The following is a 72,089-nucleotide window of genomic DNA, read 5'->3' as shown; positions in this document are numbered from 1 at the left end:
TGACAAATATACACATGTACAGCTTTGATTATATACGTTTACTTTATCATTTTCTCGATTGTTTTCAATAGAATATTAAAATTCTCCTTGAAAAAAATTGTACTTTTTGTCCTTTTTTCCTACGACCGCTAAAATATTCGGAGAGAAAAAAATGTAGCGAAGATATATTTGCATACTTCAAAAAGAAGCTTATACTTCTGTTTCCAACCAATTTGCATTAAAAAGCTACAAATGGAAATGAAATTTAAGTTAAAACTCACATCCAACAGCAGCACATGAACTGGTCAGGACGACACGCTTGACTGATTTGGCGGCCACGCATGCCTTGAGTACAGCCTGTGTGCCTTCCACGGCTGGCTGAATGAGCTCACTTTCTTCCTTGGGGGACTGGGCAGGGAAGGGACTGGCGACGTGTATAACATATTTAACATCTTTTACAGCCCTGTATACAGAAAATACATGACATACTAAACATCTTTTACAGCCCTGTAAACAGAAAACACGTGACATACTTAACATCCTTTACAGTCCTATAAACAGAACATACGTGCCATATTTAACATTTTTCAGCCCTGTAAACAGAAAATACGAGACATGTTTAACATCTTTTGCAACCCTATAATTCAAACTTTCAGTGTTCATGGGACCCGCGTGAATCTTTTTGAGGCCTTACAGAAAAGTTTTTAATAAGCTGGTACGGAAGACATAAAAACAAGGTGTAAGATAACGGTAAAAACAAATATAAGCATTTCAAGTATAAATATCAAAATATCTAACAATGGTTTGAACTCATTTTTGGAGGAGTGTTACTAGTATAGTTAAAGCCGTACTTTATATCTTCCTTTGATCGACTCATATTTGACTGAAGCTTGAAAAAAAAAATACATACGGCTCCCAGGACTCCGGTTTGGTTAGATCCGCCTCTACCAGCTCTAATTCGTGCTTGGCGTCTGGACAAAGCTCCTTCAGCTTTTTGATCCTCTCCTCGTCTTCCAGACTCCTGAGTGTACCCCTAACGCGGTACCCCTCCTCCTGGAGTTGTTTGACGATGTGGGTAGCGATGAATCCCCCCGCTCCTGTTACCAGCACCACTGGAAACAAAAATAGTAAAGCAAACATTAACAAAATTAATCAGGGGCGGATCAATGGTTTTAAAATGGGTGCTCCAGTAGAAAAGCTGTATTGTATGAATCTTATTAACTATATGTTTAAAGAGTGATTTTCATTTGTTCTATCATCACCATTTTTCTCTTTTATAATACCGTTGTTAATTTCGTTGTGATATATCAATTTTTATTCATTTTATCACAGACTTAGTCGCGAATCCATTCATTTTACACAGGTGAGTTATACGTATTCTTCAATTTGATCAAACTGAGTACTATTCAGTATATACATGTATATAAATTTGCACATTTGAAATTTTACGTTTTTTTTCTTTAAATCCCCTCGCATGGAATCTCACCATCTTAAGTTTCTTACTTATCTGTACTGAATTGATAGTGTCGGTGTATAAAATTTTATCTTACATCCACGTGCAAGTTTTCAAACCGGGAAAACATACAACGATGAACATAAAATTCGTACGCAGTCGATGTAACTGTATATAACTATGTCAGGACTCCACATTCCTTGCGGATTCTTTCAAATTAATACCTCGGTACATTTGGTTTAAGAATAACGAACCCATACCAACCCCCTATCCTTGATTGTCTTAAGGGGCGGCGAGAGTAATATTTATAACCTTTGATGCAGTATTTAGTAGGTTAATATAATGAATTAATAACGATTGCATCGGTTCCCCAAAACGCTTTTGCAAGAGTCATCAGACGAAGCAGAGTTGTGTAACGCCAACATAAAACGAAAACTTTATTTTTTCCAATTCTATGTCGTCTCTTGAGCGCTGCTTCGCTGCAGTATAGATTTTGCAGGTTTTCTTGCAGCGCTGTTTTTGATCTGCAAACCTCAGTCATCGGCAACTCGGCAATATACTCTATGAATCATCAAACTAAATTATGTTGTAGGCATTGAACAATCGGAGACACATTATAAAAAACCATACGACGCTTAACATGCATTTCTAATCAATTACTGTAGTCTGTATACACTTAAAATGAAAACTTCTAATTAAAGTGATACAATTTGAAAACTGCTGCGACAATTGGGTGACCACAAGGGAACCGGAGATATCTTAAGGTCAAATACAACTCACACTTAAAATACTTCAACTTTCATTAAGAGATTGATATTGGTGAATCGGATATTGTTTTTTCCTTTGTTTCAAAAAGTTATTAAGATGGCGATTACATGTACTGAGGGGGGAAAAATGTACGGTGTTTGTGAAAAAATAACACTGGCACACTAAATACCTGTAGAAAAACCAAGAAAGAACGGATTCTCAATACTACAGCGTAATTTGATTGAAAAGACGACTAGACAATTCATTTTGTGATAACGATGTACTGTAATTTTCTGTCCTGCAAGAGACCAGTTCTTCTAGAAAATTCAGAATAAATCGATCGACCAGGCTAAAACTATGTCTCTGAATGTCGTAATCTTTGCATAGGATTTATTGATACCATGAACCGAACTTAAGGATTTGCTTTCCGGGCTGGTGATAGAGTCGGAAAATAGTCTTTGTCTGTAATAAAGAAATATGGTTTTCTCTTGTGCTATAATACTATTTGGCTTAACAGTCTTATAGCAAGAGATCATTGCTTTAATCAATACTTATTTATAATATTTGCTCTAGAATCACCGAAATAGCTAGACTAAATGGCTTCGGCTACTTTATGATTTAAGATTGTGTCTTGCAATCAGGAAACAATAAACTTCAATAATCTCTCCCATTCCAGGTATTTTGGTATTTTGTTTCCTTCAGAGAGAGAGAGAGAGAGTTATTTCGTAAAGTTGTTACAGGGACTTTGTCACAAGATCTTGGTGTGAACGCTATTCGTAGGCCGCTCAACGTTCCCAGGAAACAAATTACTATTTTATAATTGCATCCTCAATCATAAAATTTTGACATTTTGTATGCCATAGTGATATTTAAGTTAGTCAAGTATTCTTCACTTCTACCACAAGCATAACTTTCGATTGTTACCCTTGCAGTTTTGAAGAGGGTTTAAATATTCTTTGTCCCCCCGCAATCCACGAGATCATGTTTCATATCATATTTCACTCTTGACATACTTTACTTCGACAAAAAAAAAAATTATACTGTCTGATAAAAATATCGGAATTGATGTAAACGATATCAGAAACAAGACAGCTTGTTTATTTTTATCTCAAAAAGAGCGAAATATCCCATAAGGTCTCATTCTGTTACGTCAACAGATGAAGGACCGGAAATGGTGCTAAACATGGACTCCTCAAGTTTTGACGTGAAGTATTTGGGACACAGCAGCGGTCCTCTGCCATTAGAACTTTGCTGGAATGCATTCTGTTCGGTTAGACCATTAAATAGCTTCCTGAAGAAATCAATATTCCTAAATATCGCTGCAGTTCTGGAATTGCACAGTAATTTCACAGCAAATTTTATTCATTGGGGATACGTTTTATCGCATCACCGAGGCTACTGTCTGATTTTTTTTCTATCGACTTTCATTAGAGCATGCCACGTCTGTTCCACGTCTAAATCTATGACATTTTTACCGTGAATCAAGCAACAAGTGTTTTTTCACACCTGTAGATATCCTGAAGTGAAATAAAGGGATTTTTTATGATCCCAATCGACTTAAGACATGCACCTGCATTTTTCCCTTTGTGTTTACACCAGTGTATGCTGTTTCTTGTGCATCTATGTTTTTCACTTACAAAAAGGAAAATTCTATTTACATAAATGCTGTTGTTAAATTCCTGACTAGTTTCTCTATCTTGTCATGTCTCGAAGAACACAGAGAATGTGCATGTTGCTAAATAGAAATGCTACGTCCTCAAAAGATAGATTAACCGAGCAAAATGTAACCATATATCTAAAATTTTGTTATTATCAAAAAAAAAATATTCCTGTTGTTGGCATTCACAGTTGTTTCATTCTATAATACGAGGTTATTTCGTGAAAGATAAACAATCTCTCGCACTTCAACTTTTTTGTCTTTTTTCTCGCTTAAGACATTTAACAGGAAAGGGAAGTTGAAACATCATTGAGTATAAACTGACGTTCGTTAAAAAAAACAACTGCCTACTTTGGAATGTTTATAGAAGTTTAATTGCAAAGGGTGCAAAAAAGCAAACCAGAAACAATGGTATTTGTTCCTTAGGGCAACTGGTTAAGTGTTTTCATGGATCTCCAGCAAAGCATGCGTCAAAACATTTTTTTGCCTCTTAGAAACTGAAATTTCAGCTATAAGTATTAATTCCTCCTATATGTATAGTCTAAACGGGCGACGAATAATTAATATGCCCCGCTATTTCGTAAAATGACCTCAACAATCAGAAGGAATCTTAATTAAGTTTGTAAAAACATGTCTGGAATTTCCTCTTGGCCTTGTAACATTTAGGTATAATGTTTACATGATGATGACAGATGTCTACAGATTACAAAATACTAGGCATCCCTGCCCATGGAGTAAAAGTTGTACTACGTATCACCTATTAGTCTAACAAACATTCCACTTTTCAATTTACGAGCAATATATTTCTGCAGAACAATCACAATTGGTCGCTCATGAAAACAAAATATCGTATAGGTGTTTGAGTACCACCCAGTCCTATCTAACAGCTAAAACTGAATTGTCATTTCCCTATGCCATTATCATCGTTCACGGCTGCTTTGGACGGTACGTGGGTCATATATTTGCGGTGTACGTGATTTGCAGCAAATGGTGACAACTTGAGTCGTACTCGATTACACTTCGTGGGAATCCACAATACAACAGCAATAGTTACAGCACTCGCACTCGGATCATTGTGCACTAAGTGCTGATAATGTGCTTCTTCTTTTGTTTTTGTCATTATACAAGATGATGGCTTGGGAACCAAAATATAACAAAGAGATTCTGTACAGATGGCATGAAGAATTGTCAAGAATTGTTTTTCTAAGTGTGAGAACCATAGCAGAAATAGGTTATATAGCATCCTCAGGCGTAATAGGTACAAAAAATAGCTATCTTGAATAGCTACTTATAATAAACAATACAGTTTGTTGTCGAGACAGGAAATCGACTTGTTGATTCTCCATTGACATAACTCATTTCAAAACTCGTTTGCATTATGCCTCTACTTAATAGAACTGGGTGGAGGAAAGTAATGTATACAAAAAAATCTCTTTAAGTGTGAGCTTTGTTATTTCTTACGGTTTTATTTGTTTTATCTGATGGGCACTGAAGTCTTAATGTGGTCGTTTTATGCTCTCCTTGGCGTGTTTGAGGCGTAAGGGTCAACGTGCTCTCCGCCAATAAACATTGGTTTATGTGAGGTCATCTAAGGTGTTCCCAGCTGATAGGTGGAGTTAGACGAGAACAAATTGATGCAAATAAACGATAGTGCTCCGACATGGTATTGCGACAATAATCCATGACTGTCTACAAGCAGCTTTATTACATTGAAAAGTATTTCAGATGATGTTTCCTTTATTCAGCTACTGCTGAGGTTTGAACAAGAAATACTTTATGTATCAGTATATTCAAATAAGCATGCACACGTCCTTTTTCTACGTCTCAATAAAAATTTTGCTAAGATGTACATGTATATTTATAGTCAGTAATTATCAATTTGTGCAATGCTGCAACTTATATCCAACGTGGTATGTGATTGTGAATCAACAATTAATGACTGCGAACGACACTAGCTAGGTGATTATAACTAGATTAGTCCGCTATAATCCCCTCAATGATAATTGCCGTAGTGAATGTACTCTGACCTGGGATTATTTTCAGCAACAGCGACGTAAATAGACTACAATAAACTGACTAATAAGGGGATTTATAAAGACGAGTTGAAAGGTCAACAGACCGTCAATGGCGCCGACCATTACGTGAAATTACAATATGGACCTTGTCTGGTCAAATTCCCGGGAGAACCCTTTGTCTCGATTAATGTTTACGGAAATCAATACATACAGATGGTTAAACACTCTTCTCTAATACCCAGGGGTGTTATCATGAGGAGATGTATATTTATATAGATAAAGGGAACCTTGTACATCCATGACTTCACTTAGGGTCGCCGACCCTTATCGGAAAGATGCAACAATGGGGAGTAAATTTGCCCCCAATCGCTTATCCGACCGTCTTCTTTGCAATATGGCTGTTGATGAAACAAGCGATAAAGTACATTAATATCATAAAATATTCATGTAATAGTGTTTTCTTGTCCCGTCTTTGTTTCGCCTGCTACGATGTACGAACACCCTCAGCCTTTGACAGAAACACGCGAAAATGCATTTCCATCCCGAAAGATCGATTTTCTTTTATTTCCACAATTTATATGACAACTTCTGATACAAAATGAAAAAAAAAACATATTCAGCAGATTCACAAAATCTTAACATTCCAACAAAACCCGTTACTTATATACTCTCTCGAACTCCAGTTGGATCACACAAAACCCCCTTTGACTGCGTGTGTATTTTTTATCAAGTGTTACAAAGAGAGTCTGTGCTAGTGGACAATTTTATGGATATTACTTATCTGCGTGTAAATAAAGAATAACCACGCGGCATTAATGTGGAAATTACACATATATCTCAACCACAGGCATTCGATACTGCAATATAAGTGTCTTGCGCATTTATATATCGGTCTGCAATTTTTATAAAATGTTTACAGCACATTCTTTTCAAAGCATTTCTGGAATTCAAAACGTACCAGATAAACCACAGTTTTCTCTTTGATGCCTTCTGTCCTATTTATGACTCGGAACATCTCTTTATCTCGTTTTTAGTTATAAATCAATCGATAGGAAATCCCCCCCCCCCCCAAGTGAAAAACACGACATCTATTTTTTCTTGACCTCACAGTCTTGATTGTTTTGCCATTTCGGTCTGGTCCAAACTTTTCATAGAATATACATAGTTTGACATGCTTCCTCGTGTCATCACATACGGGAAAGGTAAACATAATGTATATACTTCATCCCTACCTATCGGAGTAGAGTAATTTGAGATGAAGTAGAACCGTCTCTCTCTTCTGCCATCAGGATTTGTCAAATCTAGTTTAATTGTCCTTTCTACGGTCAATTATTTACCCACCATGCTCTAGTAAACAGCAGTTATTTTAAGTGTAAAAATTTATACTCGAGCGGGGTTTAAAAATGACATTTTCTATCTTGTTTCATTCATCCTTACCGTAACTCGAATCCTAAGATTGAAATTGGAAGAACAGCCATAGGACATCAGATGGCCAAGTAGATATACATTCAGAAGCGTAAAGAATTTACGATGAAGAAATTAAAAATAAAATCCTGGAGGAGGGGGGTCAAGGCATTTTCCCTGGGTTTTGATAAAGCTGACTAAATAGTTAGCATGGTAGTTTCTTGGTTAATGACTTCTTGCTTTAAACATGGAGTATATTAAAATGTATGACTGCTATGTGCTTCTTTTTAAACTTGTGCAAAAAGAGCACATAACATTCGTACAGGCAATAAGCAGAACTACACAGTAAGCTTAAAGCAAAACCACTTGTGAAAGAGCTGTAAAAATACGATATAGCGTGTCGGTTAATATTCCTCCAAAGATACAATAAATGGATTTTAGAATTCTGGTTTCGGGCTAGCATTACCTCGGAGGTCTGTGGGTCTACGGGGAGTCAAAAATTTCCTATTCTATGTATCAGTAATGCAGGGTAATTTGCATAACTATAAGCATTTTACGTAGCATTGACGAAAACCAACATTTTTTCATCGATAACATCTAAAGAGCAAAACCCAGAATGAAAATTAATTTTCTTCTCTCTGTTTTTGACATACGTTTTTGTATTCAATCAATATGTGGGTTTTGTAGCGATAAAAATAGTCCACCCTCATATGCTTGTCATTCTATGAACTGCTGGTCATAAAATGTTAATATATCTGCTGATTTAGCTATTTGTTACTGTTTTATCAACTATTTCTCAAAAATAACACGTAATACAGAGATTTCGTATCTGAGTTTGGTCTATTTCAAAGGTTTTTAGTTTGATTTCCGTTTCTCATGGAAAAATTAGCTATTAACTATTCAATTGACACGTTTTGGTTCGGTTCTATACATTTCTGGAAATATGCTCTTTTTTTTTTTTAAAGTGTCAATGTACTTTTTCTGGGAGATCTTACGTGAATATGCAAAGAAATTTAAAATTGTCAAAGATATTTTCTGTTTTGATTATTATGTATTTGGAGAAATCAACATTTGATGAAGTTCCGCGATGAAAATAGTACTGCATGAACTTTCACTGTAATCCTTGTATGCTTGTAAAGTATTGAGGTTCAAAGTGCCAGATTAAAATAGAGTTGATAAAATTAAAACAAATTGTTGAGATGTTGTCTCCTCATCGGCTTTCTAGACAAAGCATTGTCTATTGCTCTGTGAACAAAAAAAGTAGAGTGGGTCACAACTTTTGTTCCGTAAAACGAAAAAATAATTAAATCTTAGTCTTCTCGATTTCAGAAATCAATAAATAGCTGTAAAGCTTTCCATTTGATAGCTTGACAACAATTCAAACAACAAAATGCTACATCTGGAAATGAGAAACACGTGCAGTGTGTGCTGGTAGACCGCTGTCTGTTTTAGTTTGCGGAAATGAGATCAAAGTTATAGTAATTAACATAATTGGTCACACTCTCATAGAATATGAACTGAAAACACGTAACACTGAAAGAAATGCCAGATATTTACTATTAAGACGCCATATACCCAGTATAATGACATACATAGAGCTGATCCCAAGTAAAGATGCCTCATCTTAAAGTTCGTTCACCCGGTCACCCAAATACAAGCATTACAGTAATCATTACTGTAATGAGTTGGTAAATGAACAGTACGGTACAATCTTTACAGACTGATAAAGAAAACTGTACCAAATCAGACAAAATGGATGGGTCAAAACATTCTGGATATCCATATTGGACTCATGCAGACAACAAACGGGAAAAACAACCTCGTCAAAAAACATGTAACAAGTATTCTAACAAATGCAAAATGACCACAAATATTTAACTTATTATCACTGATGTGGGGGCTCACCCTGAAAGAATCCACTATTTATCAGCGGGCGCGTTGGATTTGGTCGTGCGTCGCCCGCAGGTCATGGTGAGCGGTAATGCATTATATCTGGTTTGAGAACGCGTCACATTGGCAGATAGGACAGAAGTAATAGGGAATTTGACAGGTAGCCATCGTCGGATTATGTATTGGTGACCTGAACAAATACTGTGGCGTTTAGCGGTCCAGCAGATGTTATATTAAATAAAAAAATGTTGCTTTTCCATTCGGAGAAAAAGAAGCAAGTCAAGGCCTTATCAAACCTTCAGTATCTAAACTTTCTTTGATTCTACATTTTTTGTTTCTTATCCGTGGTTGTTTATTAATGCGTGTGCAAATGGAAATGATTTGGTCGTCCATGTAGATATCATTTTGTAATATTATAATACGCAAAAGGACATTAAACAAACAGAATGAACAATCTTTTAAACTGAATTACTTCCGTTTTCATTAAATAATACTAGTATGCAATTGTGGCACATCGGACATATACATGCGGAAATAAGTCATCTAAGTGCAGTTACTAGTATTGCATTTAAAAGAAATGAAATAGCAGTTTTTAAAAGTTTTGCGTGCAGTTTGAAAGGAACCTAAAAGTGCGCATGCCCTTAAGCGGCCTCTATCAGAAAAGCACCAAAACATGTCGGACATGCATCAGATGCTGATGATTGAGGCGTCTGGTCGGAATCACATTCTGATAAAAACCAGGAACCATGTTCGATAGAACCAAAAATCATAACGACCTCCAGTATGACAGGGGGTTTATTTTGTCTTGCGGATTCATGTTTTCCTTCCCTTTGACATCTGACAGGACTATTCCATCAATGCGAGACATTCGACAACATAACCGTTTAGTACTTCAGTGATATGTATTGCAAACACATGCGATATTCTTACAATCCTACAACATGGAATGTTCATTAGATTGTGTTGATTCTGAGAATAATTGGATTTATTAGTGAAATGGTTATTTGACATTCAATTATGTTGTTAGATCGGTTTAAAGAGGCGAGCACAGAGAGACCAGTAGTATCTTTATCCATTCATTTTCCGAAACAAATTAGGCTTAAAACATCCATGCAGATAAATGAAAAGAAACATTTTTCAAGAAAATTCCAATTAATATCTAAATTGTACTTCCTTTTCAGCCTTTGGGACATTTATTTGGTTTTTTTTTTTTTGTTAACACTCTTTATTCATATTTTTCCTACAAAATTTCACATGAAATTTACATAAATTATGTCTTTTAGTACACAGTAACTTGGTATCTTTAAGTATATACACAATCGATACAGTAAAAAGCAGCACTTAAAAATTATCAGTAAAAAGCTTCCATTAACGACCCCCAAATTCTCCCATAAATCACGTGAGAAAACCCCATTTCTCAGTCTCTTCGTGGAAACTAGTTTTGACATCTTATTCGTAGCATTACCCGTCCTTATCAAAACATTACTGTACTACAGATGTTTCGCTCTTCATCGACACAGACTCCATCTGTGCCGTACTGGAGTAAATTATCAGATCATTAACCCTCCTCTAGCGGGTCCTCCAGAACAAAGAATGTCAAAGCTTTCACACACGACCAGACCTGGCAAAATTAGGCGGATTCGTAGGGGGGTTTGTCGATGATGCTGAGAGGGAATATGTCACCCATCCTTTTATCACTCGAGAGAGAGAGAGAGAGAGAGAGAGAATAGGTAGAATATATCTTATCAATCATCGCCTTATCTCTCCCTCCCCTTATCCTCATCTCTTTAAAAGAGAAAGTTCGGGGGCTGATGACTGACAGAAATGATTAAAACATTAGCTTTATCGTGCGATAAGCGTGCACCCCCTCCCAGCCATGCCCCGCCGGTTTGACAGGCTACTGTAAACACTGATAGTGGTCCAACCAGACGCCCCCATTCATTTTACGGCTGTCTTAGCTCTGTCAAATTTATAGATCAAAGGGACATTAAACGTCCAGAATGCGGATCTATAAATTTTGAAAAAGGGGTTAATTTTCGTTGTACAAAGGATATCCTAACTATTTTAGGTTAATTGCGTGAGCACTTCTTGAATTACAATTTTAGTTGCAAACACCTGATTTTAATTTACAATTTAATAAAATTACCTTACCAATATAATATAAATGATAATATATTATAATAAAATATTAAATGATTAAATAATTTTAAAAAATACTCATGACCTTGACACATATTTCACGGACTATAAATAATAATATATTATAATAAAATATTAAATGATTAAATAATTTTAAAAAATACTCATGACCTTGACACATATTTCACGGACTAGTTCCCTTCAAGATGCAGGTCGACAAGAATTAAGAAAAACATTTATTTCGAGAAGAACTTCTACGAATTAAATAAAAAACCAAAATGTTCGTGCATTTCTTTTATGTAACACAGACACAAAGTGCCACTAGAAATGGAGGAATTTACGACTCTCCAGAAAGTCTAAGTGCAAATAGGTTGTAGTTTTGACATACATCTTTTGTCTAAATTGATTGGCGTGATTCATAACCTTCAGACACAAATCCATTGTTTTAACCACCCAACCTCGAAAAATAATTGTACAGTCACACCTAGGCAATCGAACCACCCACATAACTTGAGAAGGGGCAAAGACCACCAAGCTGAAAGATGGCCAGTGAGTCACCTTAAGAGGGGTCATTACTTCCAACCGATGTGTCACTATAATAGTTTTTGGGATTTTTATCTACTGTGTGTAATATGCTTGTGCATTCTAAAATCTCTCTCTCTCTAACTCTCTCTCTCTCTCCACAAGGGCTTACTCACGGTGTGAAAAAATGTTTATTGAAATAATTCACAAACTTGCAGCTATTTTTTACACTCAGGTCCGGGATAAGGCCTATTCTCTCTCTCTCTCTCTCTCTCTCTCTCTCTCTCTCTCTCCACAAGGGGTTACTCTGTGAAAAAATGTTTATTGAAATAATTCATAAACTTGCAGCTATTTTTTTACACTCAGATCCGGGATCAGGCCTATTCTCTCTCTCTTTCTCTCTCTCTTTCTCTCTAACATCATCAAATTCATTACACAGTCTCTTTGTCATCAATTTCTAAAATAAACACGATCAAGTGTTGTAAACAGCCGTGGGTAATTAACTGACAAATGACGAGCCAGACTCGTTGAACCTGGCCTTGTGGCCTTGAAGAGAAATTAAACGTGTAAGAATGATTTAAAAGAGCAGAACAAATAAATACATAATATTTTACGAATTAAGAGGAATGCGCCACTGTTTAAATCGGGTTGTGTATCATTAGATTGCTTTACCTTCAGTGAAAAATAACACACGCCAGCGATGCAATGTTGAGGATGTCATGGAAATTATAAATATTTATACAAAACTGTGTCTGGTTTGGAGGATCAGATTAGTGGGGGTCGACATTTTGATTGAAACGTTACATCATTTACACGCAGGGGTTTTCTCCCTGGTGGAAAAGGGTTATCATTTACGGTTGAAGGGGGGTCTTTTCCAGGGATGAAAAACCTGGAAGCCCCAGGCACTTGCTGAATGTTTCAATTAGCGGAATGATTGCGATATGAGCCCCCTGTGTTAAGTATCGGCCTATCCTAAAATACATGAAAAAAAATAAGAAAATGCTCCATACATACACAAACAATAATCACTACAGTGCTTATCGAAAAATACGATAACTGTCGATTCATCCGCTCAGCGAGGCGTGAGTCACGGCGTCTGAATCACTTGATTTTCTTTTGCAAATGCCTGTAAATATTAATTGATTTACAGAAAACTAAAATCGTTAACGATTTGTTCGAACTTTATAACTATACCAATGACTGTTGATGAGTAAAATATCATTTAGTCATTTCGTAAAAGATCTTTTTTTTATTTTTCGTAAAAAAACAAATCTGTGAGTCATTCGCTCTGTGAATCTCGCTTCATATCGATTAGCCTGAGATTTCAAATTCTAACATATTTCTGAAGAAATTGACGAAGGCACGATAGAGGGGCTCTGAAAATTATATCAATAGATATATTGTTCTTCCAATATCGAACACGCTTTAATGGATTGGAGCATCCAAGCATAGGATTGCTAATCGCTTTAATTACTCATTAAAATTCTGTTTCAATGCGAAAGATGAAAGGCGGAAGGGCAGTGAAAGAATTCAACTGAAAATCAATCGTTTAACCCAATTATAATTTATCCAAAATGGACAGTTTTTTTTTAAAGTTTTTGGGTGCGGACGTTTCCAAGAACTGGGTGTATTAATCCATATGCTCAAATTTCAGCATTATAATACCATTTGTAAGAGTACAAAATGCGCTTTGCATGTGAATTTGGTTAGAGCCCGAAATGCGGAGGAGTTAATATAAATGTGATTTTTAGACGCTTAATTAAAATGCGGAAAAATATCACCCTGTGCTATTGAGTCGGTGCGCGTTGCGCAAATGAGCTTTTCAAAAAATATACAACTAAAAGTTAGGGGGGAAAAGAATAAGGGGGTTGTAATTATTGTAGAGAAAGATTTTCTTCGTTTCTTTTTGAAGTGTATCGGCCACCACTTGTGATTATGAGTGGTACTTTAGTCTCTCTTCAGTTCTGCTAGGAAGCGTTTTTTTTTTTTAAATATTTTTACCAAGCACTCAATATATAAGTATGTGCGCAGTTATATAATTTTGTCTGTCATTACTTTCAGCAATGTTTTTCCTCCGGAGTCTTCCATCTAGCGCCCCCCGAAAGATGCCATATCTATAAGGCAGATAAAGAAAGGGGGACGCGAAAGTGATACAGCAAGTTAACTTTTTACACATGTCTTTCGTTATGGGGGTTTTCTTGAAGTTTATATAAACGCATCATGTGGTTCGTAGTTGAATGGAATTCTAAATATTTATCTAATTCCCGTGAATTCTGAACTTTTCATCGCGTTGAGGGCTACTTCGGGGGCACATAGACAATTTGCTGTATGTCACATACATATATAAACAAGTCGAGTAATTTGTCCACTTAGCCGTGTGCGCGTATAGTAGTATATGTGGTATTTCTCACTAAGAAGTGACTAGGCCCGGGGGTAAACATATATTACATTGGTATATAACTGTACAAGTGAGACTGAATGCGAAGCAAATTGAATTAAGGTGATAGTATTATGCGGGATTAGTGTAACGATTTGTAATATCAACAGCCCCAAGAGTTTTTCTGTCAAATTATTCGCACCAATGTCAAAATGCACAGATTAAAGTCCGATTTCACCCAATACAAGCATGATTTATATGTCTCAATATGCTTTAACTGTCCCGTTACAAATCCATATTACATGATTTTTTTCACAGTGCATTAAACATGCGCATTTGGCCTTGCTACTCATCACGCATGTTATGTAATCACTTAACATGAATGCATTATAATCCACATATCACTGACTGTAGGGATAATCAAAAACCTGCATCGCACCCCAAGGATGCAGACGACAAAATTAGATGCCGTCTGCAACAGGACGGCAGAGAAAAGCGAACCACGACATGGGCGTGTTTTTCTTGTATTTTTGCTCAAACTGGTATATGGCGCTTATGTCGTTTGCTTGCTGACAATTTTTTTTTTCTCTCATAAAAATCAATAAGAGGAGTCGTCATTTTATTATAGTTTTCATTCCATGGGAAGACCTTCACGAATGAGGATGTTCTAGTTTCGTTCAACAATGATATCTCGACAACAAAATATTCATATCTCAACCAAATCACATATCTTTCCATCTTTCAAGAATTAAAAATTTCCGCTCCGGGAAATGAGTTTTTAAAAATATTCCATAAAGAGCTTAGCAGATTGTTTCCGCATTGCTTTGAAATATTTTAAAATCTCGGCTCGTTAAATCGTGGCTTCTTTCAAACGGATATATTAAAAATCCCAATTAGGATAATTTAAACTGCGTGCTGAAAAAAAGTACATAAAAAAGGGAAAAAATCTTACCTTCTTTTCAATTAAGGTGTAGTTCATTAAATCACTAATTTTTCTACGTCGCTCATTCATCAGTTAAATCATTTTCGTAACAATAAAATTTTGTAATGCATTAGAAAATTGCCTACTTACATGTAGAGTCTGTTGCTTCTGCCATCTTGCTGTAGCGAGAATAAGCAAATAGCCAATGCGTCTGCTGCGCTAATCGAAATCGAGGCCGGAATTCCTTGTGGGGCACACCCCCTTTTCATATATTGACATAATCAGCGCTCTGAAACGGGAGGTAACTCCAACACAGGAAATTTAGAAAAGTTGAACCCAGGGATATATATTTTTTTCTATGCATGTTTTTTAAACATGGAAATAACCGATACTTTAAAATAATCAGGAACAGCAAATAACAATCCGAGCAAATATAACAAATGAATGTACATTTATTTTGATTTACTTAAATTGTGTCTGAAATTTTTCGTTTGAATTCAATTTAGAAGTAATTAAAAATTCAAGTTTAAATTTTGAAGGTAGAGAGATGAACATGATCTGAGTTATATAAATCTGAAATGGATATTCGAGAAATCTTGACCTACCCATTTTCATTCCTGCTGTTTAACTGAACATGAAATATTACAATATGGAAAATGGTGCTTCGAAATACAATGTATGAATGGTATGCAACTGACAGAAAGATCAAGGCATTAAATGATTTACTAGTATAGTGGTTAAAAAAGGAATTAAATATGGCATGATAAAGACTATATAAATTTTGTCATATACAAAATCATTTACTCAACAGAAATCTATAAAACGAGGTCTTAACCCGCATAGTATTATAAAATATCCATAAATATGTAGAAAATTTGCAGCTATCATTTTCTAGCATTGTGTATATAATACCAAAAACATAATGGCATCAATTAAAGGCAGTATACACGACTTCGGAGATAAATCTAAAATCTTGTTCAGAAATTACCCACAAACACCAAGTTTCAAAGGTGTAGCCACAATGGGGGCATTAGGAGGACATGCATTTTTAAATGTGGGGGAGGGGTTAAAGTATGTTTAACACCCCCCTTTTGTGTTTTTAATTTACTACCAGCACTCCCAACTATACAACTACTATAACCTTATTTAGACAATTCTCTTGTGACACTAAGTCTCTTTGTACATTTATAATATTGACAGACACACACACACACCCTTACACACACACACACACACACACACACCCTAACTCTCTCTCTCTCTTAGTTTGTGTGAGTGTGTGTGTGAGAGAGTGTGTGTTTGTGAGTGTAAATGGACCCCTTCAGAACTCATTCACTTCAGAAATTAAGGCCTAATATGTACCACAATAGAGAATGTCACATCTTCACATTTTTTTCCCTTGTAACCCGTATTTCTACTATTTCCAAAGAAAAAGCACGGTCCTTCAATTGAACAATCTGGAGCCCCCTTTACCCATGGAGGCTTTATTGTAAGTTTGGTAGAAACTGACGCAAGAATTCAAGAATTGAAAATGTGAAAACATCTCTGTTTAAAATTTCGACATCTTTTCCTCTTAACCCCCCCCCCCCCCTTCCCCAAGTGAAATGATTTGAAAAAAAATAGGCCCATGGACCTTGTCGGTCACCTGAGTATGATACAACCCTGCAGCGGATCCATAGAATGGTAATCATATAATTCAGCAAAATAAATCATAAGAGGAAGATATGTTGCTCGGACAAAAGAAATAGGATAATCAATAGAATAGTCTGTTTGGTAATCTGCGACAGCTCTGAAAGTATATTACTTGCCTGTATATGCCAATGTTCCTACACTTTTATTAGGTTCTATTACTAAAACAAATCTTAAGATCAATTTAATGCTTCAACATGAAACTAGTTCTGTAAGATTAAACTTCAATCCACATTTCCTGCTCCTTATCTTATATTTATTGTACAAGTTAAATTATACTAAAGGTGTTTTTGTTTATTAATTCATTACCTACAAGTCTACTTGACCATTAAAATCTACAGAAGTATGTTTTGAAAATATGCTTTGAAATTCTTGTATAATTCTTTTATTCAATATACATGTACCTGCCAATTACATTATGATGCCAAGGAATAAAGGGGGAGATTTTCAAAGCATTTCACTATTTGATCAATAGAGCCCAATCCTAACACCAGAACCCCTGACCCAGGGGCAATAAATTTAAACAGAGGTACCCTTGCTCATCATAACATTGCACTTAGTTTGTCTGTTTAGTACTCAGGAGCAGAAAAGGTTTACAAAGAATTCATGCATTTTCACTATATAATCAATAAAGGCCCATCCTAACCCCAGAACCCCTGACCCTGAAGCTATGAATTTCTCAATCTTGGTAGAGGGCTCAATGTTTTCAAGCATAATCATGCCAACAATTTTGCTTAATTCTTGATGTCCAGGGATAAAGAAGAAGTAGATCTATTTTGAAGATTACACTAATTTTGATGGTTTTTACCACCACCCATCCCACCCCCTTCAGGGCCCAAGGAGACAGAGACCATGAAATTCAGAAATTATAGTTCTCTTTATCTATAGATACTATATACAAAATTGGTTAAAATTGATTTAACGGTTTATAAGAAGAAGGTCAAAGGTATACGACCGACGCACGAACGGACGAAAGCAATAACAATAGATCACCTAAGTGACTCGGTTACCTAAATATGACATCTCTTGCCATATGATATGATACAATACCCCCCCCCCCCATTTAGTTGGTTCTATAAATTCTTACACAGATTTTTGACTGACCTCCTACTGTGATATAATCCCGAATCTGTATACAAATACTTGACGATGGCTGAATATTAATTTGACCGATTTATTCTCTTGTCTTGTAGGTGGAAATGTTTTCAAGAATCCCTCTTTATATTTCCATGTAAAACTTAATGGTTTCGTAGCCCCGAGGATCATGTTTTGAATAAAATCTGAATCGACACTAGTATTATACAAAACTGGTCATCTTTGTTTATTAAATTTACTATATATTTTTAGCCCTGCAGACCAGTTATGAGGGAAGAAAAGAAAGTTTCTACATCTTCCTGCATCCTTTTCTGGACCTACAAAAGCCCCCCCCCCCTCCCCACACCCACCCCTTGAGTAAAATGACTTGAAAAAAAGAAAATGTAATATAAGGAGGTACTTGCATATCTAAATGAATTTTTCAAGTGTTTGTGCTTTCTACAGGAATTTTTAAAAAAATGGTACTTATTCCTACCGTATGAAAAACTGAACCCGTACTTTTACTATTTTTAAAGAATTTCTCCTTGGGAACTGGAGTCTCCTTGACCCAAGGATGGTTTATGGCAAGTATGGTGGAAACTGACACAAGTAATATAGAAATGAAAATTATACATCATCATAAGAAGGAAAAATGGACTTAAAAATCGTTATCAGAAACTGCCAAAAGAAAGTTTCCCATGTACTAGTATATAAAAACTGACAGGATGTGTACTGTTACAGACAAATAGAAACTGCAATCAGTAAATAAAGCACAACTTTAACAAGTAAACAAGGCACTAATATTAGTGCTACATGATCTAAGGTTTTACTACATGTAGACTAGTGGCTTAGTTTATGTTTCGCGATAAGAAATATTTTTTAACTTTTCTGGTCAAGAGTATTTATGACATTTACATCATGAATCATGTATTTGTACGTTTGTAAGTAATTACATGTAATTGCTTCGAAATATCACTTATAAATACTGGTACATCTAGGAGAAATACTGCAATCGATCCAGAGTCCAACATTAGTGTTCAAAGAATACTAAGGAAACTGCTATATTTAAGTCACCAACAGTCTACAGATATTACGTAATAATTAAATGTATTCTTTTAAAAATTTGAATAATATGAGTTATGCTATTTAACACTATTAAAAAAAAGAGTTCATATTAATTGTATCATCTAAATTAAAAATTACGACTATGTTAAATTTATTAGTCCTTCCTGTTACATTATGTCTGTTTTTTCATCTTTTTGGAGAATTTAACTTTTTCGCATCAAAGGTACTGGGGGAGGGGCCTACCCCCCCCCCCCCCCCCTCGAGGGCTACATAAAGAAACGTTTCACAAAGAAACGTTTCATAAAAATCACTGACCAATACTCAAGAAGTATCTGCCTATGTGATTTTATAAAAAAAAAAGTTTGTTTTGTTATTTTTTCAATTGGAACACTTCGTAAATATGTCATAAAAATTGTTAAATAAACCATCTTTGCGGCACTCAGTCATTCACTGTACATTGATTCCCTCCAAATCAGATAAGGAATTTCTAGATGGGCGATTAGCAATTTACTTTTTATAACTTTGATATCAAATTCACTCATGAGAAGATGGGATTTGTTGATTCCTTCTTGGGTATTATTTCTGCAGATTTTGATAATGACTCATACAATCTACACAAAATCTGATTGACAAAGCCCACTTAAAACACCACCCCTTCCCCTGCACCCCTGGTATCAGCCCCTCATTAGGGCTTAAAACAAAGAAGTTCTACTAATCCCAGTATATAACATACTCACTAATGTAACATCTCATTTTAACCAAAAAAAAAAAAAAAAAAAAAAAGAAGAGAAATTACTGCTCTTTCATACTGACAGTATTATCTAAAATACCATGAATTTGTACACTGGATTTGCCCAGTATTTTAAGTTGCTTTTTGCAAGTGCCTTGTCTAAATCTTCAATAAAACTGTCGACTTAAATATGTGTTTGGGATAGGAGAGGATGGTCATTTTCTCCTGCAAAATTTTACTTTGCACTAAATGTTGAAAAATAAGGCATGTTATAAGATGGATCTGAAAACCTTATTCATATCAGCCTTCAGACACAAGGCAATAACAAAATAACAATCAAAACAATCCTTAGCAATAATTTTATTACAAAAAAAAAAAGAGAAATAAAAATCGCACTGGATGGAAGGAAAATCTACAAGATAATGGCCTAGGATGTGAAATAAATTAAGAATGTTGCCAGTCTTGCAATAATTTCATATATCTCACAATCTGAACAAAAATATCTACCGCACACTTCATTCAGAGAATAAAAAAAGCAGTGTAACAACCTCACTGTTGATTTCAATAGCAATGAATGTAATGAAATTGTAATAATGTAATAACACTGAAACAAATGTAACACCTTCGTTAACACTGAGATATGGCAGTAAAATAAACGTGTCTCCTTCATGTCACACAAGAACATGCAGTCTAGATACTTTTCTCAATTCTTTGGTTTCTAAGTTTGTATTATTCACAAACAAATAGATCACATAGAAATATTCTGTAGAAGTATCAATAGTTACTTCTCTTTGTGTTGCAAGAGTTATCAGCCCTTTGCACACCGACACACATTATTCCATTTTCAGGTGTAAGTATACAATGCCTTATTTTAAGAGTTATTTCAACATTTAATTACAACATATGCCAAACCCTTGCAAACTTATCATCATAAATTATAGCATTTAAAAAATTAAATCAGTTCCTTCTTTGTAGTATGAACAAATGTCTAACAAATAACATTCATACTTCTATACACAAAGAAATTGGATAGCAAATATTAAATTCTGCTTACAATCTGTTATACAACCAGTGTATCATTTTCTGAACTACCCTGTATGACAGCATTCAATGAAAAGAATGCTTCACAAATAAGAAATGATGACCAGTATATTGGTATATTTTTTGTCAATTAACAATATCAGATCAAAATACTGTAAGGACACAAATGACTTTGATTTTTCTATCAAACAAAAAGCTACTAAACCTGAACTCACAGTCAAACCAGCAAATGCATTCATGCACTGCAAACAAAATACACATCATTCAAGGACCCATTACAATAAATCTTTTGTCTCTAAATAAATGAAAAAAAAAATCAAAAGACGACCTCTTTTTGTTTTATCTTGCTCATGTTTTACAAAACTGATATGGAAGAAATAAAGATAAAACATTAAACAGAGTCTTGACCCTGTGAAAGTACTGTAGTCATTCTCCTAGAGGATAAACTGTGAAAGTACTCTAGTCATTCTCCTAGAGGATAAACTGTATGTAGTACAAAAATATGACAGTAGTCTTTTAAACAGACGGTAATGATTGTCATCTGAAAAAACAAAGGAAAAAACCACTGTTTACATCTTTTCACAATAATCTCAGATGATTATTTTAAAACAAATTTTTCTTGAAACTATTTGAAATCAATGTAAAAACTTTAATATTACATGTCCCTCATATATGTATTTAAATTGATTTTGAAACAGAAAATTAATTAATGTATCGATCTTTACTGTGTTATGATCACAAAATTAATGAAATAAAAAATAAATTCCTGGTGATATTAATCTCCTGGTTAACATTTCACAGAAAGTTTATATTTCTTTTTTGTTGTCATTCATTCGAACGAAAAAAAAATCTTACACAAAAAATAAGCTATTTCAAAGTAATCCGAGATTCAGATATGTGGATATGACAACGGAAAAGTCAATTTGTATGTTAATAACACTTACATGAATGATTTTACGATATCAAGCTAGTATATCATATAAATTTTGAATACTATTACATAGCTCAGAAATATATTTAATTAATAGCAGATGTATCACTCATTCCAAGACACTTATATAATTAAGTCACATTACTTAATTTTGACATACACTTTATCACTACTACATGTGAGCATCAATGAGAGTCATTTCAAGTCTATTACATCATCAATATTAATTTCTAACAAAATTTTCTTTAAATCTATAACTTTATATGTTTTACACATGAAGTCTGAATAGAGTCACCATACTGAATCAACATTATTATGCAAAACTTTGGGACAGAGCAAAAAATGGAATTCCATAGGTCAAAGTTCAAGATAAAGTCCAACAGATACATGTATAAAGGTATCAGACCATTTCTATTAAAAGTCAATTTTTTAACAAGACAGCAACAGTCATTATGGGCAAACTGACAAATATTGCATAGCAAACACTATCTCCAAAGAGACAACAGATTCCTTAAATATTAATTCTCAAACACTAAACAATGTCATGAATAATTTCCTAGGTAACAAAGCACTCTCCTGTAGAAGGAGGAAGAAAAGGATGACCTGCTCCACTGAGCAGCTATCCTCCATTTTTTTTCTCCTATCAGGGCTAATTAAGCACTTTTTTTACTCTCCATTAACGATTTGCTCTTTTGGTTGACTACTAGAAGAATTGTTTTTGGTTTTAGCGGCTTTAGAATCAGATTCTGAGCCACTTGTTCCATTCCTTGCTGAGGGTGAGTACTTCTGGGCAGGTTTTCTTTGTTCTCGAGGCGGAGCTGATCCTGGTTTCCAGTTTGGTTTATTGGACTGACTGACAGGCTTTGTACTACCTATATTACTACTGTTACCTTCCTTGGACGGCCCAGACGGTTTGGATTCAAGTTCTGTTTTCACTTTTGATGGTTCAGTCTTTACTGAATTCACGTTATGAGAAGTGTCATTCTGAAATTGTGACGGCCGACCTCCAGATGGCCGATAATTAGAAACACTATTGTCCGTTTCTGTACCCGATGCAGCACTTCCGTTACCAAAGGGACGATTTCTATTCCTTCGTTTTCTCCTGGGTCTCTGTTGATCTCTATAATCTATAAATAGAAAATATCTAAGAGTTAGTTTTGCTATGAAATCAGAACATGAAGTTGCCATACATAATGTGGCTGAATTGTATCTTGTATCTATAATTCCATAAAATGAACATTTGATTGTTGTGATCAGTCCTAAACTTGATTTTTCCTTAAGTTTAAAGCTCAAACAGTGAATCATTTCTACAGATGTAATCATGTTTATATATCTCTAGTCAAATTTTAGCTCAGTACAAATTTATTTCATTTCATCCCTACTCACCATGTACAGTTTAAAAATCATACTATGAATATGAAACCAACATCATCAAACACAACAGCTGAATGACAGTGCAAAAAGGTAATTGAGCCCACTGACCCCAATTTCTTTGATTTTTAATTAAGTTATATTCATATAATTCAATGAATAAACATCACCAATCTGAGAGCTAGAATTTTTTTAAGCTACCTCGTCAAAAAACATCTCCATTTAAACTTCCCTGGACTCAGCAATACATGTATAGTGTGTCTGTGATTGCTTTATAGATCTAAACACAAGCTACATTTCTTCTTTTATGTTTTTTTATTCCAACTCACCGTCTTGGTCTTGACTGGTGACACTGGCGTTATCTAATACTGTATCGTCATCATCTGTCATCCTACGTCGGGAGCGTAAATCCCGGGATTCATCTGTATCATATGCCACTGAAATAATTATATCATGATTAAAAAGAGTAAACAAATCCATGATCAGAAGAAAAACCCTCATATTTACAATTAACTGTAGCTTTACAGTGTATCTTCAGGACTGCCAAAATGTTTACTTTTTTCCTTCTGAAGAATTCAAGAGGCTAAGAATGGAGATTCTACACATTGATAAAATTCTTTTTTTCCTTTCTAAATTTACTAGTAACTATCTTAAAATGGTGCCCTTACATTGGAGGGAAGACAAGAATGTTTATAAAAAAAAATCTAAATGTAACTTCAATAATTATCAAAGCAATAATAATTTTGTTGACATTAAATGTGCTATTTAACTTGCATATACTGAGCTTCCTATTTTTTGAATGATATAAAGACATGTTTGTAGATTATGACTCCGTTCACTTCTCAGGTTGAGACTAAAGACTCAAACTTTGTGAACAAAAAGGAAAAGTTGACAATAAGTCACATGTATAATCCTGATTAATACATATAGAGATTCCATGAAAATGTTATGATTTAATCATTTAAGAAAATTTTACCAACAAATGTATGGTACTTGTGAATAAAATAAGGGGGAATAACTCAAATATTTTCCTAATTTTTTTCCTGTCTAATACAGATAATTTTCATATAACCAGTGGTATCTGATTTGGACAAATTATACTGTACTATAAGCACTAAAACAAAATAAAAACATGAAACAAGCAACATACTGTGTCTGCTGGTTGAGTAACTGGGTCTATCTGATCTATACCGACGTTGGTCATGATAATCTGTTGAAAAAAAAATGCATGCAAATAGTTGTTAAAGAATGCATTAACTAGGGAAAGCAACTACAGGTACTTGAGTGCTTGAACTAAAAAATTCTATAAAATAAATATACACAAATGTATTAAATGTTAATGAAAAAAATTATAAAATAATTTATCATTCCAAACTATAAAATAACTAATTTAATATGCATACAACATGAAATGAAAATGATATGCAATCCTTTATTTGCCAGTAAAGTCTTTGTTAAAATTAAAAATCATGAGATGAATGAGATTGATATAAATCTATTTGGCATCCTACCATAAAAAGCAAGAGAAATGTTGTTAATGCTAAGCTCACACCAGCAAATGTAATTTTACCTGAAGACCTATTGGAAAAGTACCCTGACCCCCTGGGGTACCTGCCTCCCCTACCCCTGGGCCTGTATCCTCCTCCCCCTCCTCTGGGTCCCCTCCCGGTCAAAATACTATCTGTGTAGTAACCAGATTGACGGTTATCTTCTGCATTCATCTCCTCAGACCAATCAGCTATAGGTGCTGGAGATGATTCATCTGTTAAAACATCAAAATAAGTTATCAGTTTACACAAACATATGAGCTTAACAAAATTTATTTCTTATGACAAGAAGGAACATGCCTCATCATTTGTGAGACTCTACTTTCACAGACAATATCCAAAACATCACATGGACCCTTACAAATTTTTCCCTTTTTTCTTTTTGTCTTTTTTTTTTTTTTGCTTTTAATAAATGCAGTGTTTTTGTTACTGGGAATGGGATTTTTATATGTAAATATGTAAATTTTAAGGCATACATTGTAAAATAACTTAATGATAAACAACCAACCAACCAACCAATTCTACTAAAATCTTATCAGTATGTATGAGTGGACGAGTTTTGGTGAAAATAATATAATTATTTTTTTTTTCTAAACTGTGCTAAATGCAAAATAATTCTGGGTGAGGTCAAATCATAAGGCAAGTCAAGGTCAGAAAATTTATACATAGATGAATAGCTCTCATCAATTTCTGTCTTTGTAAGAGGTTTGATAAAAATTTCATAAACCATTTTTTTTGAAACTAATTAAGTTAAATGCAAAATGAAGAAGAGTGAAGTTAAGGTCATAGGAAATGTCAAGGTCAGAAAATTATGACATAGTTGAAAAGCTCTAATATGTATTAGTGAACGAGTTTTAATGTATGTTAGTTTTAATGTAAAGTATGACAGACAGATTGATGGACAGACAGATGGAAGATGGACACAACAACACTATATGCCCTGGCAATATTCATGGTAGGGGCATAATAAGATTTTTTGTTTGATTGAAATTAAAATTAATGTATGAGACTTTGCAAGAGTTTCCAGTCCCATAAGTCTAAATATCATGGACCATTGTCAATTTTTCTCTGTTGCTCTGTGTTGTGAGGGCATTTTTTGTTGTCCTTACCTGTGTTGTATGTACGTCTCTCATTGGCCCATCTCCTTCCTCCTCTGCCCCGCCCCCTTCCTGACCCTCGTCTTCCACGGTCATCTGAGGAAGGGTCATTACTCCCCCTGAAAGTAACATGGAATTTTCATATAAAATCTTACACCTTCCACAATAATACTTTATCTCTAGATCTTTTGGGGAAAAAAAATTTATGTGTTAAGAAAATCCCCCCAAACATTTTTTGTTCATAAATCATAGAAATAATGCAATTCAATAAATAACCCATATCTCATTTTACATGTATGACCTATTTTTATTGAACTTTACATTGTATTCTAGCAAATGTACGGATTTTTTTACTGGTGGATTCCATGGACTGAGTTATAGACAGGGAGTTACCAGGGAATTATAAGAGAAACCTTACTTCATCATTAAATTGGGTTTATCCCACTGGAGTAGATCTACATGTAAGACTTTCTTTATATAGAAAGCATGACCATGTTTTTGTAAAAGGTCAAAACTTAACAGGCAAAAGCCCCTGATCAATAGAAAGTTTTCCATGCCCTTGAAAGATCAGTATGGTAGGGTAAAGATCAATATGGTAGTGTGATATCTAAAATAATAACCCTCACCTCCTTTCTCTGTTAGGTGGAAAGTATGGTCCAGTCTGGGGTCCCGCTAAACTCTTTAGCTGTTGGTCAATTTCTAACTTCTCCAATCTCAATTTTTCAACTTCCTATAAAACACAAAGATATGAAGACTTAATACTTAATGTTCATGAAAGCTTTGACAAGTCATTTAACAACAGATATAAATTCACCTGCAAAACAGATATAACCCTCCTCAGGATCTACATGTAATTGATACAAGATCACGTTCCTCCACGGGAAGAAATGAAAATGTCATACTTCTCTTGTATTAATGAAATGCATACACCCCCAATTTAACAAAAAGATTATCTATTAATAGGACTGGTGCAAGAGTCAATCTCAGCTGATCAGATATACCTTCAAATGATCTAAATTGTATTCCAGTAGAATCTTGGCATTTCCTGTACTTTCTTGAGTTCCAACAAATATAAATGGTACTTGTCCCTGAAATATTGACAGAGAAAATATCAGGATTAAAATGACAAACAAAATTTGATATCATTCTGTTCCTTTTGAATGGAATTGTAACACTTTGACATAATCATTGTATGATATTAATATGTTTCCAAGGAACAGGTGCTTTAACACTGATTTTGTAAGTTAATTGAACATTTAATATATTGGTCTCTAAATTAAAAGTAAAATGTTTTAATGAGTCGACATGTTAGTATTTGTAACATATTAGAACTCAGAATAACAATAAGGTGATGTGAATAAACTGAAGAATTAAACAACTCAATACAAGAATAAACAACAAAAGACATAATAAGTACAGCTGTACTTTTTAAAAGGAAGAAACGAAAGCAAGAGAGATAAATACTGGCAAGATGCCAAAAAGTAAGACACATGTGACAGTTGTCATATATACTGTGTATATACAATGCTAATCAAACTCACACAGTCAGCTTTTGCTACTTTTTATGAACCTTAAAGTTACTGCCAATACTTTGTCATGGAATCTTCGGATTTCTTTTTTTTTTTCCTTTTCTTTTTTTCCTTTTTTTTTTAAAATAGAAATTTAAAATATTTTCAAATGCAATGCCGAGTTTGAGTCGCATAAATTTTTGCTCTTTTTGCACGAATAAATGTGTTATATTTAGCTATACAAAGAATCAAACTGTACATCTTCTTTTCACAATATTTCAGCTGCACAATATATGTTCTCCCGATGGATTTATACAAAAAAAAGAGGGCCTACCAACATGAAATCATGTCTTTATAATAAATGAGCTGTAAACATATTGTAGATTTAAGTTATCTTTCACCATGCAGTGTTAAGTTTGTGAACTTTCAATGCTGTATTAAATTTGGCTCTGATTAAACCCTTAAGCTTCTGTGTTAGCAAATCATGTTCATTATTTGTAAACAAAGGACTATGTAATTTAATAAAATTATAATTCCTAGAAAACTTCATTCTGATTACCATCATGTACTTCCTGGTAATTAATGTACAAGATCAGGGTTTTTCTATTGCTAAGTGTGTAATTTCCCCCGGAGCTATGCTATTGTGCAGCTGTTGCCAACACTGATTGACATGTATCTTACTCCGCCCCCTTACCAGTGACGCCATTACCTCCTGACGAGGCGTATCATTCTCGTTATCACCCTCGATCTTTACTCGCACCACACCAGACTTGTCCACAATATCTTGGATGTTGCGGCCATTTTTACCTATAACCTTTGCTGTAACAGAAAAACTTGTAAAATCATTCATTCTTAGTTCTGTTTAAGCAGGGAACTATCTATAGTAGAATTTTCTCTCAAAATAGACAAAAGGGAATTATATCAACAAAAATGAGTGACATAGTCATGAGATTATTTTTCAATATCCTATAATATAAAAAAATCATTAAGAGATGGGAGTTAATACTAAGTGACTTGCCTACTAGCTCTCTTGGAACCTGAAACGTTTCCTCTACATACTCTAGCAAGGCTCTTGCCTTCTTCACAGCTTCTTGAGACTAAAACACAAACAAACCAATTACTGAAGTTATAACTACCTTTGGCAACTGATAACAATTATTCATGGAATTTTATCAACTTGTTGCCATACTACATGTATACGTACATGTATATAACCAACATTGAAACAGACATCAAACTACAAAAATATTTATCATATTTCATAAGATATAATTTTTAACTTAATACATGTATTGTAAATCAGCTTCTTTTGCATGTTACTAACTTTCACACTTTTTGCAGATAGAAGGAAAATTGCAAATATTTCTTTTCATGAATAATGTAAACTTTTGAGGCATGTTCTCTGTTTGCTTTGCTGATTTATGAAATAATTGAAAAGTCACACAATTACACATGATTGATAATATCGAGAGAAAGTAGCCAAAAAGTAGTCTAAAACAATGTTCGACACGAGACCCATCACTCACCTCTCCATGAACTTTAAAAGTACATGTGTCCTCATCCAGTTCTATATTGGTGATGCCATCTACATGTCTGGCCTGTTGTATATTAGCACCATGTGTCCCGATAGCCAGCCCCATCAGGTCATCACGAACTTTAAACTCTTCAGTATAACCTGACCTAATTTTGGTACTCTGAAATTAAAGAATTTCTTTTTTTATCACAATTTTCAAATACTGTTATTTCATCCCCTCTTGTAAATATTTATTATATTTTTCAATACTGTGCATTTAACAAGTACACTGTATATGGGTAAAAAACCCTTCATCTAACAAAAATATGAGTACATCTCCAAGACTTTAGAATTAATTCAATCCCCCTTGAAGAAAACAGCCATCTTTACACCCCATGCAATATTCACTATAACAGGGACATATGTACCTAACTTATCGTTCAGGTAAATGTAAAGCCAGTCCCTATATTATTGAAGCCATTTCAAAAATTGATACCTGAAGCCTTTGGACTGCTTCCTCTGTTCTCTTTTTAAGCATTAACTTTTGTCGGACATTGCGAAGGTGCATATCAGCCAACATGGATGCTCTCTTTATCACAGATTCATTCAGCGACTGAAATATGACCCAGGTAAAACCAGTGAGAATTTGAAAATCAGTGGCATGTTTACGGAACAGATTTCAACATATTCAACAGTGTGAAGGGCAACAATAAACACTGGATCTTCAACCAAGACAAAAGCAATCAAGAAAATTTATACTTTAACAATTCATTACATGATTAAGATCTTTCTAACAATTGTTGATAAGCTGATTACTATGAAGCAACCTCCATATTAATTTAAAAGGCAAATAGATGTATGAATGGGTGTGTGAGTGCTAAATATCCATTGTAATTTTGCTGCTAATTTAACTTGATTTTATATGTTATACAATGGATAATAAAAAAAAAAAAAAAAAAAAAAAAAAAAAGATCTTTCTATTGCTTTTTTTTTTCAATTGCTAGAAATGTTGCATAGAATTTGCTGATGTGGGAGTTTCTGAAGGTTAATACCATAACATTTAGAGTCCCTTCCTGATGATCAAAACACACACAACCTCCTCCTATATGTTTCTTAAATTCAGCATGTTCATGGTCATCTTGGCACCTAAAAAAGTAGAAATCTAGATGCTACAACATTTTAAAATAATCTCAACCTTTCTTTTTACCTCTTATATAACTGGTTCAAAAGAGAAATTTCCTATTCCAAATGCCATTAAATACAGTCAAACCTCATTATCTCGAACTCAATGGGACCAAGAAAATACTTCGAGAAATAAGTGGATTCAAGATATCCAGAGTAAAATACTTAAAGAATCGGTGGTTGGGACTTTCAAATCACCTCGACATATCCTAGATATTCAAGATATCAGTGTACGAGATACCGAAGTTTAACTGTAGTGATTTTCAGGCAGTGTCAAGGTACTGAAGTTTAAATGTATTGATTTTGAGGCCACTCTTTATCTTTCGAGAACTGCACAAATTTCAAGCTGTAGAAATGCACTACAGCAATACTTTCATATCACGGATCATTTACCATAGAATATTAGATCAGGGTTTTTTTTTTCTTCTACCAATTGGGAATGGTACCCACATCCATTCAATTGTGAAAAATAGCATGAAAGCAGAACATATTGGGCTATCATATCAACAAATGACATTTATTCTAAAATTTGCAACAATCAATCCACATTTTAAATAGTTCTTCTTATTAATATCTTTTTATCTAAAATTTTAGTGCTTTGGACTTTTTGAAATTCATTTGGCTATACAGAAGATAGGTATATGTATTTCAAATATCTTGAGAATGTAATTGGACCCCCCCCCCCAAAAAAAAAAAATTAATTAAAAAAAAGGACAATCAGCTGATTGATACATACACTTCTCGTAGGTCAATAGGGACTTCTATAGAAAACTTGTGAAATGTGTTCTTATCTATTGGTGGGCTGAAAAACAAAAATACATTTTTTTAACATTGATTAAAACACAAATTTTGCAATTATTTATCAAATACCACATTTGAATTACTCTGCAAAAGGTTATGGAAAATTTTTACACTGACAAGAGATTTTTTTCTATCATTATTAAAACAGTGTTTTCTTCAGAAATACTTAACATATATCATGTACATGGTCTTTTATCCCAGCTTTTAATCTCTCCCAAATCTGACATGGTGTACCATAATATCGACTTCAACTTGTGTTGATAAAGGCTTATGCTTCTAATTTTAAATGCAAGGATTTGCATCACACTGATTTGAGTTTTAACTTACTTTGAGTTGAGAGGTCTAACTCGCTCGAGTGGGACTATATCTGTGTACTTTGAGTCATAACCAGTATATTCTATCACTGCAAACTCGCCCTTCAACATCTTCAGCACTGCTGGCCACCAAGCCATCTGTTCCTTTTCATTTGTACTTGTAAATACCTACAATATTACAAGTTATCATAAAATCAGAAATATTCTCAGGAGTTCTCACCTTTATAGACAGTTATACACCAAGTTTTCTTAGGTTAGGGGAAATCAATAAACAGCATGAAACAAAGACCCTAAAAATCACTTCATTGCAACTTGAATAGAACATATGTACCGGTATACAAAATACAAGTATGGTCTATAGCATCAATTCTAAATTGCAAACTGGTCACTTATTAGCTTGTAGCCTTGGGCTAAGTCTGCATGGGCAGTTCTTTGAATTCCTAAGTAGACTTCCTAATCTTATATTTCTATTCTTAGAACTGGAATTAGGATCCCCTTTCCAAAACTACCTCCACCCCCTCCCCCTTCTATTAAGAATGGTCCTCTATTCCAGTGTCAACTCTTCTTGTCTCTTTCAAATCAAAATGTGTTGATTTGGATATACATGTATTTTATAATGGTATTAAAATATCTTTTGAATACTGACACTTCCTTCAAGTTCTCAATAGGGACCCTTAAAGATCTCACCTCAGAGATGCTAGGACTACCGTTGGTCAGAAGCAATTACTGTATTATAACAATGTTGTATGCCTTTAACAAAACATTTAACTTTACAAGCGAGTACAGTGGGGTCTTATTATTACAGTGACAGTTTCAATTCAAAGCATAAAACCATTTCTTTACCAAATCTTTACAAAATAGGAATGTTTATTATGAAGAACCCTTTCTATGATGTACTTAAATGCATTAATTCCAAATTAACCTTAAGCTTATAGAGATTTTAGAATAAAATATCATAAACAGCTATTAGACTCTTTTTACTGTACTATTCAGACCAGCAATTTGTTATTATAAATTATGTGTACAGTCAATTAAGAAATAAACAACAATGTTAAAAAGTTCTCTGGGAAATGAACTTGGTTGGTCACGTGATCAAATCCTGTGAAGCCCGAAGGGCTTCTCAGAAGATTTGATCACGTACCAACCAAGTTCATTTCCCAGTGAACTTTTTAACATTGTTGTTTATTACTTTTATTTACATTTGAGACGAATATTCTGAATAGAACTGCATTTATTACACGAACGGCCCGCCGTATTGCTATGTTGTGACGCGCAATGACCTAGAAGTTGTTTGGTCTTGAGAGTTCGCCTCGCTCCAACATTTGAATACTTACATTGATGTTTAGCAGTCCAGTTCAGGAAATATCTGTTCATAATGAAAAAACAATGATCGCTACTGGGAATTATCTTACTATTATTGTACGAGTTCTTTATATATAAAGTCAAAAGCGGTGCTATCGTCTTCAGTTTACATACCTTCAAAGGAATTTCGGGTTAAAAAGGTAAGCGTGATTTTAGGCTAATTAGAAACATTCTTCACACCGAAGAAAGATCTAACGATCATTTGTTGAACGAAATAAAAATATATGTTTCAATAATTTTATCTTTTTCATCGCTTTGACGGTTCAGAAGTTCCGAAACCAGTGTCACTGTGACAGAAATATGTAGACAAGATATCGTCTCGCTGTGTGATTCGGTCACGCCATGACCTCTGACCCCCTAATAAGTTCATACAGAATTGAACATATTTTCTCTTCTATAGGTTCATCTAAGAAAAATATTTGCAAATGTAAATAAATCTCGTTATCTCGAAGTCCATGGGAAAAAAATTTGTGATAACAGGGGATTCAAGATACCATGGTAAAATATTCAAAGAATAAGTGGTTGGGACTTTCCAATAACTTCAACATATCTATAGTATCTGAGATATTGGTGTTTGTCTGTTTGAGTTACCAAAGTTCAACTGTATTTTGTTAAAGTCATACTTTCTGCAATTACATGCAGCTAAAAATGAAAATGTAAAAATTTTAACAGAAAATTAAACGTTACATTCTTTAAAATGTATGTGAAAGGTGCTACTCTCCCAACTTTCTGATCAAGATAAACTTATAAATAATACAGTCATACCTCGATATCTCAAACCCAATGGGGCCAGAAAAAAAACCCTCAAGATATCTGCGGGTTTGAAATATTGAGGTTAAAATACATTAAGAAAAGGTTGTTGGGACTTCCAGCTCACTATTTCCAAGATATCGAGTTAGAGATAACAAAGTTCAACTTAAGTTAGGTGTGTTTCTGTGCAAAAATCCTCATACTGTTGTTACAAACCTCAACATTTTCCCCGTCCCTATAGTCTCTATGTTTGCCCTGGTCCTGCACAGGAAGTCTGGCATTGGAGAACTTGACTCTCTGCTCCGGCTGCCAGCTGATTAAAGTAGATAACATAGAGCTTACGTAAGTTTGAAACAAAATAAAATAGTAACAATTTTTACCAATAAAAATTATTTGTGGCTTTTCATACAAAGAACATCCCCTTTCCTTCATTTACATAAAGAATTGAGTAACTTAAGGAGGAATTAGATATTGCAATTTACTATTTATTTTTCTCGCTCATAAATGATATATTTTTTTCTCTTTTTCAGAAGATAAACTCAAAGATAGAAAATTATACAACACATTATAAGACATATACTAATTCACGATAACCTCTTTTCATCATCAGGCCTAAGAAAAAAATGTTTATTTATGGTTACCCAACTACCCCTATCAGGGATAGACATTAACTTTCAGATTCACTTGCCATTCGGGCAAGTGAACTCAAACTTTGACTTGCACGAATGCAAAACTTGGTTGCCCAAAATTTAGAAAGAAGAGAACTGGTACCTTAATTTATTATTGTAAATAAAGTGAGATATTACTTTATTTTGGCAAGTTAAGTGCAAGAAAAAAATTTGATCTGCAGCTCATGCTTCATTTTAAATATTTGTAAACTCACACTGCTATGCAGCAATATTTCCTTAAAAATAAAATTCATATTCTCGAAAATTATTTTTTGTGCAGTCTTTTTGTGAATTTTGATTTTTTTCCCCCTGAAAAACTGAAGCAACGCTAAAGGAAAATAGTTGCCATGTTTCAAAACATACATGCCCTGATCAGAATATATCGTGCGCCAAGAATAACTAGTTTTCTAATATTCTTTGAGTTCATAAATAAACTATTTTGTTATATCTTATTTCATAAGAATGTAAAGAAAGTTGTTAGATGGAAAGCGTATTTTTGTCAACTAGCTACCATGAAAGAAAAAGGAATAACGTACCCGATTTTTTGATAAACGGTATGATCTAGGAATTTCCGAATGCAAAAACAATGTCATATTCCTGGTAGGAATCAAATGTTCAGTTTACTGTTTTGTTTATAAACTAATGCAAGATAAAAAAAAAATCTATCAGAAATATTCACTTGCCCGATCGGACAAGTACATCAGCAGTTTCACTTGCCCGAACTGAGAATTTACTTGCCCCGGGCAATCGGACAACCATTAAGGTCAATCCCTGCCTATTTTATGTGCCAACCATTTTGTGGTAAAATACTAAAATCTTGAAACTGCATCAGCATGTGTGTACATTTCTTTACTTTCAGTAGCCATTTTTAGAGCTGTCAGGTAGATTTGATGGCTAGAAGAAGTGGGCTTCAAACCGTCTTTAAAAAATGTATTTAAATGTTATGCCTGAATTTTCTAAAAAAAAAAAATCATACTTACTGAACCTACTTTTTATCAGTATGGAATATAATAAATAAGCATAATTTTTTCTTAGGCCTCATAGTAATTCTTCTACTGCTCCACCTAAACACATCTGTTTGTACTAGATCACATTACTGGGCTTATTAACTTGTAATTATGCCTGTGTTTAGGTATTAGAGAAGAGAATCAAAATCAATGCATACATATGTCTAGAGATATCGGCTCATATAATTAATAGGGATGCCAATTCTTCATAGATTTACTAAGTGTAATAACTTAATTAACAGCTGTTTAGTTCTTATGCTTATTACTCACTGTACAGTGTACACTGTATTATTAATTATGCTATACCCCAAAATACATAGATATATTTCTGTCTCATCAGTCTTATCAGTGTTATAAATAACTCCACAACACCTCGGCACTCAGACACTCATGTGTGGCATCTTTTTATCGAGGCTTCTATGAAAATTCTTGAGAGTACATGCAGTGTACTCAATATATAGTAAATATATCTGTAGTGAGTAGTGTAGTCAACTGCACTATAGAGCACAGGTGATACATTGGGAATATATCTATGTCAAATTGATACCGATCATAACAGACTTTTACAACAGCCCCCCCCATTTGAAGAATTCCCCCCAAGAACAGATATGCTCGGCTTGGATTCCTTCCAGTACATTTCTAAAATTCACTGCTGAGCAAAAACAATGACTCACTCGTTCTCAAAGGAGACAAGGATTTCATCTTCATACACATTCTTCACAAATGCCTGGAATAAAAAAAAAAAAGGATTAAAGCAGTGAAAAAAAGGTTGTAAATACATCAACATTTGTATTTTTCGTGTGCTTTTTCTCTTTTATTTGCTTAGACAGAATCTATAAGATGCTGGTTAACTTGTTGTGTATATAGATTCTCTCTCTATCAGTGCTTCTTGAGCTTCTGTTTATATATACCGATCATTTAGAGATATCCCACAACACTCTCTGCTTTGTGCTATTAATAGCCTCAGCCAAAGCCAATCTCAGAATTTCTCATACCATTATCATTATTCATGTTCATCTATGTCAAAATGTGTAATCTAGAGATATAGTTGATAAAGATTACACAGTCACTTAAGTATCAAAACAAGAAATGCATAAACTATAAGCTGTTTATTGCTAATTTAACACAAGTTTAAGAATTTCTGTTTGAAGTGAAGCAGAACACTATTTTAAGTGTAGCAGATCAGGGCACAAAATGTTTTTTTCAGTGTCTATTCCATTCTTATCTTTTAATTCAATTAATATGAGATAGGTAAATCTGTCAACTATGTCAATGTCAACACTGTATTTATAACCTAAATTCTACAAGTTGGTAATACTATGCATTTTATATTGTTTTAGCTTTAAAAAAAAAGATGCATAGAAAAATAGTCTGCCTTGATAGAGAAAATGTTTGAATAAATCAGAATTAAAAAATCTTGCTTATGTTGTATTCACTTTGCTTGCACCTGACTTTCCTACAAACTAATCTTTCAAAACAGAAATTCTCTTCAGAAACTTTCATACAAGATACGCATATGAATACATGACATTCAATGTACAGGTTTTACCATGTTTACAGATTTTAATCTGAATTAGTTAAGATTCTTTGGGCATTTTACTCTCTCTGCATCAACTTTGATATCTAGCATGCAAATTTATAGTTGAGATAAAGATAGTTGGTGCATAAAGATTGTAAACAACATCCGTAAAAACTCATTTCAGAAGCTTCACAACAATGTTTTCATCTTTTTTTTCCCCTTCATATCCATTATAAACTGATATTGTGTGTTTCCCCTCCTTCCTTTAAAGATCAGTGAACATGAAGACTATACCTCACTGCACAGCATGATAAATATAATTAATAAGGCTCTAACCAAGATGTCTGGTCTATGTCTGGTTATCTCATTGTCCAAAAATAAAGTCCACATAAAATTTCACTGATTAAGACTATATATACAAAGACATCCACATCTTCAATTTTACAGTCACTTTTCTCGCTTTACTACTCTGACAGAATTCAGACAATATTTCCACAATCTGATCTCACAGTAAGATAAATTGAAACAGGCTAAATGATGGCCTAGTGTTTAGAAATTAATTCTTTCAGTTGCTTAGGACAAAGTTTTTTGCCTCTGCAATCAACATTTCAAACTGGATATTGGACATTTTGTCAACATTTTATAATACTATATTTATTCTCATTGTAGTGGACTGAACCAAATAACATCATATTTGAAAAATCTGTTCTATTTCATGTTTGTTGTGTCATTTACATGCTCTGACAATTAAATTCTGTGATTTAAGAAACATTAAAACTAAAAAGGAAAATTTATACACTGGCACTGAGGTAAAATAATATAAGAAAAGAGGGTTATTTATTTTCAAGTGTTAACATTCAAACCTGTATTATGGTATTAGAATCATGACAAGCTGTGCTAGAGAGAGGCAAGCTAAACTTGAAATAATCCCAAAATACGTATTATATGAGGAATGTTCTAAATGTTATTCAATAATAAATATACTATAATAAATTTAAATGAAAATTAAACAGAACTTTGTTATCCATGATGGAATCAATTACAACTACAACTTTTTCTGCTTATTAAATCAATCATGAATCAATATCTATATGAAAAAAAATCGCGACTATGAACAAGACACTGAAATATATCAGAGGCCCTGGGTTCGAGTCCCGGTTGAGACTTGATTTTTCAACACCTGTGACAAATAAGTTTATGATAACTTAAGATTTAAAAGCGTTCATTCCCTACATCATATAGTAGTAGTTTCTAGGAAGTAATTTAATGCAGGTAATTACACAAGATGGGATTTTATAAGTCATATCTGACAGGAAGTCATTCCATACAGTTGAACACCAAGACAGGTTTGACTGTATACATCAAGACTTAGTCTCTATCTCATAAGCCTGATAAGACTCATACGCTATCTAAACTTTTTAACACATCTAATGCATCCTCCTCCAACTGCAATTTTTTGATTCTGAATCAAAGGATATGATTCATGCAAGTAAATTAAACCTACACAGTTACAAGAACCTCTCCTGACCTGTAATTATTTACAAAATGTTAAAGGGTTTGGTTTAAAAGACTTAACTTTGGTCTGATCAAAATTAGACTTGGTTCATTACTCTTTTCTTTCATTGTGTACATGCATCTGCTTATCTCCAAATTCCCTACATGAAGAGATTAAAAGTCCATCTGCGTACTTGTCATGTTTGGCTGAGATAAAATTTAGAAACATCATTATGATCATGAGCTTCCATATTCCCCTTACGATGCCATATAATGTGCATCACAGGAGCACCAGAGTGAAACATCTTAAGTTTTGATAAACAATGATAAGAAAGCACAACTCAGACTCCAAAACATGACTCATACTTTCAGCACTCTGGTTGGTAATCTTAAATATTTGACACAAAATAAACACATGACCTAAAATTAAAATATATCCTATGATTTGAAAATATAACCAGATCAATTCATTCAAATAAAGAATTCTGATTTCAGAAGAAACAAAACACCATATACATCTTCTTCAAAAAAAGTCATTATGAAAGTAGCCCATAGAAAACCCACATGAAGACGGCGTGTTTCAAAGAAATTAACTTTCAGAATTGATTAATCATCTTGGTAAGTCAGTATAAACATATTACCATTTCTAGATTCATTTCAATTAAACTTCTTAAACATAATACAGAAATAAACCAGAAAATATTGAAATACCTTGTAATAAATACCGTTCGGACTGCAAACTTCGACCACTAGGTCCTCCATGTTGAATGGTTAACCGTTGAATGATGGGAAATATTTTTTCTGTCTGTTGATCAGATTAAAGTTTTTCCATATAAAGTTATAGGAAAAGTTTATTATGAAAAAAATACACGTAATTTAAATTAAAATACACATTTATTTAGGTTCAAATTTACCTCACACTCCAACGTTTGCTCTTTACATCCAACGAAATAACGTCGGCGTCTCGAATTATGATTGCTATGAAGAATCTAGAGGACTTCCCCAAGCTCAAGTAAAATCCCGAGACTAGTTATTTACACGAATGGAAGTGGGTTGTTAGACTAGTACATTCCACTAAAAAAGAATGCTTTTCATTATTCTCGTAGGTTAATAACCTAAAATGTCTTCAGACAGCGAATTAGATGAATTCTACGATGCTGAGGATGCGACTCCAAGACCGTAAGTGTTTAAATACACAAAATACTGGTGATGATGAGAAGTGAATCTGCCTACTGGCTTATGCCATATTTTATGAGTCTTCTAAGAATATTTTGTTCTTCTAGATTCAGGAATCTTAGGTATTCTCGGTATTCCTTACTATATTTTACTTAAATTTAGACATCTCATATGGTGCCTAACTGTATCTTAGTTAAAGATGGTGATGTGCATTGGTAGAAGTTAACATGAATTTAGGTACACAATTAAATCAATTGAAAAACTGGGGTTCTTATATTCTCACCATATTGCACCAAAGATATACAATTAATATCACTGTTGATTATGTTCATGGTTACACTTACTTCCGTGCCATGCCAGGGATGAAAACGCTAAAAGTTACACTTATACCGAGTTTCTTCATTTGAGGAAATGTGACAGGGTTGATTTAATTAGTAGTATATAGCATTTGTATTGGGTTCAGTGGGCCCAAAGTTCAAATCCAGGATTGGGTTCATATGGTTTTCTCTCTTTCTATTACACTTTGTGCAATACTAAGCTTAGGCCTGTCAGATCCAAAACCTGGACATTCAATGTGGGAATTAAGATGAAGAGGAGGTGGCTGGGTCAGACCATGGGATCTATAGATTGCTCAGGGATCTGGAGTGGTATTTCCACTTGAGACCCAGCTGTAATTCAGGGAACTGAATGAATCAGATCCCACAATCCTATATCTTTGCTGAGAAAAAGCATTTACGCTGTAAAATAGAGTTCTAGTTCAAATTCAAATGATTCCTGCATTTGCACCCTTCTTGTTAAATATATCATATGAATGACTATGTGATTCTTTATTAATTATAGTTAAATCCTTCAAACACTAACTCTTGGCTACATGAGACAAGTATTAAGGCAGATTTTGTTCACGATTTATTTTTAAGTGGATCAATTCTAATGCATCTTCCATTTAAGTGCATCTATAATTGTTTTTATTCATTTTAGGCAAAAATTTTGTAAAGATTTTGTATAATCTGTATTTCAGAATTCTTGGCAAGAATATTCCTCATACCACAGCCTCTCAGGTATGTCTGAATGTAAACACTGCATACACTATAGGGATAGACATTGAAATCACTAGCACAATTAATGGACCAGTAGACTATAAAATTTACTTATATCCAAGCATGACTTTGGGTTATCCAAATTCAGTGAATTATCAAGAGGAAAAAAAATCATATTTATTTACAAGTACAGTAAAAAATGCATGTATGATTATGTGAAAATAGACATGATAGACACTGACAGAGATGTTGACGTGTTCAAGGGCAAACTACAGTAAAATCATTCAATCGACCCATTTTACATTTATATAATGTAAAATAAATGAAAGAAACTGGCTGTGAAATTTTAGTTCCCCAGAACATCTTTCTTTAACAATCAAATAACTGTCAATATCTTTCCATGTACAGATGCAGTGTTTTAATTTTAAAAATCTTAAGTGGTGTATTTCCAATAATTCTGTTTACAGAATAATTTATCTATTATTGGATAATATTGCTGAATAGTTTAGATAGTAAGCTTTTATATACAGTTTGTAATTACCTACCATTATCTTGATAATAAGAATGAGTAACATCATGGTATTTAGGGGTATACATGTATTTTTAGTTTTCATTTTGTTTTAACTTCTAGTCCAGAAACAGTCTAGAAGAACAAGAAAGAAAGCTGATTGAATTTAAAAGAAAACAGGAAGAAAGGTAATTAAGGAAGAAAATTAACACTCGATGATAAAAAAAAGGGGAAATGGGGTGGGGGTTAGCATTGAAAATTGATAAATCAATAATTATACGAAAGGAGATAATGCTACAATTGATAAATCATTAAGTTTAGTTCCTAAAGACCAAGGCTTTCAGTAATTTTTAAATGAAGAGGTGAGTTTATCCATTTGAAGAGGCTTTTTTAGAATCATTTCTGATAGTTTATTTTGCCAACTGTGATGAATTATCATTTATGATCATTGAAACAATGAAAAGGGTGAAAAATTGCCTCCTGCCTCCCTTTTTGGAAACCCTATATAAGAAAAATAAATCATCTTCAAAGAGCAGTTTTCTCAAATTTTGCCCATACTAAATTCTAAAGGATGAATTCCCATAACTTTAGTCAATGGCCCCTTTTTCTTTAATGAATTATGATAAATCTAAAATGATTCTGGTAATTTTCAAACAATAGTGTAGAAAAATGAACCTGATAAATACAGTTAAACTTTGATCTCGCGAACACCAACATCTTGAATACCATGGATATGTTGAAGTGATTTGGAAGTCCCAACCACAGTGACCAGCCAAAGGAGAGAATGTAAAAGTACCTACTTGAGATTTTTTACGTGATTGGTTTTTGAAAGTGGGCCAGGGCCAAAATTCAATGGGAATTGGTTGTAAACAGTGTGCACCTATCTTAAATAAAGATTTATATACAATTGTACCTTCTCTATGATGTTTTTATTTTCAGTTGAAGTTACTCCGTGAGGGTACACTTATCAATGATTAAGTACATGCGAAAATAAGTGTAAAATTCAGATATATGTAATTATTTTTGGTCAGTCAGCCTGGGGCTGTTTAGCACACCAGCCTTTGCTTGTACATTTTGAATTCAATCTTAGATAAAGTGAATCCGTAAAAGTTTAAATCTGCTGTTCACACACCCGTTTTGTTCCAGCTGTACCCTGGAATAAACGTGACATTTTACAGAGAGTCCAACCATTAATATTGAAATCATTTTCTTTATTAGGAGAAGACAGGAAGATGAAGAATACAGACAACTGCTGCTGGAACTGGAAGAAAAAAGAAAACTGGAAAAGAAACAGGTAAGACAAAATTAATTAGGTCAAGGTGTGTCAAATTAATTAGGTCAAGGTGTGTCAATTAGGTCAAGGTCTGTCAAATTAATTAGGTCAAGGTCTGTCAAATTAATTAGGTCAAGGTCTGTCAAATTAGATTGATGATAAGTAAAAGCTTATAAGAGACTGCAGAGAGAAGACGATGAAAGTGTTGGCAAAGCTAAGATCTGAAATTTATTTCAAATTTCAAAGATATAGATAATAGAGAACTTGTGTAGTCGTGGGGTAGGTAGTGTACATGTATGTAAGGTGGAATACTATATATGTGAACAAGTTCAGAGGGAGCAATGGGAATAGGAATTGAATATTAGTAATACAAGAAAATTGAAAACTGGGTAAAGTTACAGTCTTCAAATTTATGAGCTACATGTGTATAACATACATTTTTATTATGCCCCCGGATCGAAAGATCCCAGGGGTATATTGTTTTTGTCCTGTCTGTCTGTTTGTCTGTTTATCTGTTTGTTTATCTGTTTGTCTGTTTGTCTGTCTGTCTGTTGTCAACTTTAACCTTGCCCATAACTTTTGATTGGTTGGAGCTATGACTTTCATATTTCACGTGTGTATTCCTTGTGACAAGACCTTTCTTTGGGTACCATCATATTTGACCTTTTGACCTTGACCTTGGAGTTTGACCCACTTTTGCAAAATTTTATGAGACTTTAACCTTGGCCATAACTTCTGAACAGTTGGTGCTTGGGGTTTCAAACTTCACTTGTGTATTCTCTGTGACAAGGCCTTCCTTTGGATACCAACAACTTTGACCTTTTGACCTTGACCTTGGAGTTTGACCTACTTTTGAAAAACTTTAACCTTGGCCATAACTTTTGAACAGTTGTTGCTTGGGGTTTCAAACTTCACCTGTGTATTCCTTGTGACAAGACCTTCCTCTGGATATCAACCTCTTTGACCCTTTGACCTTGACCTACTTTTGAAAAACTTTAACCTTGGCCATAACTTTTGAAAAACTTTAACCTTGGCCATAACTTTTGAACGGTTAGAGTTAGGGCTTTCATACTTCACATATGTAATCCTTGTGACAAGACCTTCTTTTGGATACCAACAACTTTGACCTTTTGACCTTGACCTAGGAGTTTGACCTACTTTTGAGAAACTTTAACCTTGGCCATAAATTTTGAATGGTTGGTGCTAGGGCTTTCATACTTCACATATGTAATCCTTGTGACAAGACCTTCCTTTGAATATCAACCACTTTGACCCTTTGACCTTGACATAGGAGTTAGACCTACTTTTGAAAAACTTTAACCTTGGCCATAATTTTGAAATGGTTGGTGCTAGGGCTTTCATACTTCACATATGTAATCCTTGTGACAAGACCTTTCTTTGGATACCATCGACTTTGACCCTTTGCCTTGACATAGGAGTTTGACCTACCTTCGAAAAACTTTAACCTTGGCCATAACTTTTGAATGGTTGGTGCTAGGGCTCTCATACTTCACATATGTAATCCTTGTGACAAGACCTTCCTTTGGATACCAACCACTTTGACCTTTTGACCTTGAAATAGGAGTTTGACCTACTTTCAAAAAATTTTAACCTTGGCCATAACTTTTGAATGGTTGGTGCTAGGGCTTTCATACTTTACATATGTAATCCTTGTGACAAGACCTTCCTTTGGATACCAACAACTTTGACTTTGACCTTGATGTTTTACTTACTTTTAAAAAACTTTAACCTTGGCCATAACTTCTGAACAGTTGCAGCTAGGGCTTTCAAATTTTTTTTTTTTTTTTTTTTTTTTTTTTTTTTTTTTTTTTTTTATTAGAAAAAAGAGATATATCAAGTAACATACTGAAACTTTTTTTCACATTCTTTCACACATTCACACTTCCCCTTCTGACTTTAAACAAGAATGAAATAAAAGAAAATTATTAACAATGAGGTACAAGTATTCCATTTGAAAAAAATAATTATTGTTGGTGCTTTAATAAATGTTTATAACTCAAAAATATTAATCCATGGTGACCATAAGTTTTCAAAATTGTTCATTTCAAATTGTTGAATTGATATGCATTTTTCTATTTTGTACTTAAGAGTTAAAAAATGTAGCAGCCCATTAATCATAGGTATTTTGTTTTGCTTCAAGCAGGAAAATATATATTGCTTTGTATAAAGAATAATGAAATTCATCACCCTGTTATGATAAAATAATGGAGTTTCACCAAAAATAATATTACACATGTTAAACCCAACTCTTTTAGAAGTTTTTGTAAAAATGTGCATACTAAGATTACTCCATAATGAAGAGATTTTTGTGCAATTCAAAAATATATGTTGTATTGTTTCTATCTCCTGTTTACAAAAAGTACAGTGGTCATCAGATAAAATATTTATTTTCTTCAAATAATACTTCACTGGAAGGATTCTATGAAGGATTCTATACTGTAACCATTGAACAGAAGTATCCATAGTTGTTCTAAAACAAACCTTAAAAACATCTTGAACACAAATATCAGATTCCAAAAACACTGACAGTTCCTGGTTCCATCTAAATATTGATGTAGGAGTGACAAGGTTACTATTCAAATATTTGTAAATTATTTTTGTGCACTTCTCGTATACAATAATATTTTCAAAATAAAAAGGAATAAAAGGTGTACATTGTCTCTTAACAGATGATTTGTCTATAGACATTGTTTTTAAATACCTGGATATAGCACAGATAATACTGTTGTATTGCATAATGCAAACATTAAACAAATGAAATCTATTTTCAAAGTCAGTGAGAGTTAAAAAATTTCCTTCATTGTTTAAGAAATCACAAACACTTTTAACACCATTTTTATACCAGGTTTTTATAAACATTACTTTATTTCCCATTTTTATATTGGGATTATACCAGACAGGTAAATTCAGATACTTAGTTTTCATATATGAATTGTTATCGAGTGTCTTCATGTAAAATAGCCATGAATTAAACACATCTTTCCAAAAATCATTATTTTTTACAATCAAACAAGATACAAACTCTTCACCAAAATCAAAAAGTTTAGTCAATATGTCTTTACCATTTATTGTCGAAAAAATATCAAACCATGGTTGATTGCTTTTTGTTAATCTTTTAATCCAGGAACACTTAAGAGAGATAATAAAGTTATTTATATCCAACATTTTTAATCCTCCTTGTAAAAAATCTTGAGTAATAATTTTTCTTTTTACTTTATCACATTTTGATTTCCATATAAACTCAAATATTTCTCTGTTCAATAGTGACAAGGTTTCTTTATTTGGATTTGGTAAGGATATAAAAAAATGGTTAAGTTTTGGTAAAATCAATGTTTTCAGCACCGTGACTCTTCCAATAGGAGTAAGAATTCTTCTTCTCCATTGTTGAATTAATGCTTTGATTTTTGGTATTTGAACATTATAGTTAATATCAATAATTTTATCTAGTTCTACTGAAAAATTAATTCCAAGTAAATTGAAAGTTGTGCAACCCCATTCAAGTTTCCAACGAGAATGGTGAAAAACTTGATTAGAGAATTTTTTTGAACCTATCCAAACAATTTTTGTTTTTGAGCTGTTAATTTTAAGTCCTGTGAACTTTGAGAAAAAATCAATTGTATCTAATGCTGCAAAAAGTGATTCAGGTGAACCATCAAGGGCAAGCCAGGTATCATCTGCATATTGAGATATTTTATGCTCTGTCTTGTTAATTACAATTCCTTTAATGCTTTGATTTTGTTTAATCATTATTGCAAGAATTTCTGCACAAAGAAGAAACAGATATGGTGCTACAGGATCTCCCTGACGACATCCTCTTTGGATATTAAACTGTTCAGATAAAAATCCACATTGAAGAACAGATGCACAAAATTCTGTATTTAAAATTGTTACCCATTCAATAATGTTTTTACCGAATCCAAAAAATTCTAATACTTTATACACAAAGGTCCAGGATATTGAATCAAAAGCTTTTTCAAAATCTATAAGTACAAGCAACCCCGGTATATTTCTAGATTCAGTGTAAGCCATAAGATCATAAAGAAATCTGGTATTTTCACCTATGTATCTTCCTTTTAAAAAGCCAAGTTGAGTATTTGATATAATATTGTCCAGGGTGGATCTTATTCTATAACTAATACAACCTGATATAAGTTTATAAAACACATTTAAAAGTGTAATAGGCCGCCAATTTTTCAGAAATTCTCTTGGCTTATCACCTTTTGGTAAGCATGTAATTATCCCTAGTCTTTGAGAGATAGGGAGTTCTTTTTTCTGAAATACATCATTTATGGCAGGTACTATTAAATGTTTCAAATCTGACCAAAAAAATTTAAAAAATTCAGCAGTGAAACCATCACTTCCCGGTGATTTATTGTTTTTCATATTTTTTAACACCTGTAAGACTTCATTTTCCATAATATTTCCCTCAAGTGATTTGGCAACATGATTATCAAGTTTTGGAACCTCAGTAACTGTAATAATTTCTGCCAGATCTATATCGAGAAGTTCTGCGTCTGCAGAAGTATACAGTGATTTGTAATACATCCTAATTCTGTTTAAAATTTCTGATTGATTGTAAATTACCTCGTTGTCTGTTTTAATCTTTTTGATAATCTTATTTAAATAGTTACGGGATTCTAGTTTACAAAAGTATTGAGATGGCTTTTCTCCATCTTCAACCCATCTGGCTCGAGACCTTATAACATGACCTTGTAGCTTTTCTTTTCTCAAATTCTCAAGATTTGTTTTTTTCTCTTCTATTAACTGTAGATTCAATATATTCTCTGCCTCTAATTTCTCTATTTGTGCAATTAACAAGACTTCTTCTTTATCTTTTTCTTTCTTTCTATATGACGAATATGAGATTGTAATTCCTCTAATCTCCATTAAGAGGACTTCAAGAAATGTACTGTTATCCATATCATCTATAAGCACATTATTCTTTTCATATTGTTTTCTAATAGACTTTATTGTTTCTTTCACCTTGTTAACATATGTTATGTCTGTAAGTAAAGAGTTGTTAAATTTCCAGAGACCTTTTCCTTTCTTAAAGGTATTAAATTTTATATCAAGAACCACTGATGAGTGGTCCGATCTGTACCCTGGTTTAATTGCTAAGTTTTCAACCAAATTACACATATTTTCAGAAATTAAAAAATAATCTAAACGTCCTTGTTTCACTGGATTTTTCTTCCGCCAAGTAAACATTTTTAAGTTTGGATTCAAAATCCTGAAATAGTCAACTATTTGTAAATCATTCATAATTTCTAAAAGTTTTTCTCTCCCCTTTGGATTGTTAATGTTACAATAATTTTCTGCATCTATTGATGGGTCAAGAGCCAAATTAAAATCACCGCATAATATAAAATAATCATTGTCAAGCTCTAATAAAGTTTCTCTTACTAAGTTAAACTCATAAAACTCTGGATTATCTGTGTTTGGTCCATAGATATTAATTAAAGTAACTTTATTATCCTCGATTGTCATATCGAGAGCTAACAGATTACCATTAATGTCCTGTTTCTCCCTGTGAATCTGAAATTCAAAATTGTTATTAAACAGAATGCATACCCCTCTTGAGTTTGACTTGTACGAATTGAAAATACATTTATATCCCCATTGTGTTTCAACGTAAGGTTCTATTTCTTTTGTAAAGTGAGTATCCTGAAAACAAAGAATTGAATAGCCCTTTTTCTTATAATAATTTAAAACATCCTGCCTTTTGGTACCTGTTGCCAAACCTTGACAATTCACCGTTGCTATTTTAATTGAGTCACTTATTTAGTTTGTAGCAATTTAGAAAAAAGCAATAAAATAGAAATCATAAAAAGTGATAGGCACCATCTTTTCAGATAATCGAAGCACATATTGGTAATAGAAAAACAGGGGAATATGCACACACTCACCAACACACTTACACAAACAGTAAACATGATTTAATTTATAGTATAGTGAGCCCGATCTCACAGTCAAACGAGCCCGATCCCACAGTCAAATGGTGTCGAAACAAGGTCCGCTCCGCTGCACATTTGAACAATTGTATTCAGTATCCTTTCAGTTTTTCAGACACATTGTCCAGAATATCGAATTTGTGGCGGTTTCCTTCTCCGTCCAGAGCAAACACTTTTCCATTATAATACCAGGCACTGTGAATTCTCGGATCATTGTTCAAATCGCGCACTAGTTTAGCGTTCATTTGTGTTAAGTGGTCATGCATAATAAAGATGTCTTTTAGATTTTTCTCAGATCTGTTTTTAATAACATGGACTTTGATGTCGTTGTTGCGGAATTTTGCGATGACAGGACGTGGTCCTTTTCCATCTCCCCCCGGGATACGATGAATGGCCAGGATATCGGCGGGGTCAAGGTCAACATCCACCACTTCTTTTAGCGTTGTGCATAGTTTTTGTCTAAGATTTTCATTTTTCTCCTCTGCCCAGTTTGTAAATTTAATATTACTTTTCTGTGAATATTGTTGATTTTGATTTGCGAGGGTGATAGCTGACCCTGCTATAGATTCACATTTTCTTAGTCGTTCCTTCAAAGATCTAATTTCACTCGCCTGGGCACTGAGTTTTTCTCGAAGGGTGTCGAAATCGAGGTTAAACCCGTCAGAGATCTCTTTTGTTTGTGTTTCAAATTCTTTGTATGTTTTCTTTATTTTTTCTTCAAATTCTTCCTTAACTGTGTTTTTAATATTTCTTTCAAAATCCTCCTTCATCTCTGTGATTATTTCTTTTTTTATCTCACCTTTCAGTTCATTTTTCAACTCTGACAAAATTTCCGAGACTAAAAGTTTTACATCTGATTTCTTAACCATTGAGTCTCTAATTTCTGAAAGACTGTCTTGAATTTGTCTAAGATCGCAAGCGATTTCGTCATGCTGTTCTGATTTACTGTTATCATGATTAGGGGTGTGATCTCCACTACTAGTTCTAGGTTTTTTCGCCGCAGCCTTCTCAGACACAATAGATTTTCTGACGGACATAGGTGCCGCTTTCAAATCTAACTGAACTAATTTTTTTGGTTTTTGTTCTTTGTCTGGTGTCTTTTTTCCAGCTCCCGCTTTATCAGCCATTGTGAGGTGAATACGAGTTCACAACAAAGAAAGTCTTAAATTTAAATAGGGCGGTTGTATACGTATTGAAAAAAATCCAAAACTTATGTAACACTCACCAGATTGAACATCAGATTCCTTTACACAACATTTGACACACTTAAAACCACAAAGAAATAAAGTTTTTAAGATAAGCAGCGGAGCTAAAAATTTTTGGTCAAGCACAGACCATCACGTGACCGGAACCCCAGGGCTTTCAAATTTAACATTTTTATCTTTTGGCCTGGATTTTGACTTGCATTTGAGAAACTTTAACCTTCGCCATAAGCTGCCATACGGGGGCATCAGTGTTTCACAAACACATCTTTTTTGGAGAATTTCATTGTTTAGGAGGAGGAAAAGAAGTTACAAGAAGCAGAAAAACGACGAAGGAAATTAGAGAACATGAGACAAAAAATCTCCAATGAAAATGTAAGCACAGAGAATGACTCAGACTTAGGAGAAGACGAGTCCGACAAATCAACTCGAGATTATGATTCTGACTCGTCCAATGAAGCTCAAGACTCGGCTGAGGATTTTGTAGATTCCTACAACCCATCAGAAGTCACTAAGCGATTAACTTTTAGTGAAAACATGGACTCTTCTCATCCAACCAAAGCCAAAATGGAAAAGGAGATTCCAGATCTTGATGTGGATGAACTTTTATCCGATTCGGATGATATTGTGGATAAATTGTTACAAGACAATCAGGTTTGTAGTGGCAGCAATGAGCCTGACATTGTACGCAGCACCAGGACACCTCCTAACACTCTGACATCACTTCCTCCCTCTGTAATGGACCAATTAGCTTCAGCTTCCCAGAATTCCCACTCGCTTTCACTTCCTCCACCAGGGCAGTCTACTGAACCTAGAGCCCCTCCCCGTAGACGGAGGAGGGAAAATGAGCATCCCCAAGAGGTATTTCTTATTTGTGTAATTTTTGTGACATTACGTCAAAAATGTGCTATTGTATAAAGAAATATGTATAACATTATACACATGTACTTTCTTGTGCACAATCAGTGAAGTCAATGAGTGGATTCAAAATTTATTATCAAATAATTAAAAAGTGTTCATAGTTTTATTTTACCTTTTCATGTTGCATGGGTGTAAGTATATATGTATGTTAATGTACATTGTATTGTTAACCATGGGCCAGAGTACTGGTATTTTTTTTTTTAATATTTCCAGCTTTCAAGTGAAGCTAGCACACCTGACTGGGATAACAGGGAATCTGTGCCCCTCCCCTCTCAGTCCCCAGACAGTGGGCCTGCGTTGGATAACTTCCTGGATATAAGAGACTGTTTAGGGGGTCGGCGACACATCCGAATGGAGGTCAGTTTTTTTAAAGTGAAGTTCAGTTCTTTCTTGTCATCAGAGATATATGTACTGGTGAAATTAAGTGGCTTCTGAAAACAGTAAATATTTAGTTAAGTAACCATCCAATAGAATTGCAAGTGCCATCAGTGCAATTTGGCTCTTGAAAATAGATGGTGGCTAGTTGCTATTAAGACCATGCATGTACATGTATACATTTATATTATAATGTGGATGTACTTGTACTTAACGAAAGTAACAAAAGAAAGAAACTGGGGGGATAAGCCGAGCCATATGCCTACATAATGATCGATAAAAAATCAATAAATTCATTTTACAAAAATTTCACTTTTTGTTGAATTAATGTAATGCTTATTACCATTTGCATACAAATTTGACAAAACCTGAATACTCTAGCAGCGAAAATGATTCTGATTAACACAACAAAATGGCATCGCGCTCGATTTTCACGGATACTGACATAAATTGGATGATATAACTACATTTTTTAAATAGAGTGGGTCATCATACCATTTTTTTGAGAACGATTAATGAAAGGCAATGGAAAGATGTTGCTTTTTACACTTGCAAAAATTTGGTATGAAGACCCACTCTACATAAAAAGTTAAGTTAACTTACTTAAATTTTCACCGTGGTCTTAAAAAATTCTAAGTCCAAAAACGCTTGCTAAATATAGAGAACTGTATGGTATTTAAATAGACATGTAAATGTGACTCCGTGGTCTAGTGGTTAGTGAGGAGCTCTTTAAAGCGACATTTATTGAGGAAAGTGTTCGAGTCCTGCTCTGATTTTTTGATTTATTTTTGTTTTGTTTTGTTTTGTTTTAATTTTGTTTTATTTTATAGAAAATGTCTATAGGAATAACATATTTTTCACTGGAAATAAAATATATACATGTAGTAATGAACTTTTATTTACAGTAAATTATTTAAAATGCTGGATAAAAATTATAATAGATATTTGAATACTTTTATTCCCGTTTTTATTTATTTTAAATAAAAGCGCTTCTAGATCACCATTATCATTATATACGATGTTAACATTTTTATAATATCTCCACAATAAGTGTAAACACTCAATATGCAGATTAAATAATAGAAGTCCTTACCCATGTTGGACATTTGTGACAGTAAATGAAAGTCAACTGTTTAGCTTGTTTAGAATATAAATATCATTTTGAAAACTACGGTAAACATTAAAATGCTTAAGTAAATTCGAACAATTGAGAGATTTTTTCCAATAAATGTTCTTGCATTGCCGAAAAATGGGCATGGGCACATGGCTTGTCTTATCCCCCCAGATTCTTTAGGCTTTTTATAATTACTATGACATCATACATTGTATTTGCAGGATGCTGAATTACATGCGGTAAATTCTGATCAGTCTCGTCCGAGATCTGCAACAGGAAGTAGTAGATCCAGCTCACTTGGGAGATCTGAGTCGCGCTCAAAATCAGGAGGTCAGAGGCAATCAATGAGTGCACCAATACAGGGCAGAAAAACAGCTTCTCTGGGCAGAGCAGATGGAAGAACTGGTTCCCAGTGGAGAAGTGATAGCAAGTCTACATCAGGGTCATTGGGACAAAGTGAAAGTAAGTCAGGATCTAGTTCATTGGGACGAAGTGAAAGTAAATCACACAAGAATGACGAGGGACAGTATCAAAGTAAGAAATCTTCTAGTCTGCCTCGAAAAAGTTCCAATGTTTCAAGAAAGTCAGTAGAAAGGGAACGTAGGAAATCCGGAGATCGGGACAAGAAATCGTCAAAAGAATCATCTCGCTGTTCATCACCCAACACAGAGGAGCTCGAGGAGCAACAGCCAACAGCTCCGAGGCCACGCTCAAACTCGGGAAGGACATTAACTGATGAGGTATGAGATTGTTATAGGAAATATTTCAATAAAAAAAAAATGTATCTTTTGTTTAATGCTTTTAATTTATCAACAATTATAAGATCATGGAAATACTTCTGGGTATACATGTACTCTGCTCTTTGCAAAAGTTTTATGACACCTGTATATATTCCACTATCTGCAGCATAAATTTGTTTAAATTCTATTTTTTTTCTGTAGGAAATCCTGGAAGGGGTGTTGGTTCTGAATCTGGACACGGGGGAGAAGGTTCCACTAAGTATAGCCGAGGATAAAATCCCCAAATGTATCAACCCTCTGACTTTACACATCATGAAACTCACCAAGGAAATGGATGGGTATGGAATTTATCTTTTCTTTACTGAAGTGATGTTTTATTTTGTTTTGTTTTCATGCTGTTATTATGATTTTTTTCTTTTTTGGTATTGAAAGTGTAAATGTGTATTTCTATTACTGACGGTCCCAAATGATGTTTCTTACATTAATGCAGCAAAAACAGGAAAGTCAGAAATTTTCATTAGAATTATCTCTGTTTTTTAGTGACATTATTTTAAATGTAAATACGGCAGCTAAAATAAGTTGTGAATAGACCTAATATTGATTTGATGCTTACGTGATGCAGTATACATGTACATGTATCATAAAAACCCTGCATGCTTGCCCCCTCAGATCACACAAGTCGCGCTATGGTTTGTATTGGATACCAAGGCAAGTATCGTAGTGAGAACCAGTTTACAATGGTACAAGGTCTCTTTAACTTATATACCTAGATAAGAGACTGAATATCTCATAACTTCAGAATTACATTCATTTATTAGTGGAATTTCACTTTTTATCTAAATTCATTAGAATTTCAATTATTGAGAGTAACTGCAAATTCCTTCAAATTTAGGCATCATATACATGTATATATATGATTATATCAACATGTTTGTAAAATTCAGGTTTTAATACTGGAAAAAAAAAATCAAAAAGTCATATTCCAGGAATCCTTTCTTTATATTTCCTCTTCCTCTAATATTTTTTTATTGATAATCTTTTCATATTATATATCAAGATACATGTATATGTTTGAAAACAAAATTGAGATCATTTGCGAAAAGGATTTGAAAGATATACAGAGTATCTGGTCTAGTTTAGAGATATGGCTAGTTGGGAAATGCTATTCCTTTTGTTGGGGATCAAAAAGGGACCCCTTCCTGCAGCTAGATCTTGTAGAAAATTTTTATCTGCTGACTTTCAGTCTTTTACACGGAAAAGTGTCTTTTATTTAAAAAAAAAAGCCGTACAGGTGTGTAAAAAATTAGCTTCATTCATTAAAAGAATCTGCTTTTAAAGCAAGCAATATCAACATTTTGTTCTTTTCCTTTATTATTCAGAAGTGAATCTTAAGATGTTTCTTTGAATTTGAATCGCTATCTAGATATACTACATGTAGTATTTAACAAGAGACTTACCTTTTATTCACATGAAATACATATGTATAAAGACATAGAATCAAATGAAAATTCAGTCTTTAAAAAAAAATTTCGTGCATCTTTTCCCCTTGAAAAAACATAATGTATTAAATATTTATTTTGTTAATATAACACAGAATTTTAGTGTTACATTTTCACATGTAATTTATTATTTTACATGATTCTAATTTGCATCCAACCTCTAATATAATACACTTCTAAATAACAATTCCTAACTTCTACAATGAATTCACACGACTTCATTAATTTTCTTTTGTTTTTGTTTTTTTGCATGAATTGATATACAATGTATTGGTGTGATCGGAAAACTACCTTGAAAATTGTCTTAAAATCATTCTAAAGTTTCCCCTTTTTGTAATCTATTTTAAAACTTTAAATTAAATTTGATTACGTTTTACAGGGAGGGTAAGGATTTACATGAGGAGGGAGCTCACGGGGTAGAGGACAGTAAATCTCTGGAGGAGGAGACAGGGGTCAGAAAGAAGGGGTAGGTAACTCTGAAATTGTTAAATAAATGCTGAAAACCCAGTGCATTGTAACTGGTTGTGGAGTATAGGTGCCATCATACTGTAATAATATTTTTAGTTAATTTTTTTTTTTTTAAATTATCATTTTCAGTTATTTTCAAAATCGTATTCAATGTATTGTCAGTGTTTGAGAAATGAGTATTTATTACCTTGACTGGTATTTTGTATAGATTTTTGAATGAAAAGAAAGCTTTTATTTCTTTGTGTAATACACGTAACTGCTGGTATTTCAGACTAAAGCTGAAGAAATTCTTGGAGAAGAAAATGAAGAAAAATGTTGACAAACTCAAAACTGCTGCAGATCAGGGTAAGTATCTCAAGGTTTGTGCCTCAATATACATGTACAGTAAAACTAATTCGACACCACTCGTTCCATAGGGACTGTCTGGATTAGACCAAAATCTGTATTAGTCTCAAAATACATGTACAGTAAAACTTGTCTAATCCAGAGACCTATGAATCCATAGAAACTGGTCGGATTAGATCAAAATCTGTATAGAACAAGATTTCAAACAAGTGAATCTACTGATTGAAAGGAACTAAAAATTTACATTATAGTAGGCAAGATCTCAGAACACTCAACCTTCATATAAGGCAAGTTTTACTGTATGTGCACAATTTTACAGTCTGAAGATTGTTGATTTCTCAATTCATCTGTAATTAAACTTATCATACGAATCATTAATTAGGAAGGAGTAAACACTGCTTTGTAATTTCTCAAGATTTAAAGATTTGTAGGAAATATAACAGTAACATGATAGCTGACCGAAACCTGAGGAGGAGGACTTTTTGGAAATTTTATGATGCTGATTTAATTTTTCTCATTTTAATTATTTTTAGTGATACATGGAGATGAAACAGGCATTGAAGAAGAGGTCAATGTGGACGGGAAAATCTTTAAGGTCAGTCATGTTCCAGACTTAAATAAAGATACTTACCACATGTTGTCAGTGTTTATTCTCACATAGCACTATAAACAAACTATAAATGTGTGCAAGAAATATCCACGAGTTACATAATCTTTTTTACTAGTGAGTAATTCTTGTCACGAACCATTACTTTTTATTTTGTTTTGGTGTAGAATGTCTTATCAGTCACAAATATTAATTGTCATGGACAGATTTCAAACTGATGAAAAGCAAATAAAAGATGTTGCAGGTATTAATAATTACATACTTGTAGTTTACGGTATATTGTCTTGACAAGTGTCATATTCAAAAAACGTCAAAGGAAGTTTGTCTACATTAAGGTAATGAGTTTTTGGAATGAAATTTTACACTGACACATAGGCATAACCTTTGCTAAAAATAAGATGGTATATCAAAGATTCATAATGGTTAACTGAATTCTCTGTTTCAGCTGAAAGCTCATCATAAAGGCACTAAGGAATTTAATCAACTCAAGATGTTACAGGACATGAGTGGTGTTCACACGGTCAGTGTCTTCTATCAAACATATTGTATTTTATTCTTTTTTCCAGCCAGCTGAAAGTTTGTGTGTGTGTATGGGGTTTAGGGTAGGGAAATGGGGGAGCATTTTGAAGTGCTTTAATTACATCAAAAGCTTTGAAGAAAAAAAAATGAAAATATTCCTGAGAATACATGATAAGCTTTTAAAGCTCTAAAAGGGTTGGGAGTGGAATGGCCACAACAGTTGTATTTTTTTTTTCTTTGGAAGGGTACATAGAGTGACAACTTTTAAAAATCAACTGATTTTTCCTTTTAAATGTAGAGTGGGTATTTGAATGTATGATGCCTATGCCAAGATGTTGTGAATATTTATGTGTTTTTAATATTGTGGGATTTTTTTTTAATGAAATGTTCATAGCTGGTGCATTTACGAGGGGTGATCAAAAAGTTCGCGAACTATCTCTATATTTACAAAACCACAATTCAGACCAGAATGAAATTTGTCATACGTATAGTCATACACATGTTCTTTAAAAAGCATATCATATGTAATGTTTTGCTCCATGTTTGTGATGTCACAGTTTGAAAATGACGTCAATATGTAGATGACTTGTGACAAAAAATGGTTGACTCAGTCGTACTCGAGCAACGAACGGCTGTGTAGTTTAATGTATATCTTGGAAATTCCTTTACAGTAGCATATAATAATTTGTACAAGGTTTATGAAGACAAAAAACTTGCAAGAAGTTGAATCATTAATTGGATTGATTGTTTTAGTGAAAGAAGGGAGATGGTTAAAAATGATGTTTGTTCTGTTGCCCAGTGAAAGCACACAAGGGAAGAGATATGTCCTTAGTTGAGCAATTTGTTATGAAAGATCACCAAGTTACATTTAGAAAAATAGTTGAATATTCTAACAATAATGTAATTATTAAATTCCTAAAATATCTTTTACTTTAGACTTTAAACTTATCAGATATGATAAAAAGAAGGCGTCCATGCTTTATCCATACTGGAAAAACGACGTTTTTAAGAAAGATGACTCGGGTTGTGATGGTCACCATGCTCATTCTGGAAAAGAATATCCTTATCCACCCATCCTTTTGCCGAGATTTGGTCATTTCTGACAAATAGACTGTTCTTGTTTTAAAAAATAACTTGCATGGTAAGAAATATAAGACTAGAAAAAATCTTTCAGCTTCTGTGAACAGAACGCTATGGAACATGTCACGTGACCGACTGGATCACGTGATTCGCGCATGGGCAGAACGGTTTCAGATATGCATTAAAATTGGAGAGGACTACTTTAAAAAATAATGAACACTGAAACCTAATTTTATTTCTTTTATGGAAGTAATTCAATTGTTCGCGAACTTTTTGATCACCCCTCGTACATGAATTGTGATCTATTTTTGTAGTGTCTTTTCATGTGTTCAGAGTACACTTTGATTAGCAAAAAGTTCCCCATTAACACAATACAGCTGTCACATTTTCCACTTACAGACCACTTTTACAAATCACAAAAATCAAATGGCTATCACACATAGATTGTTTGAAAATTGCTATAATACTAGCACACAGGAAGAAAGAATTTCACCCGAACACTTCCGAATGATAATGAGGTTGATGCTATTTTTAGGAAGTGGACGATGATCTAGACTGTACAATGACTGAAGCAGTAGGTTCTCCAGCATTAACTCTTACAGCCTTAAAATTCTGCCAAAGTCTCTATCATCTGATTTTACACAAAATCTGTATTTTGAGATGGCTTTAAACATTCTCAAAGCATTCCCCAAACATATTTTCTGCTCTTACATACTTATTAATGCTACCAACGCATATACACAATGCATGCAGGTTTTTTTTGTTTGCATGCCGTTGCATTACTATCTTATCAAGTGCATGATTAATTACCTCATTGCTCTGATCTGTAATTACATGGCATGTTATTGATAAACACTCTACATATTTTTGTATTTGTCCCATATTTGATCAGTACTAAGCATGTAAACCCATGCTTTATTAAAAACTTACATACTGGAGTACTGATAGATACATGTATTTGTTAAAAGTTTATTTTAAAGGAGACATTTGTAATGATTGATATGCATGTATGTACTCTTCAAAACATGTTGAAGGACAAAAATTGCTATTCATCTTGTGAAACACCAGCAATGTACCGTAAAGATTTTACGATTATGCACGATCAGGGTACTTATTATCAATATTTTCATTATGAGATGAAGTGTAACATTTGAGTAGAGGACCTTTTTAGCCTTGACCTTTGACCCTTGACCCTTGTTGTCTGTTACAGGGTGCTGTGTGGACCATGAAGTTTTCACCCTGTGGGAAACTCCTAGCGACTGGAGGACAAGATAACATGTTGAGGATCTGGGTCCTCAAGGCCGCCTATCCTCACTTTGATGACATGAGGACAAAGTATGCTGATGGTATGTAAAAGGAGGAGTCAGCTACAGTCACTAGTAACAGGTTTACTTTGAATGATCAAAGATCTGAGAACCAACAAAGAGACATACATGTAATTTTTGTTTGTGATTTAATTAAAAGGTTGAAAGACAAATTCAGTGAAACTGTTGGAATACACAACATCTAATCTGAATGTTGTGTATTCCAAAATCTTGTCTAATATGATGTTAACTTTAAGTTCCTTTCAGTAAATTCTAGTGTTTGAAATATTGTTTAATCTTGAATTTTGGTTAATTTGGCCATTTTTTATGGAACCAGTGGTGTCCAGATTAGACAATTTTTACTGTACATGTAATAATGTGCATTATGGAATCATTTTAGACTGGGGGGTAGGGGTTGGGGGGCACAATGTTTGTAGACAACTGAAATTTTTCTGGTTCCTGGGCATGTAATTTTGTGGGTAACTTGTATATACAGTACATTCAATGAACTAATATGTTGAAGTTATCATTCTTGGAGATGTAAATTTGTGGGCAAAGGTGGCCCACGATTGATGAAATCCCCAAACATTGGTTCCAGAAGCACTGGTGATTCCAAAGTATGCTTTTCAACTTTTAAAGACAATGGAAAAAATTGTAATTCCCTGGGTTTGGAGATTTATAAACTAATTTTTATGTACATATTGGGGAGGGGGGGGGGGTGGATGTGGGAGAAGGTAGTCTGGAAGGGGGGAGGGAGAGAGGAGGGAAAGGGGGAGAAGAGGGGGAAGGAAATGAGAGATGGGGTAGAGGGAGAAAGGGGATTGGAGGATAGTGAAGAATAACTCCCTGTCCTTTCCCACTTATAACATAAAGTGGTTCTGGCCTTTCATTCCTGATCTTATTTCATCATATTATGATGAATTCATGATTATTTTCCAGTTCGCGTGTCCCCAGCTCCTTCACATGAAAGCCTCAACTCTATTGTGTCAGAAAATTCAGTGGGAGATTTTCTTACACAGGTATGAAGAAAAATACAAAAAGACAATTGCTATTGACTTACATTTTATTCTCCTGCTGGAAATATTCATGATGCTCAAGACTTACTCAGAATTATTCATTTGGTTATCATACAGTCACCTATAGAGAGACTCACATGAATGAGTTTTCAACCATCATTTTTCAGTTAAAAAGTAATTATGTAACAGATATTGAACTTATTACATAGCAAATAAACTTGTGAATTAATATTTTGCCTTGTTTTGACAGGCCCAGATGACATCAGATGAGGATAAGGACGCCCCCTTTATGTCCCGCCCTCTTTGTGTTTACCGGGGTCACGTATCAGATGTGTTAGATGTCTCCTGGTCTAAAGTAAGTACACATATATTAAACAAATGGCAGATTTTTTTTTGAATGTAGTTTTCAGTTCAAAAAGCATATTACGAGGGTTGTCCAAAAAGTTCGTGGACAAATGCTTAATTTTCTTTATAAAGTCCGCAATGGCAAACATGTACGATAATATCTTAATATAGACCACGGTTGAGTAAATGTACAAAAAATTAAAACAATGCACACTATTTACTGAACATTATAGGTGTAAATACTTTGTATATGCAAGTCGCACGGGCTAGTCTGACGTAATGCTTATTTCATGATAACGTCAGAAATATGAATTTTGAATTTTTATCGCATGTTCATAGACGCACGCTTTTTTTCTTTATTATACCACATTGCCAAATGTGTGCAATAATATTTATGTATAGATTATAATTAATTTAAATTTTAAAATTCAAAACAATACACAATAATTTATGAGCGTCATCAATATTAACACTTCATAAACACAGGATGCCCAGCCCGACGGCGTTATATTTATAACAACGTCATGAACAGGAGTATATCCTATTTTCATCAAATAACAGTGGTTTTTCACTTCTTTTAGTGTCTCCGAAATTTTACACACCGTTGGAAAAATCGTAAACACCAATTACAAATCACTAGACTAAATATTTTCCAATAAATTTAAGTTGTTTGAATAAATATTTTGTTTTTGACGACGTTTCAACCATATTAAACATAATTGTATGATTGGACACTGTTCCGTTCGGATGGCCGACGTCGCTTTTCCTGTTCAATTTTTGAAACATACTTCTTGCGGTTTTCACTTAATATTTTCATCGTTTATTTAGTAAGCGATACTAAAGGTACCAGAAAATGGCGATAACCGCTTTATTTGTGATATATTAAATTTTTATTCAGCTTTGACTCGTTTTAAAAAGAAAATAGTCATTTCAATCAGATCACTTTATTTAAAAGTTCATGGCATTTTAACCCTGGTCCGTGCGCACTATGGGAGACCTTTAATGACCGAGATTTTTACAAAAATATTAAGTTCAAACAATAAAAATCAAACTATTCCGACTGGGATTTTCATAACTAATATTTTGGTATACAATAAGCATATCTTGAACCATTCATTTTGACAAAAACGCCATTATCCACGAACTTTTTGGACAACCCTCGTACATGTACCTTTCAAAATGAAAGTCTTATTTTATATGTGTATGGTGTTTGTATGGTATATTAAGACTGAATTATATAGAAGACTACATTTGATACAAATAGTTTCGAAACCTTGAAAACAAAATTTATTTTCAAATAATTTTTGTCACAAATAAATGCTAAAAGAATAACATCGTAGTATTTGAAAATAATGGAATGCACACAAACTGAAAATCAGAGGTTAATTATGCTTTTCAGAATTACTTCATCTTATCCTCATCAATGGATAAAACCGTGCGACTGTGGCACATTTCACGGAGAGAGTGTCTTTGTATATTCCAGCATATAGACTTTGTCACTGCCATAGTGTTCCATCCAAAGGTAAACATTTACAACTAGGTCAAATGCATGTATTTCTCTGTTATTGATTAAAAAAAAAAGATATTTCTTAAAATTATTTCTTTATATTGATTAATAAAACACTTTGTAGAAACCAACTTTGAAGGAAGTGTAAAAAAATAAAATATACTGTACACTATGCATGTATACATATATACAGGTAACATGTACATTGTACAATGACTGTTAGATATTGTTCAGTTTCACTTTGTGCTAATTGCACCTCAGGACTATCTGATACTTCTAATAAGAAACTTTTTTTTTAAATTTCTACACGTACTAAAATATGTAGAAATTCAAAGGAAATTCTACAGTTGTTTATTTCTGTATTGCTAAGAAAAACTGACACCTAATTTTGTAATGTATGTTTATTATTCCTGTACATGTATGTTACCGTTCCTCCATTACTTCTTTTAGGACGATAGGTACTTTTTAAGTGGTTCATTAGATGGTAAGTTACGACTCTGGAATATCCCTGAGAAGAAAGTTACGATGTGGAACGAAGTGTCCAGTCTCATCACGACAGCCAATTTCTGTCACAACGGCAAGTTTGCAGTCGCCGGAACTTATGATGGAAAATGTATATTCTACACTACAGAGGTAAACTGTTAAGCTGAAATGAATGAATTGTAAATGAACGTCTTATAAATGAATAGGCAAAAATCTGATATATTTGTCTATATTTATATTACAAACACACTCCATACTGTGTTATCTTATGAAATGAAGCATTTGGTCATGCTTTATTCATTGCTTCTGGTCAGAGATATAGTTTTTCCCTGTATTGACCCAGAATTCAAAAACTTCTGCAGATATATAATCTCTCAATATACATGTAAATATCCCCTGTTTGTTACACAGCTTTGTTAATTAAAGTCAATTTACGAATTACTTTCCAGCAATTAAAATACTACACTCAGATTCATGTAAGGTCAACTAGAGGTAAAAATGCCAAAGGAAGCAAAATCACAGGTGTGGAGCCATTACCTGGTGAAGATAAGGTAAGAAAGAGAGAGAGAATGAGAGAGAGAGTTAATTTCTCTGATTTCATGTTCTCTTGTGAAGTACTAGCTAAGAGTTCTTGCACTCATCAAAATTAGAAGAAAAGTTTATATTTACAAATATTCCTAGAATTTATTCATTTATTTCAGATATTGGTGACCTCTAATGACTCCAGAATAAGATTATATGACCTTAGAGATTTGACCTTGACCTGTAAATACAAGGGTTGCACTAATAACAGTAGTCAGATCAAGGCCAGCTTTAGGTATGTTGGCAAAATGGTAATATCTCTCAAAAGTTAAAAAAAAGGCAACCGAATAAAGAAAATAATGCAAATATTTCAATCTATACTACTATATTAAAATAATAGACTCGAATTTTTGGCCTTTAATACCGATAAATCGGAAGAGTACTGGCGTTTGTTTTATATATTTTAAACATCATTGGTACTTGAAGATTACCAATTTGTTTTTATTTTTTCTCAATTAAGCTTCGCTAATTAATAATCAACGAAAATTCCTTAAAAAATTCCGGAAATCATCTGGATTTTTTGGATTTTACAATCTTGCGCGTGCGCATTACATTCAGAGTGTCACTAAAATGGTTAGTAAAACCCGGGTCGGGCCGGGAATATAGGACTAAATCTTTCAGACCCGGTTTTTTCTCATGGTCAGTTGTATGTAGCTTTGTCAAAGGTTCATTCCTTTCAGGCAGTCACAATTCTTTTAACATAGAGATCATCTTCCAATGGACAATACACAACTGAAAACATTGATTACAAAGAAGTTTTGAACTGAAAATATGTTACTATTTTTATTTTTATTACTTTTTCTATGTACTAATCCAAGGATATTACATTAATTTTTATCAAAACAGACAGTCATATGAGCATTTTCTTATATCATATATAAAGTACATTTGATATTCTTAATTTTTATTACGATCTCTTGAACAAACAGTACGTTTTTTGGGAGGGGGGATTTGCAAGATAATCTGTTTTGCTTCACATCTGCTAAATTGTGTAGAAATACCAGTATAGCACATTTGTCCATTTTCATTTCTGCTTTTACAGATTATATACATGTCTATTACCTGTGTATATATAAACTATATGTATTAGCAGTGCTTAACTCTTTTATTGTCGAGGGCCTATTTTGAACAAGTTGAGACCTGCAGTGTTAAAATTGTTACAAAAATTGTTACAGCTTTAGTTTAATAACTGATTGTGTAAAAATACCAGCGTAGCACATTTCTTCATTTTCATTACTTTGCTTGATATGTACCAGCAGTGCTCAACTCTTTGTTGCTGTCATATTTTCAATAAATATCCACAATTTCTTTTATTAAATTTGTTTGCAAAGGTGAAATTTATGTAAGCTCCGGCGTGATTCGAACTCAGGACTTGATTTATAGCTAACTGGGGGTCAAACCCATTCTGCGCTACGCCGTTACGCAACAATTTTGCAAAAAACAAAAACAAACAAACAAACAAAACAGAATTATATTCACATTCATTGTTTATTTCAAAAGTACCTAACAATATGAATGTGCCGATCTATCTATTTTGTAAATGTCCGATATGCACATGGATGCATTCATAACAATGTCAACCCGTGCACGCATGGGTCAAAGTCTAGTTTCTATTATGATAATTATAATGCATTATTATATCTGTGTCTTAAGGAAGGTTAAACGAAAAAAAAGTCAAAGGAGAACAAGATATTGTTTAATAATAAAATAATTACATACATGTATTTCATGATTCAAGAATTTAGATCTATCTTTCAACATTTAGCTTCAATAGCTTTTTATCATTTTGTAATGCAGTCCAAAGTCTAAATACCTGATATGTGGTTCTGAGGACCACTTTGTGTACATCTGGAAGACACAGCACGAGTTCTATAAATTCTCATCGGCCAGGAGGGATCGCAATGACTATTGGGAGGCCATTAAGGGTATTGTACTATTGTATCATCAGTGTAAAAGACAACTACAGAGACACATAAATTTATAATGAGCGTTGTAAATTTAAAAGTACATACTTAAGTATACATAAAGTATGCATTGCAAATCTAATATGAAATTATATTTTATTGATGATCAGTAATTACTGCACATACCGTTGTATAAGTCCAGTGGTTGAATTGCACATTTCAAGAGATTTTCAAAACTTGACTTTCATGGGGGCAGTAGTTAATATACAGTTGAACTTCATTATCTTGAACACCATATCTCAAATACCAGGTATACATGTATGTTGAAGTGATTTGGTAGTCCCAACCACTTTTTCTTATGTTTTGAAACCTTGTTATCTCTTATCTTGGTTATCTATTGGTCCAATCAAGTTCAAGATAACAAGGTTTGACTGTAGTTGTGAGATGGTTTTTTAAGGACATTTATTAATTTTCAGTATTAAATCATGTGCAAATTGAAGGGTTTTAGGAGCTTTTCAGCTGCATTTCTATTGACATGAGTAATGAATTAAACTATCTTTCTTTTTTAGTTCACAATGCTACAGTTACTGCTGCAGTTTTTGCCCCCAATCCCTCCCTGTTTATCCGCTCAAAGAAACTGGAATCCAACCCCAGCAAAGAGACAGAAGAGACCCCGAGACAGGTTATCGTCGCTGCGGACTTCACAGGTGCTATAAAAGTTGTACTCAATCTCGGACCTAAACCAACATAGACTGATAATTAAGTTACAAAGCTTGGTGTAATTGCTCAATGCTTGAAGACCTTCCAAATTCCAGAAAAATAACATGATTTATGAAATTGCTTCATATCATTGTTTTAAAATTTTGCAGATTTAGCTTAAGCTGCCCTTTTGAATTAAATGTACATGTATGTAAACATATGTGTATTACTTTTTCTGCAGCATTATTTAAAGACCTGTACATTTTCATTAACCTAAAGATAACACAGTTGAACTTTGTAATCTCGAACACTAGTATCTCAAATACCATGGATATCTCAGTCATTTGGAAGTCCCAACTGTATGTACTTTTTCTTTATGAATTTTAACATCAGTAGGCCTATACCTGGCTATTTTGAATTTTTTTTCTTTGTTCCATTGAGTATGAGATAACAAGGTTTGACTGTACATAAATTACAGATATAAAAGCTTTGACTGTACATAAATTACAGATATAAAAGAGTTTTGATTCATTGTACATGTTTTAGATCATATTAATGTAAGTACATTACGTATATATTTCCAGTACTGGTGAAAGTGTTAGCATTTCTACAGTATGCTCTTTTATTGACTGGTCTCACCAAAAGCTGTAAAACTTGTTTTTATACACCAAACACACCTTTGAATGGGTATTAGTTTGGACAAAGTGCAAATTTACTTATTCAAGACTTCCACTGAACATATTTTCAACAGAGATGATCAAATATTACAGCAGGAGATCAAAAGATCATGAATTTTTAAAAATTTGTTAATATACATCACTATATGTAAATATATTTATAAGATACTCCTTTTTATACAAACAAGATCTAGGGAAGTGTATTTGTTTGTCTCTCTGTTTCCTGGTGTTTCACTATGGCCAGATGTTAAATGCATGTATTATCTTTGTATATTTTGAATGACCCTCGTATGTCATATTCATGAATGGTGGGACAGCTTGGTTCTTTGTAAGATCTGTGTTAAGCTCAAAAGAGTGGAGGTCGTAGATAAATTTTACTGTCATAGAACTTTGCTAATTTTTATGGATGGAAGAATGATTAACAAATAGATTGTTAGAAGGTATAATTATGTATGTATCACAATACAAAATTTGATGAACAAAAACTCAGAAGGAATGATACATGTATAGTGTATATCCAGGAACAAAAATATGTATTATTTTTAATATATAAAGTGTTTTAATTCATTCTTAAATGAATACATTGCATACAATGGGGAAATCCATTGTAGAATTCAGAGATTTTTGACCATCTTCAGCAATTATCTGTTAAGTATAGATCAATATTTTTTTCTGTGTAACAGTATTAATCTTATTTTCCTACAATTTTATGTATGCATGTACTACCATTAATTTTCTGATTTTCTTGAACACAAGATTTTGGTGAATTAAAAACTGCTGGTGGTTTAAGTCAGAAAATTATTTAATGGAATGATTGGAACAAAGTTGATGAAAATAGAGGTAGAATGTTGTCTTCACAGTGTATAAAACTATCATTGATAAAGTCAAACCTGTTTCTTTGAACAATTTCATGATATCCTCTATCATGTTCATGATTTTACTTACTTTTGACTGAAAACGGTCCATTTTTACCTCAGAATTTAAACATTTCGATGTTATGCCCCACATAGCTTGTACATCTACGTGTACATATAGTTTGTAGGAAATGCATTCTGTGTTGATGTGTTTAAAATTTGTATTAACTGAGTGTGCTAATTCAGTTGATTAGCCTGTGTATGATATTACATTAATTTATTATGTATTATATTTTTTAAAAATTTGTACAAAGTTGAATTAATTGAAATCCTTTTGGGGAAACCACATTTAATAAATCTTTGTTGAGGATCTTCAAAATTAAAGAGACCTGAGCAAGATTTCTACCAGCTGACTGTTTAAATGAAATTTTATGCCTTTTTCATGGATGTTCATTTCGCCATATTTCTGTGATATTTTGAAAACATTTTTTTTATTTTTGTATCACTAAAGTAGTGTAGATAAAGTGTACTCTTTATCAAACGAGAAGATTTTATTTTTGTGCAATGAAACCTCTTTGTGGTTAGGATGACAACACTACTTCACAAAATAGAGAGAGATTATTTTTATGTTCTAACAAGCAATTAATATTCAGTTCATTCTTAAGTTATTAATGTCCAAAGTTTATGAACATTTTATTAGTATCTTGAATGAGGCAATTCTTTCCTCATTTATTTTATATAAAGTAGATTTTTTTCCTGGTGATAAAAGCATATTTCAAACCAATCATGAGTTCAATCAATGTAGGAATTATTTCATTTAATTAATAATTCTTGTCTATGAAAAAAAAAACCCTCAACTTGAATTGGAACTTTTTGTGATATATTTATTTCTAGTCAATCTTAGGCTATGTTTGCAGATTAACATGATTAAGGTGATTTATTGTACAAGTTTCATTTATTCACAAGAAGTATTGCTGAAAGTATACATATTAAAGAGTATTTAGAATCCCAGATACTTACCATTAAAATTGTGCTGTGATTATGAAATTACTGTGTGGAATTGCATCCCAAAAAGCATTTTATTTTATATGATAGTTGCCTTATTGTATAGATTTAATAGTTATCTTCCTCTAAGAGTTATATTATTTTGTGTATCATGGTATCAAAGAATTCATCGACAAATAGTGAATTGCTGCACTTTTGAATGTCATTAAAAAATTGAATTGATTTAAATTAAATGCATGGTGCTATATTCTTGGCCAGATGTACATGCTATATTGAATTTGTAGTGTACTTCCTTCTAATCATTTGAAATTTGATTTCTTTACTTTGTTTTTAATGGAGTTTTTTACTATTATCATTATCATAGTATATCGGGGTGTAATTGTTAACCATTAATACATGTATGATAACTGTTTATGAATGAATGATCGATATAGAAGAGAGTGTTCAGTGTTATACCATTTTATAATGTAAAGTCATATATTTATATTGATGTAAATTATTAACAAGGATAATAAATTGTTATAACTCTCGACAAAGGAATTGTTTTGGATTGAAATCATTTTACAAATACCACAACAGTAAAACATTTTGGTTTGTTAAAAAAATATGAGGCAAAGGAAAACATTGATGGTATGGTCTGTATATTGCATAAATTTTGATAAAGAATTTAGATTTTGTGCATAGAAAGAAAATAAGCAAAATGGCTTTTTTAGCTCACCTGAGCTGAGAGCTCAAGTGAGCTTTTCTGATCACATTTTGTTCGGCATCCAGCTCCCCCATCCATCTGTAGACTTTTAACATTGTTGACTTCTTCACCAGAACCATGAGACCATTTTCAACCAAACTTGCCACAAAGCATCCTTGGGTGAAGGAGATTCAAGTTAGTTGAAATGAAGAGCCACACCTTCTTTCAAGGGGAGACAATTAAGAATAAGTGAAAATTTGGTGACATCTTTCAAAAATCTTAAGAATCACTGGGCCAGAAAAGATGAAATTTATGTGAAAGCTTACTGACAAAGTGTAGATTCAAGTTTGTTCTAATCATGACCTGTAAAGGTAGATTGGGAGGCACAATGGGGGATCAAAGTTTAACATGGTAACACATACATGTATAGGAAACATCTTTAACTAGAAATATGCCCATAGGACATGAATGCCCCACCAAGGGTTCATTAGTAATGCAACATGAAAGTTGATATTATTTTATGAAGTTTGATGAAAAAGAAAAAAATGAACACAGTTGATAAATTCTCAGCAAATAGTATCAGTGCATATGCTTACATAAAATATCTTGAATAGTTTAATTGAAACTGAGCTAAAGGCAAAATTAAGAAAAGTAAGGTCAAGGTCATACATTTTGGACACAGTTGGATAGTTCTCACCAAAATGTACCAGTATATGTGTTTACATGTAGATATACATGTACAGATCTTGAATAGTTTCTTTGAAATTGAGCTGAATGCAAATTTAGATAAAGCAAGGTCAAGGCCAAAAGGAAGGTCAAGATCAAAATATTTTGTTGCAGCTCAATAGCAATCACCAAAATCTATCAGCATATGAAGTTTAATAAATATATCTGGATTAATTTCTTTGAAACTGAGCTTAACAAAAATTTAAGAAAAGTGGGGACAAGGTCAAAGGATAGAAGGTGGACATGATAAACGCTTTATGCCCTGACCATATTCATGGTGAGACATAAAAATCTGAAGAAGAGCAGCAAAACCATGATAATTAGTCATGATAATTATGCAAGTATACTCACGTAGTATAGATTCAAATTTGTTCTCATCATGACCCCTTGGGGTATGGTGGCCCCACAGTAGGAGATCAAAATTTATATGGGAATATATAGAAACAAGATGTGTTTGTGAAACACTGATGCCCCCATATGGCAACTCATATCAAACTTAAGGTTAAACTTTCTCAAATGCAAATCAAATATGTTGATACCCAAAGTAAGGTCATGTCTCGAGGAATATACCTGTGAAATATGAAAGTATATAGTCAAAATTAATGGTGCCTAAGGAAAGGCCTTCTCACAAGAAATACACATGTGAAATATGAAAGCCCTTGCACCAACCGTTCAAAAGTTAAAGCCAAGATTAAAGTTCTGTAAAATTTTGCAAATCTGGGTCAAACTCCAAGGTCAAGATTAAAAGGTCAAATATGATGGTACCGAAAGAAAGGTCTTGTCACAAGGAGTACACATGTGAAATATGAAAGCCATAGCTACAACCAATAAAAAGTTATGGGCAATGTTAAAGTTTTTGCGGACAAACAGACAGACAGACGGACGGACAGGGCAGAACGATTACATGAAATTCACTGTTATTCACGATTTTACTTACTTTGACGCAAGATGTTGCATTTACCTCAGAATGAAAATATTTTAATGTTATGCCCCACGTACGTAGCTTGCACATCTACGTGTACATTTAGGTTTGTATTAAATGCATTCTGTGTTGATATGTTTAAAATTTGTGTTAACGTGCTAATTCAGTTTATTAGTCTGTGTATGATTTTACATTAATTTATTATATATTGCATTTTTTTTAAAATTGAATTAATTGAAATCCTTTTGGGAAAACCACATTTAATAAATCTTTGTTGATGATTTTCAAAATTAAAGAGACCTCAAGATTTCAACCAGCTGACTGCTTAAATGAAATTTTATGCCTTTTTCGTGAATGTTCATTTGGCCATATTTTTGTGATATTTTGACAAAAACTCTTTTATTTTTCTATCACTAAAGTAGAATAGATAAAGAATTCTCTGTATCACACGAGATGATTTTATTTTTGTGCAATGAATCCTCTTCATGTTTAAGATGATAACACTACTTCACAAAATAGGGAGAGATTATTTTTATGTTCTAACATGCAATTAATATTCATTTCATTCTCAAGTTATTACAATTGTATTATCCAAAGTTTATGGAAATTTTATTAGTATCTTGAGCAATTCTTTCCTCATTTATTTTAAGAAGTAGAATTTTTTCCCGGTGATAATAGGATTTTTCACAGCAATCATCAATTCAGTCAATGTCTGAATGATTTCATTTAATGATTTATTATTAATTTATTAATTTATTAAATGATTCTTGTATATGGGGAAAACCTCAACTTGAATTAGAACTTATTGTGATATATTTATTTCTAGTCAATTTTAGGCTAAGATTCTCTATAAGATATGTAGATCAAAGTGATTTATTGTGCAAGTTTCATTTATTCACAAGAAACATTGCTGAAAGTATTCATATAAAGAGAGAATTTTGAATCCCAGATACTTATTTTAAAAAAAAAATGTGCTGTGTTTAGGAGTGCATTCGATTAAGACAACCCGTGTTCAATATGCGCTTACTTACTAGTGGAACTCTAGAAATCAAAATAAAACATGTCGTGTTGTACAGTGTTTATTTAAATATGGCGGGTAAAACAGCGGGTGTATAAAAACAGATCAAAAACAAAAACCGACAATTGTACCCTGAAAATGTGTATATTCCAGCACTCACTCCGACAACTGTGTTGTAAAAATCAAAGAAAAACTTTTTGAAAATGGACTTAGACTTATCTTTTTTGAACAGGACAAACAAATGACTAATAAACAATTTCTAATTACTAGACAGTATCAAACAAAGAATAACAGATAATTTCATACAAAACCTCATGGCTTTAATTAATTGTTCAACAAAATGTATTTTTTACAGGCATATTGTAGATTATTTAACCTTGCAATATTATTTAAGAAAGTCAATATTTTCTCTTTATAAAAAAAAGGAGAATAAAAATATCTTCACATACATGGTAACCTTGTAATGGAAACTGAGCGTCATAGAAATATTGTAAAGGAAGAAGATTTTGTGAATTTTGTAAAACCAACATAGAAGATGAATTTCATTTCGTTTTGATTTGTCCCCTATACAAATTATTGTAAAGTAAATATATTAAGGTAGTCCGATCTTTAGGGTCTGAAAATCAGCTTTAAAATAATTGAAAATGCTCACAAAAATGTCCCTGATTTCACAGGGTAACGTGAATTTACCAATCAGAATGGTATTTCTTCAAAGTTCATCATTAAAGTTAATCATATAATATAGCTAGATATCACATATCAGGTTTAATTCATGTCATGTTAATAAGCATTGATATCTAATGCTAGATTAAAGGAAATTCGATTTCTCTAAAAATAAGTTTATTTTTTTCTTTTATGTGGTATAAACGTCAACGTTTTACAAGACCGTTTCTAAGCCTTCAAAGAACCTTGAATCATATTGAGATGCATAAAATGAAATTTGTTGCACGAAAAAATATCAATTTCAAGCTTCATTTTGAGACTTTTAAATAAAATAATAAATTTAAGAGTTATAAATAAAATAATAAATTTAAGAGTTATCCTTCCTGGCTGAGGATCGGATATCCTTAAATGTTATTACTGGAAAAATCATCCGCATTCAAACTACTTCAATTACTGAGTGGCCAAAACTTTTCCGAGCTTTGTAATTTCGGATTTTTTTGCATTTAGCTTTTAAGTTAAGAAATGAAAAAAGTTGTGGTTCATTCTTCGTATGACCTATCGTTATATCCGTATATATGGGATTTATTATATGTTACAATTTTTGTTATATTCATCATGTATAGAAGCGCCATACCACACCATTTTGATTTCTCTGTGTATACTGTAAGAAAATTGTTTGATACTTATGTATTAAGCAAACAAGAATAATACAGATTTGATGACAGATGTGTCAAAAATATTTAAATATTATACCCCTGTAACTTTTTGCATGGGGTATAATAATTGGACAGAAAAGTACCATAGCTGACATTTTCATTAATCCAGTGTTAGTCATAGGATGTGAGGGACATATACTTGAATAAATTTTTGTAGATCTAATCTATACCACAAAAAATTGCGACGCCGGTTGGAAATAAACCTTAAGCTAATATGATTTAATGGTATTCATGGCTGTGGCTTTTAACTTTGAGTCTTTAGAAATTTTGTTCAATATTTTAATTAAATTTACATGTACTTTTAAAAAAAAATTACGTATGTATTAATGGTACAATATTATGATTGTGATCAAAAGCTGACAAGGTAATTTCTATATAA

General features: G+C 33.2%; 3 protein-coding genes across 5 annotated transcripts in view; 1 reads left to right on the top strand and 2 right to left on the bottom strand.

Annotated features, from left to right (window-relative positions):
• LOC133180267 (uncharacterized) overlaps window positions 1-15,390 on the bottom strand; it is a 24,647-nt gene extending 9,257 nt beyond the window's left edge. Inside the window, exons 1-3 of the mRNA XM_061314808.1 lie at window positions 15,256-15,390; window positions 890-1,091; window positions 261-442 (exon numbers count right to left, since the gene is read on the bottom strand). Of these exons, the coding sequence (XP_061170792.1) occupies window positions 261-442; window positions 890-1,091; window positions 15,256-15,280 (409 nt within the window). The 5' untranslated portion in view covers window positions 15,281-15,390. The remainder of the gene's footprint in view (window positions 1-260; window positions 443-889; window positions 1,092-15,255) is intronic.
• A 5,970-nt stretch (window positions 15,391-21,360) lies between these two features.
• LOC133180265 (RNA-binding protein FXR1-like) lies at window positions 21,361-38,802 on the bottom strand. 3 transcript variants are annotated; one of them, XM_061314806.1, is made up of 18 exons: window positions 38,683-38,802; window positions 38,480-38,573; window positions 35,430-35,482; window positions 33,297-33,393; window positions 30,982-31,136; window positions 30,590-30,655; window positions 29,724-29,817; window positions 29,168-29,284; window positions 28,685-28,852; window positions 28,177-28,255; window positions 27,868-27,977; window positions 26,652-26,738; window positions 26,277-26,380; window positions 25,663-25,769; window positions 24,577-24,768; window positions 24,157-24,216; window positions 23,336-23,443; window positions 21,361-22,762 (listed from the first exon to the last, which is right to left on the bottom strand). In XM_061314806.1, exons 2-18 carry the CDS (start codon window positions 38,528-38,530, stop codon window positions 22,302-22,304), a joined length of 2,109 nt encoding a protein of 702 aa, XP_061170790.1. In that variant the 5' UTR covers window positions 38,531-38,573; window positions 38,683-38,802; the 3' UTR covers window positions 21,361-22,301. The 3 variants fall into 3 exon arrangements, with proteins under 3 accessions (XP_061170790.1, XP_061170789.1, XP_061170791.1); XM_061314805.1 differs by having other exon boundaries at window positions 27,853-27,977; window positions 38,683-38,801; XM_061314807.1 differs by lacking the exon at window positions 24,157-24,216 and having other exon boundaries at window positions 27,853-27,977; window positions 38,683-38,801.
• A 23-nt stretch (window positions 38,803-38,825) lies between these two features.
• On the top strand, window positions 38,826-67,507 carry LOC133180264 (WD repeat-containing protein 44-like). The gene is made up of 22 exons (XM_061314804.1): window positions 38,826-38,947; window positions 39,963-40,002; window positions 40,613-40,677; window positions 41,708-41,783; window positions 49,231-49,797; window positions 50,071-50,214; window positions 51,568-52,086; window positions 52,288-52,424; window positions 53,965-54,051; window positions 54,325-54,398; window positions 54,932-54,993; window positions 55,451-55,525; window positions 57,140-57,178; window positions 57,815-57,950; window positions 58,848-58,927; window positions 59,175-59,279; window positions 60,669-60,791; window positions 61,227-61,409; window positions 61,709-61,810; window positions 61,961-62,076; window positions 63,639-63,766; window positions 64,315-67,507. Exons 1-22 carry the CDS (start codon window positions 38,889-38,891, stop codon window positions 64,494-64,496), a joined length of 3,099 nt encoding a protein of 1,032 aa, XP_061170788.1. The 5' UTR covers window positions 38,826-38,888; the 3' UTR covers window positions 64,497-67,507.
• Window positions 67,508-72,089: the final 4,582 nt, after the last annotated feature.

This window comes from Saccostrea echinata, unplaced genomic scaffold, assembly GCF_033153115.1.
Source record: "Saccostrea echinata isolate AGI-Se365-2 ecotype Australia unplaced genomic scaffold, CSIRO_AGI_Sech_v1 ptg000006l, whole genome shotgun sequence".
Lineage (NCBI taxonomy): Eukaryota > Metazoa > Mollusca > Bivalvia > Ostreida > Ostreidae > Saccostrea > Saccostrea echinata.
The sequence above is the reverse complement of the archived record's forward strand: the minus strand, read 5'-3'. Positions and strand labels throughout refer to the sequence as shown.

Excerpts from the sequence above, each read along its gene's own strand:
- LOC133180265 (XM_061314805.1), bottom strand. The coding sequence starts at position 38,530 with ATGGAGGACCTAGTGGTCGAAGTTTGCAGTCCGAACGGTATTTATTAC. Across the intron at positions 33,394-35,429 it reads CTTGTCTCCTTTGAGAACGA|CTGGCAGCCGGAGCAGAGAG; the intron begins GTGAGTCATTGT and ends TACTTTAATCAG. Across the intron at positions 28,853-29,167 it reads AAGCAGTCCAAAGGCTTCAG|AGTACCAAAATTAGGTCAGG; the intron begins GTATCAATTTTT and ends CTTTAATTTCAG.
- LOC133180264 (XM_061314804.1), top strand. The coding sequence starts at position 38,889 with ATGTCTTCAGACAGCGAATTAGATGAATTCTACGATGCTGAGGATGCG. Across the intron at positions 49,798-50,070 it reads AAAATGAGCATCCCCAAGAG|CTTTCAAGTGAAGCTAGCAC; the intron begins GTATTTCTTATT and ends TAATATTTCCAG. Across the intron at positions 54,399-54,931 it reads CAAAACTGCTGCAGATCAGG|TGATACATGGAGATGAAACA; the intron begins GTAAGTATCTCA and ends AATTATTTTTAG.